Below are 69517 nucleotides of genomic sequence, written 5' to 3'. Positions count from 1 at the left end.
TGCTTATGTGTGGAACACTGCTTTTGAGAACTGTGATTATTATGTCATAAGAGTCAGAGGAGAGAGAGGATGTGTGCCTGTGCACGTGTGCATATGAGCAAGAGAGAGAGAGAAAAAAACTGCTGATTTGAACTGATATAACTTGCCCTGTTCATCCAGTGCGGAATCAGAGCATAGTTGAGGGATAACCAGAACGTAGGGAGCTTGAATCACAAGATGAAGTATCTGGTGCACAGTAAGCAATAAGAGCAAGGGAGATTCCAACAGTTTATAAAAGTTGCGCAATAATAACATCATTGGCCACTGAGCAAGTCGGTGGAAAGCCAAAGCAATGGGAAATAACCCACACATTATCGTCACAGCCTATGGAATGTCACATGTCAGCAGGTATGTTAACAATGGTAGAGTTCCAGGGCAGTGTGCAGCTCACAGAATTTCCCCTTTTCCCAGAGAAGAGTGACAAATATGAATCTAAGGCTTGCAGTTTCATTACACTTTATATCACGTTATATCAAGTAAGAACTCTGTCTGTTGGTGATTCATAATGAGTCATCCACCAAGGCTCTTGAGCCATACCTAGTTTGTGTCTATAAACACATTCCTAAAGTCTCAACCCAACAAAGGTGGGTACCACTCTGACTTCCTGGGACTGACCTTTTTAGGACTGGTCAGGTTGTGACAATCTTTTTTTAGTCAGGAAAACATAAAAAATAAACAGTGCAAGTTTCAGTTTCCTTTTCACTTGACAGACGCAAACCAGCGTAGGGCGAGGGAGCTGCAGTATTTGGAGAGCCTTGTGCTGGAAGGCAGCGGAGGTGCCCTGAGGCCCCAGGCTTTGCCAGGCTTTCCCAGAATTGACAGTTTATTGTGAGCTCCAGGAGCTTGAGCTCCACTGCAAACTTTCTCATCTCCATATCTGCTTCCCTTGCTTGCAGAAGTTCTGCATCAATCACAGTTCTGTTTCAAAATTCTCAAGCAGTGTTTTAATCAACAGTTCATTCTGTCGACAATAAATCCTTTTTAGGAGAGGTTTATACCTTTATATATATGCCCTCTCTCTCCCTCTCTCTCTCTCTCTCTCTCTCTCTCTCTCACACACACACACACACACACACACACTCTCTCTCTCTCTGTTGGGTTTACAAGGTTAGCCTTCCTAACATAGGGATTTGACTGTCACTACAAATACCAATAAAGGTACCAGCAATATACATCCTTTTCCCTTTAGAGCTTCCGCCAATTTTCCCATGACAGAAGAAGAAGGGAGAAACATTATCTACTGGTACAGACTTTGGCAAGGCAGGCCTAAATCCTCAATCTGTGCTAGGAGGATTACTTTTACCATTCTTCAGTCAGGTGTGTGTACACAAAATATTGATGCATTATTACCAAGGAGGCAAACAGCTGTCATTTTTACAGCAGAAACTGATTACCTTACATAGCTTTAGCACAATTTGTTTTGTCAACTTAAAACCAGACCTCCCACTCTGTACAGTTCCAGTATGTACAGTATATGTTTGAAATCTGCATGTGATCAGTTCTGACCTACTTTAAAAGCAGCCCTAATAGGACCTTTAAAGGTTAATATATATACAGCCTGGGTTGTGGAAAACATATATAGTTTTACAGCAAGCCTACTGCAGTGAGAGTGGGCAACAGGGCACTCATATTTTAACGGCTGCCCACTCATTCCCACAAGTAGAGCTCCATGCCTTCATGTCTGGCAATGAGGGAAATTTTACTGATGATCTGCCAAAATGAAATCTTCCCCCTGATGTTGAGAGTGGCTCAGTCCCAGACCGTCCCTGAAGGACTTGCTGTGGTTCTTGTTGCTCCCAACCTTTTGCAGCACTGGGCTGTACAGGCCTTTTTTAGTGGTGTTGTTTTGCTCTGTTTGGTCTGTTAATAGTTTGGGCTTGCTTTAAGAGTCAGTACAGAGAGTTAAAAGACACCCTTATTCTCTTATTTTAGCAGGGGTTTATTCTCAGAAACCAAAGTAGGTCCACATAACCTTTCACATGTGTTAGAGGCATATTTAGAAAAAAAAATCTCACAGAAGATTCGCTCATCTGGGATGAATTTCTTGAATATTTCTTGAATGAAATGGTATGGTTGATCCTAGTACACCATACTGGTATGAAAGCCGTAAAATTGAGCATTCCCATGCACTATTTTATCCCCTCTATCATTCCTTTTGCAGACTAAATTGGAAGAAAATGTTAAAACCATATTTCTGGCCAAAGCTCCCCTCCCTTTTTGAAGTTTAACAAGCTTCAAGTCTTCAGACAAGGCATTCACCAGAGTCTTTGTGTTTGTTAATAAATTGGTATTTTCTTCATAAGAGAGAACATGCAATATTAATTTTGTTAAGTCAGTTGTGAAGTCATTTCTGTTTGTTAAGTGATATTCTTTTGATACTGAGTTTTTCTTTGCCATAGCATAGCATAGGATTTTTTATATTCTAAATCAATAGAAATGGTCAGTCATGTGTCTCTTGTCCTTTTGTTTAATGTTGGCTTTTAGTTTTGTTCTCTTGTAGCTGTCTACCTGATAAATTAATGATAATGACACAAATAACATTTGTTTCAAGGTGCTGTGCACACAAATTGATAGCCTTGAATATTAAGAGTACTGTAGTGAAACAGCCATTTCATGAAACAACTGCTTGTGTAGTGCAGTACAGGTGAGGAATATGAGCAGTTATAGTCTCAACCACTTCAATGGAAAACACAAAGTCAACATCCTCAACAGTAGCTGTGGCGGTTAAACGTGATCACTGCCAAGGCACAGTGGCATCCAGAACATAATGTACAGAACACAGGCTTTGTTCATTGATATGTAAAGAAAGCCTAGCAGTGAACATCCACACCCAAACTTTGTATTCAGATACAATATAAATAGCAACACAGATGTGTGTGTAAAGAGACCCAGAAAGCAATCATATTATTCTGGAGGGGGGATGGGAGCATAATTAACAGCACTTCCATTTATTTCTTGTTTACATTTAATTTTATTTTACAATGACATCTGTTTAAAGTAGACAGCCAAACGCATGTCATTTAGGCTCAAAAGGGTCATCTTTCACAGCATGCATTTGGCTGGGGAGCAGCCCGGGGCCATCCAACAGTATACACATCCACTGCTTTGAACAAACTGGTGGACACAAACATTTGCAAAGAGACATGGTGGTGAAACAGATGTCGACCCACGGAGCCTCAGGAGCAACCACACCAGCCAGCCGAGCGAAGGGTCAACAGATGCAGCTCTGATTCACAGCACAGATGTGACACTCTCCACTGCAGACAGCTGCTACAGGCAGCTCTCAACCTTCACACACCACAGGAGTTTCATTAGACTACTCTAATAACAGCCTCTGACTGCAGGGTAAGGCCAAGTCAACGCTGCTGTGAAGAGAGGACCTGCCACTGTCCAGTCTACAAGACTGAAACACACATGCAGCTTGGTTCAGCTGGGCAGTAAACCAAGAGGAATACTCTTTAATTTTACATGCACCAATGAGTATTTAAATGTTTATAATGCCACTGACCAGATATGTCAGGCCACTTCTTGTTTGTAGTTTTCAGCAGAAAAATTGTGTTGTTTATGACAACTTTGCTTTGAAAAGCTACACTCTGTATCTCTGTCCAGCATGTGTAGAGAATGCATGAAAATATTCAGTACAAAAGGACAGCTTGTCTAGGCAGTGCTCTTTTCTTTGACAGTTAAAAATATCTGTCCCAGATATGACATGGCTAGTTGAGAAGATTCTTCTGTAGATGTTTTTGCATCAGTTTCCTGAGGGCCTGAGCATGATAACTTATCAGAGATTAGGGCAGTGTTTCTGAAGAACTGCTACTGTGTATGAGCTGAAAACCAATTCAGTGGCTTCAGGCATTTTAAGTGTAGACGTAACTCTTCAATAAAATAGCCCTTTATGCATTTCAGGACAATTCTCTACACTGCTCAGCTACCTATCCATTCAAGGTCACAGAGATGATCTGCTGGTGATCATTGAGGTTATATGCCTCAATGTACTTCAGAGTAGTGTGAAACATAATTAATAAACCAAAGAAGGTTTACTCAAAATAAACTTATGGTCACATAAAATTTTCAGTAACCAATTATCAGGTAGCTGCTATAGACATTTACATCATATGTAACTCTATACTCAGTCTCCAGTTTCAAGCATACTAACAGATAAGAATGTACAGCCCTCCACTACTCATATCGCTGTCTGTTTGCATGCAGTAACGCATTCCAGTGATTTGTTCTTACTTCATGTGTACGCCAACCGACTGAATATCACCATTGTTTTTTATCTCTGTATGTTTCCTGAGAACAGGTCCAAAAGGCTGGAACATAGCCCAGTTGGTGATAGCCAACAGGGGGAAAATAAGAACGTGTTTGTCAACATTTTCTAATATGTAGATCTGACAGGCAGATCTGCTGCCAGATCTCAAATGAACAGGGCTTTCCGTGCCCAGATTGCTGCTTGGTGTAGTCGTCTTTGCCCTGTGACAGCCCTGTCAGCTGATGACTGAAAGGTCAAATGGGAGTAAGGGAGAGTACCTGTGACCCAGATAGTTTCCAGCTTTCACAAAGGAGAGAGACACGGTGCCCAGGCTTTTACAACCTGCCATTTTGGGTAATTCCATTTCCTTCACTGGACTGGGACACATTGTCCCACACTCTTTCTTTTGTCTCAAAATTTTTTTGTTCTCCTTATTGCTCTGTATCACATGTTTTTGCAAGACTAATTCTCTTTTTTAACGTTGTAACCATGTGCAGAAAAGTAGCAATCCTACGGCACTGGTCTGCATAAGTTTTAATACAGAGGTCTGATCATACACACGCTGGCACAGAGGGAAATTTTGTTATGTCACTGTGAGGTAAGTGGGAGTGGTTTTGCTATGGCGTGACACAGTAAAGTTTTATACATTGCTGCCAGTGGTCATTGAACTGATAGCGTCCCTCTGTTCCTGTCTCCCTGTGGACGGACACACAGAGGATCTGTTATGACTGTGGTGGATGGAGTTGTCTCCCATGGTCAGGAGAACAAGAGGGCCTGTAAGACTCAAAATACAGTTACACTCTCTCTCTCTTTCTCCAGTCTCTGTCTCTTACCCAATTCTCTTTCATCACATACAAAGAGGTATTTTTCATCTCCATTTTTGTCTGTGCTACTAAATCTTATTGACATTGACGACATGCTTGTTTACAGCAGTCTTCTCCCTGTGCTTCACTCTGTTTACTTCTCTGTACTGAAAGACGTCAGAGACCAGGAGAGCTTTCTCCCATGGGATAACTGTAAAAAGAGGAAATCTCACAGCTGCAAAAAAAATCAACCCACAGAGGGCTGTTTTAAAGTCCTTTCTGTTCTGTTTCTCAGAAGTCCATCCTGGACCAATTATATAATCTACTGGCCACCTAAAAAAGAAATATCAACCAGTTCAAACTAGTGATAACGCTGTGTGGGACTCCCAGATCAACACTTTGATAATGTAATTCCAGTGTTGATTTGACTCACCAGAGCACAATAAATCTTCACTGAGAGGTTCAATCTAGTTTAGGCATGAGATGTTAGTTGTTTTTGGTCTTTTAAGAAAAGTTCCTAATTTGAGCCTGAGGCCTGTGGTTTAACTGAAGCAAGTCTGCACAAACTGGAACCATTCCAAACAGGAAACTTATAAGATCAGGCAAGAGAATCATTCTTATAGTGATAAACACAAAATTGAGAAGAATTGAGAAGTTGCCCTTCATTTAAGAACACATGGTTTTTCTGTAATGACTGATTGTACATTTTCATCAGAAAATATCGAAATGACATTTTCAAATTTATTTGTCAGTTAACCTTAAACACTGTGTAGAAAATAGATAATTGAATTTCAACTAACTAGAACGGATCTCCTATGGTATCTTCCAGATTGTCATCAAAATCACAACATTACCCATCAGAATCGCAAAATTACACAGATGTATTTATTAAGAACATTGCAAAATCTGGGTATCGGGTGCACTGACAGGTTGTTGAATAGATATGAGGTAGACTTCAGGCTACTTCAGTGCAGTCACCATTGGCACTATAAACTGTGCAGCTGCAGGGCCTGCTTTTACCAGGCTGCAGGATTCTGTCCTGTTGCTACCATAGAGTCAGACCAGCGCGTGCTAGTTCACAGGTCTCCGAGCCCTGCATGCCCCAGCTCATCTCACAGGTATATTCAGTGGGGCTTCACTCTGGTGGGTTGGACATCTATGGTATAACAGTCATACTCTCACCTCACAACAAAGCTGCTGTTACAGATGCCGCACAAGGACATACATTATCCTGCAGGAACCTTGTCACATCAAGATAAGCAGCAAAAAATGGCAGCAAAAAGAGGAGCCAGGAAAGTGTATGGCCATGCAGTCAGCTTTCTATGGACAACTACATACAGTATGTGGTCTATAGCAGGTACATTACATTGCTGGCATTTAGCAGACCCTCTTACCCAGAGCGACTTACATCAGTTACAGTGTTATCCATTTACACAGCTGGATATTTAGTGAGGCAATTGGGGTTAAGTACCTTGCCCAAGGGTACAACAGCAGTGCCCCACCAGGGAATCAAACCGGCAACCTTTCAGTCATGAGTCCTGCTCCTTAACCGCTACGCTACACTGCACAGGAAGACACTCGTGACTCAGTTGGGGACACACTTAGATCCTCCCATTGATTGTGGTCTGAAGTTGTTGATGCAGAACTGGCCTTTGTGACAGTTGCAAACAGTTGCAAAGATGGAGCAAAATGCTGAGAATTGTGGTTTCCCAGATCATGGTCTGCCAGTGGAGGATTTTTTTGGCTCAGGATGCACAACGTCAGCTGTGGAGACCCAAAACAGTGAGTGAGATCATGCTGACTTAGTCCACTCTTTAATGTACTAAGAGTATGAAGGTGTGTACTTGATAAATGAGCCATATTGGTTCTTTCTGTGTGTATGTGTGCATGTGTTTTTTTTTTTTCCTGATTTCCCCAGGCATGACATTTAGCAGATTACATCACGCCATCACCTAAACCCAATATCTCATTTTACCATTGATGTAGCACTTATGGAACAGCCAAAATCAATGGAGAGCATTTTGATAACATTTAATCAATACCCCAAATCCATACACTTACACAGAGTGCATAAAAAAATGTAATGCTCTGTATAGGGACGAAACAGTCCAAACATGTATACACATAAATACACGCACTTAATGCACACAGAGATGCATTGTACCAAAATAAAAATGTGACCCGGGCCTTCAGTGTTTTTCTGGGTTTCTGCTTCATAAAAACCGTAACTCTAGAGTTGTATGAACGCAAGACGACAGCAACACCGATGATGACAATGATAATAATACTAATAGAAAACTACTACTGCTACCATAGGTAATAATTAGAAGAGTTGTCAATAATAACGATGATGATGATCGTTATTACGTGCACGTACATCCAAGAGTCTCTTCAGTTAGGCAATTACATTCTCAGTCGCTGACAAAGGCCTTGAATATATAAGAGGTATATATAAGAGGTAGATCCACCCTAAAACACAATTTGAGCGTCAAAAAATGCATAGTCATATCCAAAATCAGTTGTCGCAGTAAAGGGCAAGTGCTAGGATAGGATGCAGTACGCCGAATCCCCGGGGAAACGCGCACCCTCCAACGGTAAGCCGTGGAATCGTTGGACCACAGGGATGAAAAATAAAGTTAAACCTTACTTTACCCTGCTCTGCACAGCTCCACCACGGGTTCAAGCGAGGTCGAATTACGTCCACCGTACGACTTGGTTAATACGGTCAAGTATGCGGTTCAGTACATTGACTTCTTTTTTTTTTTTTTAGCTCGTACAAGAAAGAAACGTGTATGGCATAAGATTTTATGAAAGCTTAAATTGTCAACTAAAGTCTGGATAAAGATGGATATTACTGGGAAATAACATTGTCTCTTCAAATTCTGTCTCTGTCTGAAAATTTTAATAGCATGTGGGTCATGATAATTTGATATATTACAAACGAGAGACTCAGCATGATTATCGTGAAAATGAAACGTAGCTCAGGATTATAAACATTGTTGTCTTATAAATATCCGTGAACGTGTTTACACTGGCTAAAGAACAAAAGAAACTGCCGCAAAAACAACTGTTTTCCATCCTTGCTTGTTATTGTTAAAACAGAGCATAATATTAGTTCTTGACAGTTATGTTTTGAATACTTGTGAGTGCTATGATTATGATGGAAACAAGCCGATCATGTACAATTAAAATAAAGTTCCAGTTCAGTAACATAAATATGCACAATATGACAATTCATTAAGAAAATTATCATTCCTCTTTTTGGTGGTGGTGGTAGTGTTGGTGGTGGGGGAGGGGGAATAATGTGTTTGTGTGAAAGCAGTCACACAACAGATGACAACAAATGACAAGAGTCTTCATAGAGATGTAATGTAATGCAGAACTTGGGGAGAATTCAGCCCATTGCTTAAAGGTTCCAGGGTACATCTTGTTTTTCAGCTGTGAACACATGGCTATTGTGCAATACTTTTAAGACATAACTGACATGTCTCATCAGCTTACCACTGTTCTTCTTTGCAATTTGCTGGGGAAAATACGTTCTTTTCTTTTTTTCCCTGTTCTTCTGAAGGAAATCCATTTCTTCCCTCCCCTTCATGCAGTTGTCATGCAACTTACGCATAACTTGGCACACAGCCAGTATGAGTCCAAATAAGACAGCCACGTGTAGATTTCAGAATTGAAAAGTTACTTATGAGTCTGACACATTTGACACAGCGTGAGTGCGCAGAGAGTTTGTGTGTTTGTGTAGGGAGACATATCATTGATGTCATATTGTGACATACTGTGTGAAAATTTGTACCAAGGGAATAGGACTAACAACGGAGGTGGTGGGGCAAATAGAAATGTGTCTTTCCAACACACAACAATTTAACATTCCTTGATTATGTTTGCTTCTGTGTACCATGATTTATGTGAATATTTCAGATCATAACCAGAACACTTTCAGAACCTTTCAACATTAGACAAATCAGCACCCAAAACATTTACATATACCACGATATTGCATGATATATACTTACATTAGTGTATTTCACGTCATAGCTGACTGTTCCTTTTGTTGTTTCCGGTTGCATCATAATTTGATTTGTCATGTTTTGTACAGCCAGCCCTTGGAGAAAACAAACAGCTTAATAGTTGTTGAGCTACAATGAGGTGTGACAATCAATAAGTGCAGGTCTTAATTTGCAAGGTGCAAGGAGTTTGCGGAAAACCCCTCCTATGAAAATAAGACAGATAATGACATCAGCTATTAATAGAAGCAGAGGGAAAAAAATGTTGTTTCTAAAAAAGCAACCCAGCTTGTTGTTTTCCTGGCCTAGGGAATATGGTTGTTTTCCTGGTGGAGAGAATATTTTTGGTACAGTTTTCCAGATGGCAAGGTGCAGCTCTGCAGGCTGGCTGCTGCTAAAAGAGGCTCCTCTTTCCGGCTGGCCTTTCTCTGAAGTCACTCTTATTTCCATGAAACTGTTCGGGAGCTTCGGACAGCTGATCCTCCACTGGGCAGAGTCAACAAGTATCTCCGAGACGCCCGTATGGATGTCAAGGCCTCCAGATGGAAACTCGAGTGGCAAGGAAGTGACAAACTGTGCAGGGAGCTGCTAAATAGAAGGGTAAGGGGTGAGGGGGTGGGCAGGGAAGGTACAGCATACTTTTAAACCAAATTTCTGCCCCTGTCCTTGCAAAATGTTAATGCTCCAGCTGTATTCTCTGTGAGCATCGCACTATGATAGTAATTTGTAAGCCTTGAAACAAGGAAGAATGTGAATATTATCAGCGGCCTTTTCACGCACGTGCTTTAGACCAGTGGAATCATCAAAGGCCCTTCGCAAATGTAGTTATTCCAGTCCTGATCACATTGCATCACTGGGTATGTTCTCTCTGCACTTGAATACTCCACTTTATTTCTCATAGGATCCAATTGCATTCAGGGAATTAAATAAAGCCATGTCACATTTTTCTGAAGAGAGAGAAAATGTCTTTTTCCTCAGCTAAAGTAATGATGTTAAATGTGATTGTCAGCCTCACCGGGTAGCTGCAATGGAGTCCTCAAACATCCAGCATCAACAGGTATAGAGATAAGAACTGCTTCAGCTGCTCTTGTTTCAGCTACAGTTACAGTTCAGTTTCAGTTCTTTATACTCTGGGTGTTACATATGGATTTGGAATGCTTGTTGCAAACAATGTTGTCCAGATGGCAGCAGATGCATCTCATGTCAGTCAAGCACTCTGACATGTGACATGGCTTTACATGTAATGTAAAGTAATACATGTGGTGAGTTTTTAATGTGCAACTGGGCTTACTGAGGTAGAAATTGACACTCCCACAGGGAAATGAATCCTCAAGATACCTCCAGGGTATACAGGTGCTTTTACATTTATATACCTGGGGACACAACAGTTAATTGCTTTCCAACGAGGAAGGAAAAGAAATTGTTTTCATTGAGAAAAGTTAATGTACTTGTTTTCATTTTTTTTGTTTGTTTTTGGAAACTGACATTAGAACTCCTGTCATAGTCATATTTTAATTAAAATGCACAACTAATCATCAACTGAGGGTTTGTGCTCTCCAAAAGAGCTGTGCTGGTTTGAGGTTTTAGCCTTTGATCAGATTAAAAAAATAATAATAAAGAAATGAAAGAATAAACAGTATGGCAACCTTGACTAGCTGTTCAGTGCCTCATGGCCTACATGGTGAACTGCAGGCTGTTATGCCATATCTCATGGTCTCTGTCTTGCTCTGAGGGGGTAAAGAGAGAAGGCACAAAACCATCAGCACTGAGATGAGCATCCTTGACAAGGTGATAACCCAGTTGCAGCAGAATACCAAGTACAAAAGTGAGGGACACAGCACAGTACATCTCCACCTTCTTCCTGCAGCCTTGCGTGTAGCAAAATATCAGGCTAACGTGTCACTAGCATTTGTGACAGTAGACTGCAAGTTCCTAGGCTCCACAGTACATGTTCATTGGGTGTTAGTGCGTTCACGTATGGTAAACAAAAACCTAAGAGAAATACCATGAGACACTGTACACCCAGCAAGTGGGGGAGAACTTGCCTGTGTTTAGCAGCTAGAACATCATGTACGCTTCCGGAATCACCTTAGGGGACTTGCATCACAGAGGAAGTTCTGGCAGGTTAACGGGTCCTTCTCACAGAACGGTCTCTCTCTCTCTCTTTCTCCCGCTCTCTTCCTTGACATGAACCTCATTAGCCTTTGCTTTTAGCATCTATATCTCACATGCTTAATGTTGTAAATCAAACCGGCACAGGATGGCTTCACATTTATGACTGTTCAGTGGTTTCCTAGATTTGGTAGCATATCACTGGACCCAACTAGGTCAGCCAAGCTTATGATATGTCACTTGATAAGCTTGATAGCTTGATAAGTCATGTTTGGCCCATTCTTGAAAGACAGAATTTTATAGTGATGTTTGTGGTGTTTGTTTTAAAGGTTGTACAGACACATGTTGAGTCTACTATATTCTGTTAACATATTGAAAATCAACATTTTTACTTTGCTTTGCATATAATCAGTTAAGGCAGCTATTTGAATGTACCCGGTCAATACTGAGAGTGAAGCAATCACCTAATACTCTACAATGCCAATAATGATGAAAATTTTTCACATAGCTCCATGAATGCATAAAAGCATTTATAACATTTATAATGTTATAAATGACTAGCACCTCAGTTAGATCTAGGTGCAGGCATTAAAATTGATTGTGATCATTTATTTTTAAGTCCTGACTTAATTCAAAAGTAACATGTTTCAGAACAGGTTTGAAATGGTTTAAATAATTAAGTAATTGATTAATTTAAATAACTATTTCTGAAAGTTTTTAAACTTGGCTACCATGTTGATGCAGTTCCCCTGTGACCAGCCTGTAGATCCAGAGTGACATAAAAACCTTGGTAAGTCCTTTGTTGTCATGTGCATGCATATTTTGAGGGGTTTGGTCAAGGCAGATTTAGATTTATTTAGAATTTGCCTCCAGTGAAAACATGACAGTAATGAATGATAATAAAGATAGCGCACAGGTGTGCCCGTGTACACACACACACACACACACAAACATACACACACACACACACAATCCACTCAAAGATCCTTTGGGATTTTACAGTACAAGACAGATAATCAAAAACATTACCACAAGTGTGGCAGTGAAACAAATAAATAATTGCAACACTCAGCCCCTCCCCTCACTGTTACTGTATTAAGCTCATTTCTGAGAAATGACAGCAGTACCTACCTCACTGTTTTCTTACATACTGAAGGCAGGTGTCATTGTGTAAGGATTAGCTGGGATGAAAACACAGAGGGCAAGCCGGTTTGCTGTGTTTTTGTTTTTCTTCTCTCTCTCTCCAGGCAGAAATTACTGTGAAGTGGAATTTGCCTAGCAGCATACATCATTCAGCTTGGAGAATCTCCGGCTAGAAACTCTGCAGTCGTAGATGCATAGAAGTGAAGTGCATACCAGCCTATATTGTTTCAGATACCATGCAATGACTAGCAAGGATCTGTCACACTAGGTTTTGTCTTACAGAAGGAGAGGGAAAATCTGAATCATGTGTGAGGAGAAATGAAGCACCTCTTGCATGAAGTTACCGAAGAGATTGTAAAATATAAGGTTATTACTTTTGTATGGCTGTAGACATTTGAAGATGTCCAAAAATGGCTGATAGAGGATAAAGGCACTGCTATGAATAAATTGTTCAACCAAGTGTTTTCTTGCACATTGCAGAGTGTTTCCATCTTAGAGACACAGAACAAGCATTCAGATTCAAACCAAGCAAAATATCATTTCAATTTATACCATGCACGTGTTTATCACACAAAGGCCTGTGCAATCAATACTAATTCACTCCATGGTTTTATCTTTAGATTTTATTTGTAAGAGTGCATATATGCTAAACCACACTATTGTTTTGCATAGATATTTTTTTCATCTATGGAACAAAAAAAATTATAATGGCCATAAGGTTTTTAAAAATGTCAAAAACTGTTCCAGGCCTGTTTAACAAAGCGAAACAAAGGGAAATCCCTGTGAAGGGGGTTGCTTTAATTCATGTAATATTGGCAATACTGGCCTTTCAATGAATGCACAATTGGTCATTCCAGACAGGGTTGCATAAAAGAGGGAAAGCATGAAAAAATAGAGGAACAACTTTGTCTATTGTTTTCAATTTTGATATGAATTTAATCTAGGTAACCTAGACAGAACCATTTACTTTATGTAGACACATAGACACAGAATCTTTGTGTCTAAACCTAATACGAAAATGGGAAAACAAAGCACAGTCATTAATAAATCAAGACTATGCAGCCATTGTGTCATGCAAATACATGATGGATCTTTACACTAAAAATTGGTTTTGTGCAGTTGACTGCTTCATCTCAATGGTTTCTATTGCAAGTTACAACCCATATTATAACAAAATTATTCCCAAATCCCAACAGCAGTGTTTCCATAGGATCTTTTAAAATGGCTGGAGCTCTCTGCGTTGGACTGAGATACGAATGCCTTGATCTAGTTTCCACAGACCAGAATAGGATTTTGGCCAGACATTTGCGAATGTTCTTGCAAATATTTATCCAAACATGAACATGTATTGGCAATATCTTGAGGACAAACTCCTATGGAAATTACAGCACTGCTGTGACTGACTACTCACTTGCAAGATATACAGGTCTCATCAGCACCATGCTTCGACCTGATACATGTAGTTTTCCTTGCAGGACGAGCTTTCCTGTTGCTTTTCTTACTCAAATCAAACCTGAAACGTAAATACCGTAGGGGCCAAACAGAATGTATCATTTATTTGAAAAAAAAAACTTTTTAGTTACTGTTGCTGTTCCTTCAGTAACTCACAATGCTTTCTTCTCTGCCAAAACTAATGTGCCTTACTGATAAAAGATGCATAACAAAGAACTGTATTTCATATTGTTTATTTAGAAAATTACAAAATTACAAATTTGGCAAGTTCAGTAATTCAACATTAACAAGTATACAAAATACATTCAGTTTAAAATGAATGCCATGCACATCACAACAGGTGAGTGTTGGTGAACAGAAGTCATTACTCTTTGGTAAAGAGGGAAAACCCCTCAGTTTTGGAATGTATTGCAGTAACAAACTTCAGAGTGGCATCACAAAGTTAAAGCTTCACGTACCATTGAGCAACTGTCCTGTAATAGTTTTACCATGACTACTATCAAGACAGGCATCTGGCTTTAATAAAATGCACCAATAACATGGCTCAGATTGTTCTTCTTTTGCTGCTTCAGAAGCTATGTTTCACACTGAATGCAGCATCATTTGCAGTTCTAATCCACGAACAACTGCTGAGAATAGTCTAAGGAGTGATTTATTTCGCTAGAATCTTTGGCATTTCCAAAGCACAGAGAGGATCATTAAATATGAACTCCCCCTACTTTCTGAGGAAAGATTATGCGTGTCAACATTTCTGCATACAGACATTGTTGTGTTATAGCTTTTACACAAGATTAACTTTTCCTACACAATCACATGCTCAATCCTCAAAACTCTCTTCATCACACGACAGTTTGCAAAAGGCATCTTAACACAATGCTTTTCCCTTGCCAGAGAGACAAGAATGCAGATGCTTCCCAAATATCCTCATGCAATGCTTTCAACTCGTTTTAGAAACACTAGAAGCTTTCACGATTTTCCCTTTCTCTCACTTTTTTTTTTTTACCCGTGTCGCCTACCGTTAACGTCAAAACCTGCTGTATGAACCTTCTGATCAGACTGCCTTTGACTCCTCTGCATCTAACCAAAATTGTGACTCTCATGTAATGTGCCCTGTTCTTCAATTTCTTCATTTGCTTGACCCGTTATAGAAATTGTCAAAGGGGCCACAAGCTGAGAGGCTACCTTCCAAATGCAGGTTTGGGCATTTTCAGGTTGTGGGATATGCTGGAGGGGATGTTACAGATCATCCATTTTCAAGGCCTTTGTCCAGCAGAACAAGCTGGCAATAGCCTATCTGCAGATATGAGGAACCTTCACCCCCCAAAGTGATCTTCCCCAACATTTCCCAGTCCCCCACACACAAACACAGCACTGCGTCTGTATACCACTAGTGGGAGGAAACAACAGCTCTGAGGACGTGGACTGGAGCATATCACTGAGGATGACAGGACAAGGGGAATGTTCTTTCCTTTTCTTTCTTCTTTTCCTAGTCCCTTTTTTCCTTTCAAAGAGTCTTCCCATATTCTGGTCCTGTCGACGCTTCACACTCCTTCTCTCCGCTTCGCACCAGTCCGACCAACAGCAAGAGCAGTTTCCCAGCGCTCGGCTCCAGGTCCGAAGAGCGGTCCGGGAGAAAACTAATCACTTAGTTTTAATCTTCTGCTTTATTTCTGTCAGAAATTTGCGTGCCGTTCAGGTGAGACGAACCGTTCAACACGTCATGCAGCGAGGTCTCATGTTGAGGGGCTGAGGGTTGGGGTCCACCTGCCAGCACGAACAGAAAGTTTCAGAAATGGTCCAAAATGCATTTCATCACAACTCTGCAACCCTCTATTAGCATTAAATTTCATTTTTACCCCTATATGCCCTTACTTTTAGCCATAATTCAAAGCTTTCAAGAGCAGTAACATAAACCCATTTATTCCCACAACAAATGTGACTAGATCCGATTATGAGGTGAACTCACCAGACTGTACACCGGTGGAGGCCTGAACCGGAACTCCTGGACGTAAGTGAAGAGGGGGCGCTCCAGCATCCCACTGAAGTCCTCCTCAGCCTGAGGGGGCGTCATGTTCTGCTCAGCCTCCTCCTCAGAGACAATGGTGTTGTAATCTGGGGGAGCTGTAAATGGCAGAGAGGACATGTATTTCAGACGTTCAGTCCCCTGTCTGCACCACTCATGCCTTTATATAAACAGGACACAATGACACAACCAGCACGAGGACACTTACGCTCAGGCTGCTCAGGAATGGCCATGCGCAGCCACTCCAGGTTCACGCTGTACTGGGAGCTGACACTGGAGGTGCGGCTGCCGAAAGGATGGAGTGGGATGGTGCCCATGACCAGAGGCAGCTCCAGGAACAGCTTGGATGTCCCAGGAACATCAACACACACCTGGCAGGAGAGCACAAACACAGCTTAGGACCAATGTGCAATTCTTACACAGAGCCGTGGCACTGTCTTTTTCAGTCCTGCTCTGTTGACGTTTTTAAGCATTCATTACACATTGAAGGCCAGGAATGGCCACTGACCTTCAGCATGTACTCCACTTTGATGATGCGGCAGTGTAGGATGGAGGGCCCAACGGGGGGGATCTTGATGGCGCGACCGTGCCAGGTCTCCCTGCGCCGGGCCCCCACTGCGTCCCCGCACAGTGTGGCCACCACAGAGCGCTTCTGCTTCATGGTGCCCCTGGCGATGAAGGTCTGCGTCTGTGTGATGTAGGCCTTGGGCACCACAGAGCGGGAGGTGGAGTTGTCAAACTCTGCAAAGACGGGGATCACCTCACCTGCAGAGGGACAAAAGTGGGTGGAACATTGTGAGATTAGGGGGCACACCAAAATGAGAAGACAGTTCACTACGGTTCACAATGGGGGGCAGGGATGGGGAGGGTTAAAGATATGCACATGAAGAGAAGGTTCCTTTTTACCTGGTGTGTATCCCTGGCGGTCAATCTTAGCAGTCACTGACACCTGCCCCAAATTGCGGTACCACATCCTTGCCATCTTGTCTTTTGTACCAGCCTGGGGAGCCTGAAGGGATGAAGAAAAGATGAACCGGATTGACTTTCATATAAATCAGGCAGTGCATAAACAAGATCGTGTAAGAAATAAAACATCTAAAAATCCCTGTTGCAAACTCTTACCAGTAGGGTGGGTGTGTTGATGTCAATGGGCTCAATAACTGTAAACTCCTTCTTGATCTTCTTCACTGTGGTCCAGGGTCGGTGCAGCTTCACTTTCACCCAGTAACGAATGCTGCCATGCTTGCCCTCAAAAGAGGTCACCAGGGTCCTGTCGGTGAACACAGACAGCAGTCAGAACTGAACTGCAAAAGACTGCCTTGGTGAAAATTCACTGTAACACATTATCATGCTATAAAGCCTTCTCAAACGGTTAAACTTCCTTCAGAGGAATAAAGAAATGCTTTATAATTATTTTGCAAAATGTTGTTAACACTGTCCAGTGTTCCTTTCCAAATTGATTAATGCAGGATAAAGTGTCAGGGTACACTTACTCTTCAGGCAGCTGGAAGCTGAAAGGGTATTCATGTCTGCCAGCTGGAAGAACAGTGAGGTCACCATTGTCTGCAGAAAAATTAGATAAATATCAACGTTTTGCAATTTCACGATATTCCACAAGATGTACCTCAATGCCACTCAACTAACAAAGATTGTGTATACACAATTCACTAGTCACAGTCTATGCCAATCCCCATTATATCCGTGCTACAGGTTACTAGCGTGGTTTCAGTTTGATCGCATGGCTGCTGTTGCGTATTTGCAATCAGACGCAGTTCCTTTAAACTGAACATTTTCTTTTTCAGATTCATGAGCTGATGCACTACAGTGTAACATAAACCTTCTTTGTAAAACCCCACATATTTCATGCAGTTCTGGAATATGCTTAACTGTTCAGTCACTATAAAAAGTTTAGCCTGAGGAAAGTAATTTATGTAGAACCTAGGTTTCCAAGACAAATACATTTTGCTATTGGCTATTAAATGCATGGAAACTTCACCATATTGCAACTTTCTGTGTTCTCGGCCAAGGAAAGTTTCAGGAACTGATTAAATAATATTTTCAATTTAAAATGAAAAGATTCGATGAGAAAGCGAGGCTGTGTTGTAAACAAGTCGGACCTAACAACTCTTCAAATGAAAATACTAACCTAAACAAAGGGACACATATTTCCAAATTATTGATTTGCAGGAACATGATGTCAACAGCTCACCAACCATAGTCAATGTTCTTCGTTTCTCAATCCATCTTTAACTCCTCATAGTTAAACCTATTTCAATCTGCAGCTGTCGACACATCCCTAACAAAAAAACTTCCCATTTCATAAGGCAAAATAAGTCTCCGCCTGACAATTAACAAGACCTCCATTGTTTTCAGTGAGACTTCAGCTGTCCGAGGAAATTCTCATTCTCGGAATCTGTCTCAGACACAAGACACACTGCACGCACCAGCTGCGGCTCTTCGCTGACTGAATGACTGACCTGCCTGCAGAAGCACCTCTCTCCGGTTGAGGTATTCCACTTCGTCGCTGTAGTTCTGGGTGTAGGCAGTGCTGGCCCCGGCACTCCGAGACTCAGTCCAATGCACTTTAGCAAAGCCTTCGGCGTGCAGCTTCAGAGACTCCACTTTGCTTTCCCCGGCAAGCTCCAGGACAACTTTGCCGGACACAACATCCCCGCTGCTAAACACAGGAGGGGAGTCGATTTCGGGGGAGTCGAAGACGATGTAGAACTTTTTCAATTTGTCGAAAATCATCTTCAAGTCCGGTATTTTCGCTGTGAGGATGCAGTAACTTCAGTACGATTTCCTGTTTGCGATTTAAATGTTCAGTCCCTTCTGGGTGTAGTAGTGGTAGCTTGCTCTCTTGTGCGCAATACTTGCAAAACAAAACTGCAAGAGCAAACTTCTCTTCAAGTACCTTAAACACGATGCTAAAGGGGCGGTCCTTCTAAGTTTATTATGTAAGGCCCCTGGCATAGATTGTCGCTTGGTTAATAAACATCTTCACTGGGTGTGGATAGCGAGTGCAGCTCGCGCTGCATGGTGGTGATTGATGGTTCCAGGTTCTCAGACGAAAACAAGCTGACTGAGCATGCCCCAAGACTTGAATGTTCCTCCCATTGGAAATTTAGCACAACAAATTGTTTCACACTGTACTCGAGAGCAACTGTGAAACCAAACTTTTGATCTGGAACAGTTTGTTTTCTTTCAAACTCCGATCTGTAACACATGCGGGCAAAGACTCGCATTTGGACGCAGGTCACAGAAGCTTTACATTTTACATTACAGTCATGTTTTTACACTACATTCATTTTTTATTTGAAAGGCAGAAACGTAGCAATTGTTTGAGTTGATTCGGTGCTTCAGAGAAAACGAAACAACAATGACACCACTTCACTCCCTTTAAGCAAAGAAAATGTGTCTGGAACAGTTGCGTCTGTAATTAGAAGTCATATCTTTGGGACAATATGTACCTTTCCTTTCGATTGTAAAGCTGAGAATAACCAGTAAGAGGGATGAAGAAAACTTGTTTGTTTCCTTTCTTGCTTGAAACTGTATAAAACTGGTATGTCGCCTCCCTGTGGAAAATATAGGACTTACAAGAAGCTGCCTTGATATAACTCCACTCTTCCAAGACGCCGTTTCTCATTGTTCACTAACCGGCCCTTCCTTTGTCTGATCTAGCCTGACACCCAGTGGCTGAAATGAGAGGTGCAGAGTGCGGGTTCCTGTCACTCCTGACCCTACGTTTTTTTAAATAGAGGATGATATTGTGTTTGTTGAATTAATATTGATTATTTTTTATCTCAGGATCTTAAAATGCTATACACTGAGGAATGACTCATCCATGTGTGGAACCGGTTGGGGTGAAGACACATCACATAGCCCTATAGACACCCTAAAAGTTTGTTTGCAGTTCAATGGTTTGCTATTCAGTGGCAGAACAATAATCATAACTTCAGCAGTGAATACTGTCACTGGCAGTCATTTTTCTCTATGAAAAGGGTGTAAAGTATAGGTTCCCAGAAGAAATGCTGTGCTAGCATTTGGGTGGGTATCTCTGCTGGGCTTATTATTTCAGTGGTCCTTCAAAAACTACTCCAAAAGTTTCATGATCCTTCCACATTGTGCAAGTAATACAATGTTGTAAATTTGTCTAAAGTGCATAACTGGGAAAAGGAGTTAGACGTCCACTCATGGCCGTCCCATCTGCATTTGATCTCTACTGTCCTCAAATTCATATTTTTCACAATAAGGAGCCAGAACAACCTCTGCATTGGTGGGAACTTTTAAGTGGACAGATCTTGCACAGAGCACATTTACACAACTGGTAGTGGCTGATAACACTTTAATACAGTAAAATATAAAGGGCACATGAGACAACATGGCTAGGGGGAGAGGCTTTAGCCCAAAAGAGTCTAGGGGCTGTGGTGAACTATTGAAGCTTCCAAGCAGCAGGTAGGTGGCCTGTCTTCTCTTTAAAAGGGCATGTGACTGACTTGTTGTCGAGGCACACGAGCTCGCGCAGTCCAGCACAGAGGCTTTGGTGGCCCATACACCTCTTTGTAGGCTGTTGTGAAATACACCTCATTGCTGGGAGGAGTAATGTGACAGCCTTTCATCTGTGGATCACAAGAGAATTTTATGAATTCAGGACAGAAGAGAAACAGAAAAATCCAAAGTCCTACATCAACTCAGTAGACAGCTGACCTAGACATAAATCATAGCCATGACATTCACAAAATTACTCAGTGCTTTTCTTCCAGCACTGGGTTAAGGGTAAGGGGTAGGGGGAAATGTATGGTGTGCTGTAATCTATAACAAACTCAAAAAACAACTCAAGTCTGGGGCTCATTACTTTCAATATTTGGTCCATTGATGGTGCCACATACAATGAGTCTCTTTCATGAATAAAATGACTGTAAATGAAATGCAGTCTGGATTTTGCAATGATTCATACCCGGTTGTATAAACTATATAATTACATTAATTCACACAAGAAAATTTTAAGAATTCCAGTGATGTAATGGTAAAAGAGGTGCAATGATGACTCTAAATGATATCTTCTGTCTGTTCAACATTGCAACAGATTGCACATCGCTATACAATGATACTGTAAAGTCATCTCAGTCATCAGCTCATACCAATGCAGGTACTCTGTGAATGAAAAAATGATGTTGAATGTGTCACATACATTTGAGCAAGCACTATTTTGTTTTCTGTACACAGGATTGAACAGAAGAACAACAGTATAACTAGGCCGTCTGTGAGTTCAGTACCTCTTCCAGCCGCTCAGGGCTAAGCATATGCCTCTTGCCATTGACTGGGCGGTACTCTATCTGCATGGTGGTCAGTTTTGGTCCATCCTCTGGGGAGCAATACACAACATCAATATGCAATATCGTTAGCCACACAAAGTCTCTCTCCTTACAGTTCTGCATATATACTTATCACCTCCTGTCTTTCAATGGATCCTGGAACATTACCTTTAAAACAGACTCATAACAGACAAAGAAAACACAAAAATGAGATGACATTCATGCTGAACCTTATATAATGTGTTATAAAGTCAAACGTACTCAGACAGTATCCCATTCAATGATGCTGTTTTTTTCCCACAGATATGTCCTCCTGAAGTGAACCCTATGATGGTACATATTTGTGTGTCCTAACATTTAAATTTACAGTTTCCTCATTTAGCAGATGTTCTTATCCACAGTGACTTACAATGCAATTCTAATGTTTACAGTATTTTGTGAATGCTTCTAATTGCATTAGTAATGTTCACACTTCCGATATGAATACTATGAAGATATGTGTTGTGTAAATCCCTATGGAAAAGGCTGCTGCTGCAGCAGTCTTCCTCTTTCTTGGTCTTACCTTGGCTGTTCAGGACATGGCCCGGGGGTTGGGTGACTGGCTGGACCCTGACTACAGTCCTTTTGGGATAGTCCAAACTCGCAGTCGTGGCATAGGGCAGATCCTCATTACTGAGTTGCCCCAGTACCACGTCACTCTTTGTTCTAGTGCTGGGTCCATCAATGCGTACCAGGGGCTGTTTGGGGTCTTTCTGAAAAGCCCACCCCTGCCTGGTTAGCACTGTGGTTTCCACCCAGAGAAGTACCCCCATCTCTGTTACTGAATTTTGCAGTCCTAAAATTTCATATGTTATCATCGCCAGTGTGAAAAATGCAACAAGGGAAGAATCAGTAACCTTTTGCTTTCACCTTAGAAAAGAAGAACTTGTATGAGGTGGTCGCCATCCTTTCTCGGTCTTGCTCAGGATCCAGTTCTCCTCTCAGAACACAGCTGAAGTTCCTGTCCTTCTTAACCCGAAGGACAGGTTCTGAAACAGGGCCAACAGAGGTATGCGTGAGAGTAAGAGAGCACTGCAATAGACTTTGGTGAGACTGTCACTCCATCATTAAATTTCAGGCACTTGTGCACCTGTGATGATATGATACAAAGTCCAAGATTACAAAAGCAGAAATGTTCACCTGTCTCAACTGCTGAGTGGAAATCAGAGGTTGTGGTTGTCCACTTCTTTGAATACTCCCCAAAAGTAATCATCTGATGTTCCTGATGTTGCTGAATTACTGGGCTGTCACACAGGAGGACAGTAACTGTTTTTTATATTGCCAACAATACACAGGAGAGATTCTTAGTCTGAAAAAATATAAATTATTTCCATTAGTAGAATAGAATTTCAGCACATTTTATGCCCTGGAACTGAAATACTTCTTGTTTCTGTCTTCCACATACCCACCCACCAAGCTGTTTTAGACAGTTTGACAGCTGAGGAATTTTCATAACTACAGGTAAGATACCGTATTGTCCCTTTATGGCAGAAATGAGCTTCATAGCTGGTTTCACGTTCATGGGTTCCCTCTGGGTCTCCAAGCATAACTGCAGGGGACTGCATCAGGGACAGTGCACAATATGTTTATCACAAGTGTTCAGACACAACAAATATCTCACCTAAAGGCAAGAAACAAACTGTATTGTAATAACACATTCTGGTTATATAGCCTACAGCATGTCTGATGTCTGGGTCTTGTCCATGTATAATTCAATTCATCAAAAATATTGCCTTCGCAATGTAACCCTTTTCAGTTAAGTCAATTTTGGAAAGAATGCAATGATATATGCAATCCCCTTAAGACACTTTGGCTCAGGATTTTTCACACATACCAATCTGTTACCCTAACTGTCTGCAGAACTAGTCTGTACTACCTGCTTGACAGGCTTTGGGGCAGCACACCATCGGAACCGATATGTCTCATTGTATGCAGAGCTAGGGGGAAGGCTGTCTCTTCTCTGTTGGTTCCTTGGAGCATCTAATTCAGGCAGATGTACACACATAAGAAACTTATCTAAATCGGTATCTAAATCAGATTCCACTTTTTATCTTGTGTACAGAGATCCACAGATCTCTCAGTAACACCACAAGAAATCTACTATGCCATGGTACTGGTAGCTGCAAGGGGCAGGTATCATTAGTTTGCAGGATTGAGAAATGGATTGGGGCAAACCTTGAGCAGGGTTGGGTGCAAGCATGTTGGGTAGTTGCTATGGGAAGGGGTACATAAAGGACCTAACCACAGGCATGAACTGAAAATAGGTCAATTTAATGTGGGAGTGAAGGAACATGCATGTCAAAACAAACCTTGCAGAATGTTCACAAAAAAGACACCTTATTGTATTTCACACTTTTAAAAACTCTGGTAATCCCTGGAAACAATTTATGTCATGGTTGCAAAATGAAGTTAAGAAAAAAATCAACAGTTTTACATTACATGTACAGCTTCAAGGCCTTCATGACAGTGGAGTCTCTCACCTTGAGGATTGTATCTGATGAGTGAGGATTTGGGTGTTGAATCAGAGAGTCTCTCTTCCTGCTGGTTTTTTCTGATAGCCATGACTTGGGAAGGTGGTCTTCGGTAGTGGTCTGCATATGTGGAGCAGTAGTTTACAATTCTTGGGTCTCCATGCAACTGAAAGTCGATGATTTGCATGGTCCAGTCTGGGACGGAGCAGGAAAGTACAACTGGGTAGCTGTGCGCTTTGAAGGGGGTGTCATGCTGGCCTCCAGGCCCATCAGACACGTCCCTATCCATGACGGAAGCGCGTGGAGACTTTGGAAGAGTCGTCAGAACGCTCTCACAACTCAGTCAGATCTGTGTTACTGCTTCACTGCTCCGTCATCTGTTAAACCAAAGACACAGAAGCATTGATCATGCTAATGAGAGTGATGCTATAGGAATTTACATAAAAGTAGAATGTCCAGTAATCACCTCATTTGATATAGCAAAGAACTTAAGACACTACCCCTGTTCTAAAACAATGACATAGAAAACAATGCAGAGACATATAAAATAATGTATTTAACCTATGATTGTGTGAATATAAATAAAAAGTCGGCTGTAATGCCAAAGCAACTGTATTCAAAAGACATTACATTTAAATTTTACATTACATTTTGTTACTTATCAGATGCTCTTATCTAGATCAACAAACAAGGTGAGTACATACTAGATTACATTTACATTGTTGACATGCGGTAGACGAACTTATCCACAGTAACTCCAGCGATAAAGCGCAAAAGACACCCAGCAAAACAACACAAAATGTTACACAAACAAGGGAACAACCATCCACACAGGAACAAGAGCCATTGTCAAACACACAAGGCAGACACCATAGATGTGCATCAGGCCCACCATTCAGAACAAATACACCCAACAGAAATGTAGGCCTATCATTCCAACAAAATTTCAACACACACAGTGCTCCCTGGGTTAATTTTAGCGAAATTGTACGTTAAAAATGTAAAGAATTCTTTGGAGAGAAGAGTCAAGTTAAAGTGCAGCCCGAGTAATTAGAGGCTAAAAATGTCTTCGTGCGGTACTTACACTTATCTTTAATGACTGCTGTTAGGAGAAAAAAGTATTCCTCTTCGGAGGAACCCTACTACTGCATAAACTAGTCACTCTTTATTTAAGATCACAGAGCGTCAGGGAACAATAGTGACAATTCTGGAATTCCTCACGTAACAAGGCTTGCAGTAATGTCATAGAACCACGTTAGACTAGGGCTGCCGATTAACCTCGCGCAAGTAAAACTACTGTTTTCTGTGTTTAATCAAATATCATGGAAATACCAAAGCGATTTTTGGGCAGCACTTGACTGATATTGGATCTTTTTCTGTTTCTTTTATGTGACAAGTATTATAAAGTGTTATCGTTACCATGTCTCCCTTGTTTAAAAAATAATAAAATAGGTGCCTCCCCTATAATACACGCGTGATCTGTGTTTATATGCCAAAACCACCTGATTGCAGCAACGCTCCGAAAAAAAAACTACGTTTGCGCTTAGGCCTCTTTATTCACCGTCCTGTTTTCCCCGGTCGTTGGGTATACTTGACAGATAATCACTGCGTAGCAATATAGTGAGGCCAAAATGACCGACTGCAGTAAGTAATGAAGATCATTAAGCAAGAAGAAAGCATAGTCCAGGCAGTAAGGGGCGCGCCAGGCAAATGGTGCCAAACCATTCCCTGTCATGGCCTAATTGACACATGACGTTCACACACGCATTTTCTCCGAACTATATGATTAAACTAGCGGAAGAAACGGACGTTCAGTGTGCAATTAAATCCTGATGGGGAAAAGGAACTATGTTTTCTGTTTATTTCATCATTTGGAAGTGCTATGACTTTTGGTGCCACGGTGACATCTATTGGTACACAGCGGTTATGGCACGCAAGCATGTGGTTATTATAATTATATATGTGGAGCTTATTCGCTTAACTAGAAATCAGTCTTTATTATTCTTGAAAGACGTTAATGGAATACACTAGCAAATTAAAGCATTGCCACATGCTGCTGTTCTGTCAATGACAGTATGCAACAACAGAGGACAATGGTCATGCGTAAAATACAACAATTCACAAAGGAATCTACAAGCAGACTGCTACTGCACACTATTAAACATAAAGCAGGTTTTGGATCACGTGGTTTGCGTAGGTCGCTATAACCTGCAGGTACTGGGATGCATTAAGTCTGTCAGAATTATGAAACCTGAAAATTGCATGAATCCAAAGAAACAGGAGAGGATTTCCTAGCTGGTTACAGAAACAGATTCATTTAGCTTTTGCTAGCTCACTGCCAAGCCTGTTTAAGCTGCCTAGCTGTAATATAGCTGAGTGAGCGTATTGTACACAATTTGCCAGAGCAAAAACATCACTGATGATCAAATATTAATAATCATAAAATACCGAAACTTGTTAACTTGTTTGTTTTGCTTTCTGGGTCGGAACTTGTGTTTCGGCTAAGAGACCCGCCAAATATCAGCGTGCAGAAACGGTGCACGGTGCGTGGGACAAAAACGCGTGCGTGAAGAGGACGTGATGCAAAATACTCTTCCGGGCTGCTCATTTTCATTTTGCTCCCATCTTTAGCAGCGGTGTGGCTGGGTATGCTATTATCAGAATGGCTGACATTAACTCGTTTAGTACAATATGTGGTACACTTTACGTAGTAATGCTAGTATGCCAATGCTTGTAATTGGCAGACACGTTTTTACGTTGCATTTATGTCTCTAAAACACTGGAGTTTGAATGAGTATGTAACCAGCTAGGGAGTGGGAATAATGTGAAAGAGGCCCACTGATGAAATGCTATGGTATAACGTTAACGTTAAATGGCTGTCCTAGGTTTGCTTATTCCTATGTGAGCAACTTTGTCCCGTAAGCACTCATGCTCTTGTAACGTTTAGGCTTGCAAAAAGGTTAGTAAATAGTTAGCTTGCTAGATGACAGGCTGTTTTAGTTTGCCAGCTATCGAGCTAACAGTTTATTTACTTTTGTCATTAAGAACTGTTTTGTCAATGAGCCAGCTGGTCAACAGCTCCAATCGAAACAGGCGTTTTGAAATGTCAGCTTGCTGAATTAGTTTATGTTAGTAGGCAGCCAGCTAGTAAAGCAGTGAATCGTGGTATCCAGCTACGTAGTTAACTTTATCTCATTTTTTCTACAGCCTGAAAAGATGCAGATCTTCGTGAAAACCTTGACCGGGAAAACCATTACGCTCGAGGTGGAACCAAGCGACACCATCGAGAATGTGAAGGCAAAGATCCAGGATAAGGAAGGTACCTGGCTGGATAGTTAGCTAGCAAGCTGCCTGACTAACTCAAGACTTTCTTAATTTGGTGCTGGACCTTTTCTGCAGGTTTTCATTCAGTATGAACACTTGGTTAACTAGCTTTGGAATAGCTATATGCATTGCTGATTTCTTTAAAGATTTCTGATATAAATCTCCAGCATACATGGTGTTTCCCTTGGACCAGGATTTAGGAACAGAATTGAATTGAACAGAATTGGCTAACGTTACAAAGTCTTACATAATGTTAGTCATTGTCCGCTATACACCTGTATAATGAAGTTGTCTGTTCTAGGCATCCCTCCTGACCAGCAGCGTCTTATCTTTGCCGGCAAACAGCTTGAAGATGGCCGCACACTATCTGACTACAATATTCAGAAAGGTAGGAACACATACATATGAGTGAACAAGTACTCCAGTTTTGTTAATTGTGTTAAAATCATGCAGCTTTAACACAGTCGCAAGTCTGCTTTGTCCTTAAAAGCTGCTTGGACTCAGTTTCTGACTTTGCCACAATGGTTTTGTCTGCTTTCAGAGTCCACTCTCCATTTGGTGCTGCGCTTGCGGGGTGGAATCATTGAGCCCTCTCTGAGACAGCTGGCACAGAAGTACAATTGCGACAAAATGATCTGCCGCAAGTAAGACCGCAGAGGAATTCATCAGATTTGTGCAATGCAGAACCGCACTGTAGGAATCGTCAAGAGAAAGTTAGTTAGTTACTTATTTGAAAGTGAAACCTGTGAGTCAAGGGTTACCATAGTGATAAGGAGCAGGGCATGTAACCAGAAGGTTGCCAGTTCAATTCCCTGCTGGGGCACTGCTGCTGTACCCTTGGGCAAGGTACTTAACCCACAATTGCCTCAGTAAATAGGCATATATAAATGTATAACAAGTAAAATTTGTCACAAATGTAAGTTAAATGACAATAATGTAAGAACTTTTCTCTGATCCTAAGTGTCAGTTCCGAGAGGATCCGCTGGACCCACTGTGCCATGTACAGTTATTATTAATTGTAGTTGTGTGGCTCTCCTCCCTTTGCCATTGCGTGTGTTAGCCAGCAAGGGGTCAGAGCCACAGCTGGCAGGGTCATTAACAAACCCCGCCCATGTGGGTCATGATAATGTCCGCTTGCTAGTATACAGCAAAATTACAGATAATTGGTCTCACGCTGATCATCTGTTGTGCTGTAGGTGTTACGCTCGCCTTCACCCCCGTGCTGTGAACTGCCGCAAGAAGAAGTGTGGGCACACCAACAACCTTCGCCCCAAGAAGAAGCTGAAGTAGTAGTGTGTTTGTCAGTCGGGTCTGAAATCATATAGAGATACACTTAATGTTAAAGCAAAGCTGGTACATTGATTGCTGTGTCCTGAATTCTAAGGTGGAGGTGACAGAAAGATTGGTTTAAGGAAGCTTTAAGAGGAATCTACTGAATTTATAAAATGTAGATTGGTGTTGGATTTTATTGTCACCAGAGGGTGACAAAACCTTAAAGTGGCTCTGTTTGCTTCCTTTGCTTACTACAGAACATAATACATTTTTGTGTGAATTGACTGAAGAAATGTCCCCTAAATGTGTGTAGAACTCAAATGTAAAAATGGTTGGATACAAGTGCAATGTAATTGTTTTTGGCACTATTTTCACTGGTCATTTGTATAAAGTTCTTATACATCTACATAAAGAGTTGAATTAACAGTTCTAAGTTGTCACATGATTTGAATGCAGCCTGACAATTACAAATACAATTAATCAGGGACATCATCTTTTGCACATTTATAGTCATAATCTTATGGCGCAGAGATGAGAAGAGGGGAAAAAATGGGAGCCAAGTCTCACAAAATACCCAAGTATGTGCTTTTATTTAAAATGAACAAATTATGCCATGTTCAGGCATTACAGACTTAACTGCTATTGAGTTAGCTACTGATTCCTGTTGTAAGAGGAAGCTTTATTTTTCAAGTGCTGTATTTTTTGACCTAGGGTTTTATACAGGTGAAACAGTTTCTGATTCTTCAGATTCTGCTGACAGATATATCATGTGGACAATTCTCTAGTGCAGGGTTTCCCAAACCTGTCCTGGAGGACCCCTTGTCCTGCATGTTTTAGATCTCTCCAACACAGCTGATTTAAATGATCAGTTTGTTATTAAGCAGCTTTAGGAGTTTGTAACGAGTTGATCATTTGAATCATCTGTGTTGGAGCAGGGAGAGATCTAAAAAACATGCAGGACAAGGGGTCCTCCAGGAGAGGTTTGGGAAACGCTGCTCTAGTGAAATGCCAGTAGCGGACCATTTTTTTTGTCTTCCTGTAATCTTTGCATGCAGGCGTCCTTGGTTTCGTAAACAAATCTAACAAGACTCACAGTAAAATCAAAAATGGCTTTTTCACATTCGTCAGGTAATCAAAATTACACAAGCTATCAAATTTTATAATTGCGAACATAGCTATTGACCTTAGGGCTGTTTCCATCGATTGTCATAACACGTGCATATGATCAAATTTGTGGTATATGTTTGTGTGTGTGTGTGTCTGTGTGTGATCCCAAAGTGTAAGAACATGCAAGAAAGGGAAGAAAAGGGCATAAAATGGGTAACTATTCTAGCCAATGTGATGCACTGCTATTTGAATAATATTCAGTTTTGATGTGACGTGTACACATCATCACTGTTTCAATGAGGGGATGCTTAAAAGGCTGATGGCCAATGATTGACAACTCCCATCTTTTGTGTCAAAAAGGACTGTGTGGGGTGGGGGTGGGGGTGTCTCTACTCCAGTGAAAGGGGATACACTGAATTTTCTGGACAAAAAAAAAAAACATTTTACTGAATGCATAAAAGTGCTAAAGATTTTAAGCAACTGCATGTTGGGGTTTGTATACCAAATAAAATGTCAGAACTTCCTGCATTTTTCACCATTTCAGAAGTCCCTACAAGAGGTGGGCAATCACTGGCCCCTAAAAAGCTTGGGCAAAATGTCTCATGAAAAATCAAAACTGCAGCGGGAAAATGCAGGTCATGGCGCTCAAGCAGAAGCAAACTGACTCTGTGACAAGTGCACAAAGAAGAATGTCTACAAGGCCTGCTGATGACAGCAAGTGACAGGCTTGGTACTCAAGTAGCTAACATTCCAGGTTCTACACAGGATCAAAAGGCTGTCTCCACTTAAAAGTGCTGCAGACAGAACATGTGTGTCTTTGTAGAGTGCACTGCAAATTGCTTTATGGCATGTGATTTCTGTGCACATGAAACAGAAATACATATATTTTCCACATATTAAACCTACCGCTGTTCTAGTCAAAAATACACTGTACTACTCATCTCTATAGATGAAAGATCAAAAGTTTGAAAGTGCTGAATGCTAAATGTACCATAACTTTCATAAACAACCATGCCATTCATACTTCACAGTCTTGATATTTAAAATGATAAAAAGGACAGAAAAGATTTATTTATTGTACTCCATGCATATAGATCCATTTCCAGATCCAAATGTGGCAAGAGACACAATGGCAGATCGGTGCAAAATGTCTCTGAGCTGATTATTCCATTCTGGGAATAATGCCACACTGCAAAACATATCTTAAAATAAAATGGACAAGATCAATATTCTTCTGTGTTTTTGCAGTGTGGGCCTGTGCTCCATTACTAACAAATCATGAGTGCATTACAGCTACTGTAACAATATCAGGTAAATTTTTTTACCATTTACATACCATATTACATACCATTTAGCTATTTACTCAAAGCCTCACAAACCTCATACACCTCAGGGATCTATGATAAAAGTGGTGTTTTATCGGAGTGTATGAATACCTTAACTGGTAACAATATTAATACGCTCTTAATGAAAACGTATATAAGCTAAATTGATTGCAAAAATGAGAACACTGAGCTCTATTGAACATTATCCATGGGAAAATGAATGATGTCAAGTCTAATTGAACTGAATCCCTGTAGAATGTTCAGTCTTTATTTGTCAGTGTGATTAGAATAGAAGATTCATCAGGGGAATACAAAAGCTCTAATCACATATGAAATACACTTTAATTCTTAAGAGGGAGACCATGAAAAACCCACACGCAATGGCACCATAGTGATCTGTACTCATGTTGTAAAGATATATTATGTAATTGTAGTTGAGTAGAGAGACATCTTACGATTCTTTTCTGATTTTAATCTATGAAAGAGCGTCATTTGTGTCCTTTTTCAGACAAATATTTTTAAAAATGTGTTGAATAGTGCTCTATTCACAACATACCATACAGTCCCTTCTTTCTGCTTTCGCATTACAGTATATAAAATCCTATCTGTAGTTTTACACAGTTGTCAGGGCAGAGAGCACAGCAAATGCAAGCAATTATATATCCATTACTGTCTAGCTAAAAGCTTCCTTTTTCACAGGATAAAGTTAAATCAGGTTGCCGATGTTAACTATACAGACAGCATTACCTACTCTAAAAAATCTTGACAAAACAGTTTGCAAGCTACAAGGAATTCTCTGTTTAACATGAACTACAAATCTAACCATATTTTTTGTCAGAGTTATAGTTAATGTGGGTTCCATTCATCTGATTAACTACTCTAAAAAATCTTGACAAAAAAGTTTGCAAACTACATCTTCTGCCTACCTTAAATTACATCTAACCATATTTTTTGTCAGAATCATAGTTAACGTGGGTGTCATTCCTCTGGTTAGCTATGATGTACTCTGTGAGATTAATTCCTACACTCCAGTTAGACATGATGAAATAAATGAGAGGTCCAGTTTTATAAGAGAAAAGTGGTATTTCCATGTGCGTCTTTGGTATATTCTAAACTCCTGTAATAACTCCCGCAATATACGTAATACCTCTCTCTCTCTCCTTGTGCTTCCTTTTACTCTTTGTACCTCAGTATTCAACACATTGTGTGTTAGTACTAACTTTTCATCTAAATGTCAGGACTGTCATACAGAATGTAGGCTATCACTGTAGTTAAACAAAGAACCTGTGCACACTATATTCTGAACTTGAAACTGAGTGCAAGTAGTAATATAAAGAAAGTGGCAGTTACTGGGTTTTAACATTCTCATTGCAGAAGAATATACTGCTGCTTTCTGTCTAAATGGAACCATGGAATAATATTAGAGGAGAGATTAGATGGTAAGTTTTGATCAATAAGATGGCTTTTTGTAACATTTAGATGCCCCCACCGAAAGTCACAAAGTTCAGACTTGATAGTTGATCCAGTATATCATCACATTATCAATGCTGTGCAAAACATTTTAACATATAGTGTTGTATTCCTTGTAAACAAGCTGTTGATCCTTCACCACACATTTAACTTGTATGTTCACATGAAGAAGGATGTGATACTAAACAAGAACCTTGAGTTACACACATTAAAATATTAGAGGGAATTAACATGACTAGTGTTGTAACATTTCAATGTAAAGAAAAAAACAAGTTTGAGTCATTTACAACAATCTCACTCTTTCACCACACATAGTACCATAATACCAAGCAAGAACCATTGTGACCACATTGAACTGCAATCCTGCCTTATTAGCAGTTTCTTTTGGTCTCGGAGCATAATAGTAGTTTGTGAACTCGGCACTTTCATTTTCACCTTACAGCTACCAATGTATCAAAAATACTGCATCCTTGATAACATACAGTACACAGATTTAATATGGTAAACTGATATTAGCTTCTATATGTACCTAAGTGCAAATAAAAATATTTTACATATTCGCACTGTAGGTTATTCTCATAACATGGCATGTTTTGTCCACTACACCATTTTTTTTATTTACATCATGACTGAAAGGTCTGTGGAATAGGTATCAGCCACCTTCCCAGCTTCCAGCACTGACCGCTTCCCACCCATTAGGGAACCAATGACATCAATCTCCCAGCAGTGCTAGACAGTGCTTCTGAGTCTCCAAAGTCTCCAAAAATCATGTTGATTAGGTAATGACAGCATTGACAATACTAATGACTGTAGTGAAAACAATGGCAGTTGTTGGCATGGTAATAATAAACCTAAGTGAACATTTGACCTTTTGCTCTGTTGATAATACTGGCAATTTTTCATATTTCAAAGGTGCCTTAGTAGACCACTTTGAATTTAATCAAGTAAAGCAACAATAAGACAATAAAAAAGTAATAATGAAAAACTCCCTCCATCACTGACGAAAAAATGACAGAAAACACACTGTTTGGGATTTACTGCACTGTAACGTCAACATGTTGAAAACATCTGATTTGCTTTTAATGACTGCTGCTGTAGACGAATCCAGACAGGCAGGAATTCCCTCTCTCTTTGACCCTCTGCAGAAATGTTGTGCTTATACTATAATAGATCTGGCCATGCTCTCTCTCTCTCCACCTCTCCCTCTCTCTGCGTCACTCTCTCTCTCCATTGTACCCAGGCTCAGTGTAGTGGTGGCTATTTGTCGATGAGCTTGGCCAGGCTCTGCCGCAGGTTGTTCAGGTCAAAGATCTTGACGTCCAGGACCTCAATGAGCCTCTGCACCTCGCCGTCGGTCTGGGCCCGCTCCTCCAGAGAGGAGGCCAGCGTCTGTTCCGCACTCTGCACCCGCTGCTCCAGCTCCGAGTTCCGTGCCTCTAGCTCCTGGTGACCGGGGGGAGAGGTGAGCACCCATTTTCAACGGCTCATCATTAAGTTAGTAATGGGATCCTATTTCAGTGTTCAGGATACCAGACAGGGCCAGGGTAACAATCAGAGGCATGCTGTTTGCCTACTCCCCTGGTGGGGAAAGGACTGAATTTCAAACAAAAACCAACTTTATCCCTGTTCCCAGGAGTCGGAGCAGTGTTTGTATTAGTCGTTACCTATTTAACTTGAGGTAGCTACAGGCTAGCCGTCATGTCTGTAAAGCCAACTAAGGGAGAAATGAATTCCATGAGTTGTGGCAAGCTATAGCTCACCAATAATGTTCTTGTAGCTGCATCTGATTTTAAGCTGAGATCACACAAAATGTCTTGCCTTTTTGCACTGACTGGTTCCCTGAAACAGTCTATAACATGCCTACTTCATCGGCTCTGAGCTCACCTGCAGTCTGCGGACAGCCTCCTCTCTCTCTTGCTCCAGCTCTCGCAAATCCGATTTTTTGCTCTGCAGAATGTGGATTTCCTGGAACGCAAGCACAATGAAGACTCAGCTCATATGCAAGTTGTGTGAGTTAATTTTTTCATGCTTTTCAAAACTCACAATTCCAGACCCTGCTCACCAGTGTAGCTTTGTTTTGACAATCTCCCCCATGTACCGGAAATATCTGATGACAGACTGGAGAAATGACCCCAGTAATCTCTGCACTTGTGTCATGGTGAGTCATACTCAGCCTAGCATTAGCTGTTAGTGATATTTAAGTCCCACACTCATTCTTGCTCTCAGCACAGCTGTTCAAGGAGGATCTAGAGCGCAAGATTACAACTCAAGGTTTTTATTCAATCCTTGCCAGGAAGAGCACATGACTAAACAGGATGCACTGTGGTGTATTATGAAAATCACAGCAGACAAGGTTTACAAAAGTTTTAAAAGCCATTAATAGTCTCACATAATGGATTCAACAAAAAATATAATTGACTGTTATTTAATTTGCCTGAAGCACTCACTAATGGCTCTGAGGTTGAGTTGCATATTAGCCTTAAATATGCATGGAACTCTTCCCCCTGCAATTTCACTACATTAAATCCAGCAGTGCATGAGTAGTGTATCACTGGTAAACATCTGATTAATAAGGACAGAGATGCTCACATGACAGCACCACTTCACCTCTGAATGACGAGAAAATTGGGCTTTCACAGTTCAGCCAACCTGATTGTCTAAAATCGAAATGACTAATGAACACTTACTGTAATAAAAATAGGAGCTTCCAATGATGCATAATTACCTTCTTGATTCAGGTTCAGTTACAACATAAAATAATGAGTTGAGCGCGAAGCATCTGAAACCCCTCAACTGAAGCACACTCTTCTAATTTCTATCTTTCTGTCTGTCATTAGGCCACAGGCAGATTTCCATATCTTACAAGAAGTTCAGCATCTATGCCAAGAAATGTCAGCAGTACAGTGACAAAAATCTGTTGGCTTGGTGAATACAATCCAGTATCAATCATGCTGAGAACAACAAACAGGTTCACATAGTGCAGTCTCTTTATTGCATTCTAAAAGTAATTTGATTTAAGGAATTTTAGCAGTACACTTTATATGTTTAGTGCTTGCTTCACCAAGTAAGACGTGTTGATAAATACTGAGCCCAGTTTATTTTAAAAACTGATCGACCCAGGGTTCACATGAAAGATACTGCGGTATCTTAAAAAAGTGACAATACTCAGTTGCATCACGTCACAGCCCTAAATGAAATGTGTGCAGAGTCACAAGGCTCCGCAGCCTAACCGCCACCTCTTGTGAAGTGTACACAACTTTCTGAAGTTCCAACAAACATAAAATATGTTTCTGTAAAACAAAGAACAGCACCAGTTTCCAGTGCCACCTAAAACCTTGAACTGGTGGACAGGAACTAGTAAGCGAACATGTGATTTCGTTTATGCAGCTGATTGCTGGCCAAACTTGTTCATGCTCCCCTCTGTGCTTTCACCTCATCTTTAGCCTTGAGCAGGGCCTCCAGGTCCTCCAAGGACTGAGTGAGCTCGTCCTTCACCATGTCACTCCCACCCTGCCGAGTTCCATGGGCCTCCAGCTCTGCCACCTGGAAGGGAACATGTCCAAAGCACAAGTCACGTGACAAAAACGTCAATCTGAGACTCAGGCTTGCCAAGTCTGTATGAGCTACATGGATAGCATACCTATGTGATAACTCACTATATTGTTATTACGTAGATATACTTAAATAAACTCAGTCATCTCCCTCAACTCAAGGGAGCCATCTCTCCCTTCAATAGAATATTCAGAACAATTGCCAGTGGAGCCAAGAGGAACTAGAGCATGCAAATCTACCATTTTTCAGAGAAGTTTTATGTGCCAAACTGTGTGAGCTTCCACGTGCAGTGGAACACGTGCCAGAATTAAAAGTGATACTGTGAGAGAAAAAATGACCCCTTGAAAAACAGAAATGACTGTGTCAATGACTGTCTCATCACAACGGTTTGTCTCTGTTCATTCCTTCATCGTCCTCTATTAACAATCCAACTAACACTCGTACAGCTCCTGATTTGTTTTCTAAATATTGGTCCTGTTCACGTCTTTTACAGAACAGAACATAGAAAAACTTGAATAGAAAGAAGCTTTCTGTCTCCTCTCTCTCTCTCTCTCTCTCTCATACACACACACACACACACACAAACACATACAGAAGGACTACAAAGAATAGCCTTAGGATTCCACTGCATCAGCCAATCAGAGTTGAAAGCTGAAACATTTCCACAGGACATAACCCCTCACCATCAAACCCACATGTGACAGCAGTCCCCCAGGAGTTCATTTCCTACATTAAGGGTCAACCACACCATAACTTTATAAACACGACAACAGGATGTAGCTCAAGGCTCAGCACTGAAAATACCCATAAACAGAACAGAAATGTATAGCCAACCTGAAAATGTGCAATTCTAAAACACAAATACACTCAGATTGGCCGGCAGTGCCAACTACAATCTATCTCACTAAATGACTCAACAATATGCAGTGAAGTGCAGAGGTTCACTCCTGCCACAATTCATGCTGCATAGTGTAAGGCCAAATGTGAACCATAATGATGAAAGAGGCTGGGAAGCAGCACTTTTTCTGCAATGTCAGAGAATACCCAAAATAAAATTAATAACAGCCTCTCAAAAAACTTTTTGGCCCTTCAAGAGCCTTGAGAAGAAGGGGATTATTTTTAACCATGTAGGGGTTATGTAAATGAATGGTTGCCAGATCCCTTTGGTGATTTTTCATTCCTCCTATCTAGGCCAGTAGAAGTAGGATATCGCTGTCCTAAATACCCCTCCCTCTTTCACCCCCTGGAGACATGAACTACTTCCAACCACCTGGTTGACTTTGTTGCAGAAGAGACAGCCTTCCACCAGCCACAAATGTCATGCCCTTTTGGGCCACTATGAAAAATGGTGAAATTAGAATCGGCACAAAAGGCAAGTAATTTACTCCGTGAAAAAAACTCAGGTTTGACAGAGGACGACTGAAAGTCATATTGATTGAAATTACTTCAGAGAATCAATTTAACAATTTCCCAAAATAGTCTTGAATTCAAACTTATTAAACTTTTATGACTGTACTAACGCTTAGGTCAATCGATACATGGATAGCTCATCTCTACTCATGAAATTGGTAGGCAGCGTGTGACATACTAAGAGGTTTGTTGCTGCTGTTTGTTTAACTTGATGCTAATGAGAAGCCTTCTAACACAAGGACAAAAGAGTTTTTGTTTTGAGTTAGGATCTGTATGAGCACCCCCCTTCAGTTAAACTAGATATGTCAACCTCTACAACTTGAGAGCGACCAAAGAGCAGAAGCAGATCTCTTGGCACAAACTGCTTTCCTCCCACTTTGTCAGTCTCCTCGTTTCCCTAAGTTTTGCGTGTCCCTGTTTTCCAAAAGATTCCCTGTCTCATGGCTAAATCATGCAGCACGATCAGCAGCTCTACTTAAGACTGTAAAACGTGATTAACATTCCACCTGAAAGAACCCCGCTGTGTAATCAGTGTCTCTTAGCGCCCTCTTCAGATTGTCAGAGATTCGCGGCTTCTCACCTGATCTCGTAGCCTCTCCGTTTCCTCCTGGTAGGCAGCCAGCTGCTTCTTCCACTGCTCCACGCTGGCGTTGGCCTCCTGGAGTGCGGTCACCAGCTTTGCGTTGCTGTCCTGCAGCGTGAAGAGCTCCGCCTCCAAGTTCATCTCGCATATCGACCTGGAAACGGCCAAAGCCGGAGGGACAGCCATTCTGTCAGAGGACGGCCCCTGTTCGTCTTTCAGGCACCGGAGGCAACATCCACCACAAGCAAACTCCTGTTTCCTCAGCGAGTCCGTTGGTGATCTTGGAAAGTTGGTGATCTTGGAGCGACAGTTGCCTACCAACTCACACTGTTATCCAGCTTCATTCAAAAAATGCAATGAATGCAAATATTGTAAAATGATATTTGTAACAACACTGTAATGTAAAAATTGAGAACAGATGAAGTTCCCATTCACAACCAGGGATTGTTCTGTTTGTCACATAGTTTGTCGCATAGATACTGCAGCGGTTATCCAAGAGCCACTTCCAGAGCAGACACAGTGCTGCCGCTGAAGGGCCTGCCACACACAAAGCAGCCTCTTACCTGCCCCCAAAGCCACAGCCAATGACCTCCATATCACACCACCTACCCACAGTCCACAGTATGCAGAAAGACCTACACTTTCAGGTGATGATTTTATGAAAAACCCTGTTTCTTCCACCATGATCTATTTTCTCCTGCTCTGGTAATTATACATAAATGCGTGATTCTGCTAGGTTGAAGTACGAGAGGAGAGAAAGCAGGGTTTTGGGGGGCGGGGATGAGGGGGTTGGAGGTACACAACCATTTAGCTACCGACTCACCATGGCAACCTGGTTACAAAAGCTGTCATTATGTATAATACAGGATAGCCTGTGTGGACAAGAAAGAGTTGGATGTAAAACTCTTTGCAGGGGTTAATGGTAAGGAAAGTTTGTGTGTGTATGTATGTGTTTTGCGTGTGTATATGTGCCAACGCGAGTGAGTGTGAGGAAGACATGGGGCAGTATGGCAGGACAGTGAATGTGTGTGACAGCCTAAACGATTTGCGTGATTAATTTAAATGTGATTCAGCATATTAAAGAGAGATAATTTCTCCTCCTTCAGCTTGAGTTCAACATCCCACTCATGCACCTTGATCCCACAGTAGGAGGAATAATGCAGCCAGATAAAACAGCAAAGGTAAGTAAAGTTGGGAGTGTTTGATTGGGGGAGGGGAAATTAAAGATGACTAATGAAGTAAACAGTGAAAGTAGTGGGTGTAAAAATATCAGTGCATTAATAATCAGTGTAAATATGAGCAGCAATTTTTATACTCCGTGTGACAGGTAGAACTCATTTATTCTGAGCTACTAACAGGTGAGATAATGAAGAATATTTTTTACTTTTTTTGCAATCTTTGAACAAGTGCTCGTCTGCATTTGTAGAATTCCAAAGGTAGCCACGCACAAACTAAGTTATAGCTGTGATAGCTCTTTAAATGATTTCCGTTAAACACTTATCTGTTTCTTCTTCCCTGCTCCTCCTGCCTTTCCGCAGAAGTGAATTAAACTGTACATAAAGCAATTACATCCATATCACATCCAGTAATGCCAGGCTGTGACGGTCAAATGAGGACTGCATACTTGTGATATTAGATTACATGTTATTGGATGCTATATAAAGTAGTGCCGCTGCCACAGTAATCTAATTCAGGATGTTACTTACAAGCCTGTGAATCGATTTGCTATTTGGCTCATTAGTGTCATCATTACCCCAGAAAACAAATGAGAAAGCATAACTTGTCAGACAATACAATGTGACTGCTCCATAAAAAAGTGTGCAGTTGCACACCAACAGGATTACAATACAAATCCCAAATCCCCATCTCCAAACTTCAACACTAATATATAGAAGTGAATTAGAGATGCCAGAGATATCTGCTCTGACATACTATGAAAAAACAATCACAAAAAACACAAAGTACATAAATAAAAAGGTGGATTACCCTTCAGATAGCATCTTTTTAATGCGCTCCTTTTCAGAGGACAGCTCGATGTCAGCACTTTGGCTACGGAACAGCTTGTCCTCCCCAGGGCCATTGACACACAGCAATGGGGGTGACTGCCGGTCTTCAGACAGGTCCTGTGGGACAACAGGAGCACAAAACACTTATGAAGATGACCAGGATTGATGCAGACATGTGCCCTTAACCCACTTCTCTGAGCAACTTCATATTCTGAGCGAACCGAAAAGCAACACACCTCTCACAAATAATGACATTCTCTCACAAATAATAACATCTCTTCTTCTCCCTTCCTCTCTCAGCCTGTCTTTCTAAATAATCTCCACCACTTCGTCAATCTTTGGTGATGCATCTTAGCAGATGTATGATGCAATGACATCAACATAAGAAAGGTGGATCTCCTCCCTTAGTCACAGACTGCATAGCATCATGTTGAAACAGCTTTTACCCAGTGGCCCACCAGTCGTCTGACAATCAGAATGCAGTCAATACATCTAAGCAGTATTATCTTGATTATTAAGACTGTACATTGTCCTGATCCCATGTGTGCCACAGCTCTCTACAATGAACACTTCTCCAGTCATGCGTGTTGCCTATTTGCTTATGTGTCAGCAGAAGTATTCTAGCCCTAACAGCGCAATGTATAAATGGAAAAACAAGCTTCTGCCAGCAAAGTGGATAAAAAGCCACAGCGTTGGTGATAGGAGCCAATACTGTTGAACAGTCTCCCTGTCATTACATTCAAGCCCCAGCGCAAGAGTGCCAGATACCCCGATGGTACCAACCACATGTGACACAGAAACACATAACACATCACAGACAATGATTTGTAGAGCACAAACAACATTATCACCACATATTACAGCTCAGTGAGTACACTTAATGAAATGAGCTCTGACATCCAGCATCATATGAACAAATTTTTTATTTCACAAAAATTTTACCACAGAAAAGATGGTCAAACCCCTCTGCGGGTTTGCAAACCCCAGGGCATCACATGGTCTGAATGTGGAAGTTAACAGGTGCCCTTGAACCAGATGTTGCCCTAAAAACACATACCTGACCTTACCCACCCCCACCCCAACCCCTGGCCCTTCTCTGCCTCCGTCTTCCCTCCAGGGTCTCTCAATTGTTCAATGTGGCACATGCTACACTCTGTTGAGTACAGAGCAGCATCTGGCTCTTTCATTATAACAGAGCCTAAATTCAGTGGTGTCTTGCTATTTTTAGGACTTTATGTAAATCATATCACATGTACAGAGAAAGTTGCAATTATATCGCCATACAACTGTGCATGTAACAGTAAACCAAACAAACAACAGACAGAAAGGGGAGTGTTTCCAGCTATATCAGCTAAATCAGCTATAGGGCATCTGCAACACTACACCAACATTAACATGGTATAAATATTTACATATAACTGTTTGCTAGGAGGGAGTAATAGGCAAGCAACTGTAACTATTTCAAAGCAAGACAATTTAAGCAATATGGGTAATGCATTACATAACATATTTTCTACCATTTTAAAGCGTTATTCTTTGTATAATCTTGTCCTTAGCATTGTGTTACAAGTGCACCCCGTGTCTGATTTTTCCTGTCTCATTCTTCATGTCAAAAGATGAACAGAGATATAATTCAAGAAAGGCCTGATAAAGGATCTGTTTGCTGACTAATGCATCCCACTATATCCTCCCTCCTGAACCAAGCAGAGGAATTAGGTTTCACACGTATCCCTTTTCCTGCGGTGAAACGCAGAAAGCTAAACTTCAGCTCTACATGCATAAAGTGCATTTTTAACACACTGTACACTTGCACTCAGAAACGCCTGTATTATTTATCTATCTAGAGCTCGGCTTGTGTGTATTCCCTCCAGCATTTCTATTTCAGAGCCTGATGCACAGCCTGGTGCCTCTTTTGCCTTCTTAACAGTGTGAGAGGAAAAATCCCAAGAGTAGCCCGGAATGTATATCTATACATATACTTAAAAGAAGAAGGCTTACTTCAAAATAAAAGGCAGGGCAGAAAAATCAGAGTTGGGCAGGCATCTCCACACCAAACTCAATGGCTAGGGAGCAGAAAACACTAAATTATACATGTAAACGATCATGTATAAATAATAATGGATTACATCTTTCCTGTATTTTTTTTCTCTCACCATCTCCTGCTGCTTATCAAAGTGGGAAAGTGATATAGGCTTTTAAAATGACAATATAGACAAAAAGGGAAGCCAGCCTGGGGCACCATAGAAACAATTCCATAGTGTGCAGTTTTTAATAATAATTCTGATTACTGTAATAATCACACAATAATCCTGACTATTGTAATAATAAAAAATCTATATCTGTTCACCATGTTGCCATGAGGGTATTAAGTCAGCCTGGTTCAGTGAGGTAAATACATGTCACACTTATCTCAAACTAAGAATTCATCAGAAACCCAGGAATTACAGTGCATCAAGGCGTCCATGGGCTAAAGACAAACAACATTCCCCAACAGGGTGGAGAAGTGTATACAATAATACAAGGGAAAATCTGAAATGTCTGCAAGCACTTGGACTAATGGAATAAGGGATCCATTGGAGGACAGAGTGAACAGAGATGTCAGGGACACTCACCTGGGACAGCTGTGAGAGGAGAAATCCCATGCAATGGCAGCATGGCAGAACATTCCAGTAAGTGGGGGAAAGAAATACATGTAAGTGAAAACCCACCAGCCACCCTCGTGTGAAGTCAGCTTTGAACCCAATGACTGAAAGCAAGATTCCTCTGTTCTGATCCCAGTGTGAACCTGAACTGTCCAAATGAGTGGTGTAAGCCATGTGAGCCGTGTAAAAATGTCAGTATCAGACGCTGCTTGATTATGGCGGGGATTAAAGGAAAGGTACTACGTCCTAATATACAAATCTTATACATCAGTTCAAATTGATACTAAATATTAATGCCCTCACTTGAAAGCATTCTATATTCAAGTAGAACAACACTGCAGGCCCAGAACATGCAAGCTATTTACTTATTTATATGGAACTTTGTAGGTCCTATTTTCTGTGTTTTCTGCTTTCCTGTTCATGCAGAGATAGTTTCTTTACAACCCACAATCAACTTTATTTATAGATGAGTCAACGGAATATTTACGCTTCTTTTTTTTTTTGCTCCAGATTGGCCGCTGTTTTCAGTTCCTCATGCCCCAGTCAGATTAAATATAAATTACTGTTGTACATGACCAGGCACATATGCCCCTTCCATATGGGACCCAAGCTGCACCCTAGATCACAGAGGCACCTCATATCTCCAGCCCCAATGTAAAAGTATTAAATCATTTCATGTAACAGGGAAGAGGGGGTACTGAAGGAGAAAAGCAAAGGGGTGCAGTCCTGCTGGAGGATATAATGATGACTGATGGTAGTATGAGAAGAAAACTAGATAACGGTGACACTCAAACCTGGCACCCTGCCAGAAATGTGATGAGTGTGTTTGTTCTCACTTTAGAAGTACCAGTTCTGTCTATCACTTTGTCCTCTCGCACAGATCCACCCCCCACTCCGTTTTGTCTGACCTTCCCAGACTGTGTGAGAGGTACCAGAGAGACCGCTGTTCAGGGAATAGGTTGGCCCCAGGGAATGAATCCTGTCCTCCACTCAGCGTCCTTAGAGACACATTATATTTACCTGGTACCACCGCAACACTGAACATGTCTGCATGAACTGTTTACACATCTGGGCATGCAGTATGATTCATGTAGTCTGCTATTACAATAACTGAAAAACAGATCTCAATCTAGAATGTTTCAACCAGACACATCGCTGTCTTAATGAAAGCAAATGATTACTGAAATGTGGAAATTACAAACCCAAAAAAGTAACAGATTTTCGGGGTATTATTTCAGAAAACCCCTTTAATAGCTGAGTAAAAACACAAGCAGAGGAAAGGTGAAAAACCTGATAGCAAAGAAGGGGACATCCATAGGGAAAGGAGAAGTGTGAGAAACACCGGATAACAAACAAGTTTCAAATATGTACCAAAGACCGAACGACTGTCTCACACACTCTTTCAGTTTTAAAGCTAGCAATGCCAGCAGAGGTGCTGTCAAGGTGCTCTCAGTGCTGTATAATGGTAACTGATACCTTTCAAACTTAACACATTATATTCCAAATCAGATGGGGCTAAGACAATAACTGCTGCCATCTTTTTTCCATCTAAACCTTTTGAAAAACATCAGAGCAGGCAGCCTTTATGTCAAAAGCCTTCCTGTTGACCTACTTTCCGGTGTTGGTTTAGGCCATTATTGTCATATGGAAGAAATACAGTTCAGAATGGTCGCACTGGATGCTCAACAGCATGTTTGTGTACACTAACAAAGCGTCTCACATTAGGCTGTACTGTACCTTCCCCATGGTTCATGACAGTTTACCAGCCCCTTGTCATTGTTACTGGCTGCACACAACTGCATTCTGCCTCATTCAACAATGAAACAATGGATAAGCATTCAACACAAAAATAGGTTTCCAATAATGTTGCTGAAATAACCACCACAACTGAATTGAAGGAGAGACCTTCTGTCTGCTCCTAAATATCATTTTATAACAGTTCAATCCAATGTTTGATTTCATAAAAACAGACTTTGAAAAGTAACACATTTTCATTTAAACATTCTCCTGCATTATTTAAAAATTAGTATTTTTGGCACTTTAGCTCACCAGGACTTTCCAGCTGTCTTTCCCCCTGCAAGCTCACGCCAGTTACAGAATCACACAGTGTCACAAATTCTGGGGAATTTCACAAGAGCTCTCTGGGAAGCAGAAAAAGGGACGTTTTCAACCAAACATGCTTAAATCATGAAAATACCCTCACTGGGAAAGCTGCACAGAATTCAATGCTCTAAAAGCCCGGTCAGCTGCTTATACATCAGAGTCCCCATAAAGCATTTAACGTGCCAAACCAAGGTACTGCACCTGTACCCCAGGGGCTATTTGACATCTCTCCAGGGGATACCTGGTGTAAATTGTGTACTTTTATTCCATAGCCCCAACTATTTTTAAATTGTATGTATATGTACATTGCTCTTCATATAAATAGTTTTGCTGCTCAGCACCTGAGACCTCCCATGAGAACATTATGAAATCCACCACTAAGAGCACGTGTGCAGCGTGCGTCATAATTCAAACCCCTGCATGCAATCTGCTACCCCTGAGCGAGCTGAAGAGCACCTCCCTCACGGGGCTTTCCTGTGCAAATAACTGTACAATCCGAAGCAATGCTGCGTGCCTTCAGTAGAGACACAGGGAACTCTCTGACATGCAATTTCCCTGTATCAGTCAACACCTGACAAATCACAATTCCCATCTCGAAATCCCCCCATGCTGACAGAGAGGACAGAGTCCTCAGTGTGTGATCATTCCAGCAGTACCCTAGATTTTTTTTCAACCCTTGTCAGAGATTAATGACACACCTCTTCCCTCTTACTTTTTCACATTCACATTCCCCAGTGTCCTTCCTCCAGGCTGCTCCAGGCATTAAGGTTACTCTGGCTACCTCAAAACAAGCTTTTATATGTCCAACTTCAGACTCAATCAAGATTCCCCACAATGAAGCCTCTGACAGGGACACAGGATCAGTAATGTATAACTAATAGGCTGATAAAACTAAATGCGTCAACAAAACAGAAATTCCCAGAGTAAATGTCCCCTGTGTGTCAACAGGTATGCGTGCGTGTACTAAACACTCAGAGGAAAAACTTGAAATGATGAATCAAAACCCTGTAAAGGCATGTGGTCCCCTACAACACTTGACTATGTTTGCAGCCAGACATCTTGAGTGGCAAAATGTTACCTGTGGGGCAGCAATGTTCAGGGCAGGGTTGGTCAGCTCAAACTTCTCCTGGGATTTTTCCCGAGCCAGACGTGCAGCTTCCCTCACCTCTTTGAAGCGTTCTGAAAACTGCAGTGACAGAGATGTAAACCCATTAAATTACATGTATGTCAAATTGTATATCAAACTTTACTATATTCTGAGGTCCAATAACTGAAATTACAAATCCAGATTCAGAGAGAGAATTGTTAGCCAATCCAATCCAATACAATTAATGAACCCATCGAATCCTCGAGTATAAAAAATCCATTCACCACTTCCGTTTTGTGTCAGCTGTTCACAGTACCCCTCTTCCACTCCATCTCCTATTTTTTATTTTCTATTCCTGTGTATGATGTCCAATGGGGGGGATCAACAACCTCGTCCCATAGCAAGATTCCCCTACCTCGGACTCCAAGCCAAAGAACTGTACCCCTTTATCCTCATTGACTGTAATGCCTCTAATTGTATTAAAATCCATACCTAGTGAATGAGCATTTGAACATGTTTACCTGCTGCAGCTGTTGCTCTGTGGCGAAGCCCAGCCCATACACCGTGTTGGCTCGACTGTCCGCCCACTGCCCAAACTTCTGAGAGGTCTTAGTAAAGGTCATGTTGGGCGTGATGGTACTGTTGATAATGGCCTGCAGAGTTGGGGGAGCACATAAGAAGGTTTGTAACAAAAAAAAGCCTACACAATGAAGTCCCTTTCAATGATCAAAATGTTTTGTTTTGCTGCTTGAAAAAAAAATGTTTTACATGGAAATCCATTATGCCATCACATTTTGAAAATATCTCTAAAAGGCTTTATGGATAATATCTCGGAAGGACACAAAAGACCACAAAGGAGGAATGTATTTACTCAATTTCCAGCTCACATTTGAAAAATACCCTTTTAGCGGACTCATATGCAAGCCTTGATCTTCACCCAAGCCCATGTATATTACAACTGATAAAGAAAGAGACAATGGGAGGTCATTTTCTTACAGATGGGCTTGAGTAATCCACTAACCAGCTACCTGAACAAGTATCTTTTGCTTGAAAACTGACAATGCTACTCAAATATGGAATATTGCCATACCAATTAGGTCACACAGGTGTTGGGCTCATTTCACAGATCCATGGTTACAGACACAGCCATTTTACTTTCTCTTAAACAGAATACTGTTTCATCCATGACACAGTTTAAGCCGCTTCATCTGCCTGTTGCTGGATTGAATTTGCAGGACCCAGTAACTTTCTGTCCTCAATAATAATTTTTTAGATCAGCTTGCACGGCCCCAGTCATAAAACCATTTTAAGTAAAATTTAGATTTTGACCCTGGACTAGTTGCTAAGCGGAGAAAGTATCTACAAATTGCAGCTCCAATAACAATTGTTGGCTGATATAGAAAGTGGTTGTTGCCATGAAGTGGATGCATCACCATTGACGAAACCTTTTTATGCCTAATGTTGGATTGGTAGGATGACTATTAGGACAGCCAGCTAGAAAGCTAATTTTTTAGCTAAATATCTCCAGTAATTAATTAATTTCAGTTGATTTGAGGTTGCCAGCCAGGAATTCCATGTGAAACTCCTGGTAAACAATTGTTGTCATAGTTATGTCATTGTTTCAAACTCTTTAAACAAAGGTTATCTAACTGCCTGGCCTCAATAGTACTGAATGAATTACACAGGCTAGCCAATCAGCTACCCAGCATATGAAATGTCACCAAAACAACAGAGACAAATGCCACTACATCCCTAGGGTTTGCATACCTTACATGAATTTAACTTCCATTACATATAACAGATTTAAGAAAATTTATTTGTCCCACAGCACATGCATATGTAACATCTAAGACAAAGTTGTGAGAAAAAATAAATGTTTGCTACATCTTTAGCATTAAAATCAGACTTAAGTATCAAAATGGGTTTTTTTAAATATATTTTTGCAAATACTAAATTATTCATTTTCACGCCCTTTAGAGTATTTGAATACTAAAACTACTCGAAATGCCCATACCAACACTGATTATACACCATAGCCTGTATGAAATTAAATTTGCCACATGATTTGGTATAAAAATTGTGTCATTCTGGACCAAATGTTGGGACTACTGGCATGTGGAGGGAAAGGCCATCTTAAGAACACATTGTGGGTTCAACCAGCAGTGTGCGCTTCCCTACCAGCTTCCCAAAAGTCACTTACAGCCTCTGATGTGGACTGCCATGCGTACTTTGAAAAGGATTAATCTCTTTAAAGATGAAACTAACTGTAATCCGAACAGTATACTGAGTCTGAAAATATATATTACAATACGCACTCTAAACTGGGCCACACATCAATCTGTGCAAACAAAAAGAGAATTAAAATGCCTGCACTGAATGTCCTGCCACACAGCACTCGTTTTAAACATTTATAAAATCCATGACACTTCAAGACAGAGAACACAACCATGGCTATTAATCTGACCAAACTGCCAAATCTAGTCTTGTGAACTCCACGCTTATCAAACAGGTCTGAATGGAGACATGAATAGACGAAATCAGAAGCACAGCTTCAACAGCATAATATTCTCATTAAGTGACCAGACACGTTTTTGCAGGTACCATCCAGTCAATGAAATATGGCCATCATTTGTTCTATGGCAAGGACATAGAGATGCCAGTGGCAAAAATAACACAAAGGCAGTCATAGCAGTCTCACTCACCTTGGTGCCCCCGACACTGATGATGCGGTAGACACTTCTGTTAGCGTCATAGAAGAAGGAGACAGTAACAGCATGCTTGCTGGCAGGGATCCAGTTCCTCTTGGTTGCTGGGTCAATCTGGAAGACATGCGCCCTGGCACTAAAGAGGGGTTGCTCCCTAGGGGGGAAATGCAGAGAAGCAGATATACATGTATAAGCATATGTAACAATACCATATGTATATAAATCTATGCATGTACTGTTATTACAGTACCTAAAAAGATGTGAGGCATTTTATTCTGCTTTAGTCTAACCTTTACAAGCAATAAATACTCCTTCTCACTCCTCAGAAGTAAATAACTGCGCGTTATCGATCTGTATTGTTCAGTTCACATCGTAATTCAATGATTTTATAAACAAGACAGTAATGCAACTTAATGGATGAGAATACCCGCATACACTTTCATTCCACTATAAAAGAACATGAGTGGCCATCCATCTGCAAGATAAACCAAAGCCTTCCTTTTTAAAATAATCTTATGTTTTTTTCTTTTTTTGAGGCCCATATTCTCCATGTGCAGCTGACAAAAGATTTCTTGTTCTGAGATTTCAAAAATGGTCACAACAGCATGAACCACCAGCTCAAATAAATGGAGGGCAATAAGTCATAGATTAGTACAGAAACAATTTGACTCAAATCACATCTCTCTCATCTTGCTGTTCCTCTTCTGCAGTCTGCTACTTGGCTGAACTGAATGAATAAATATTTTATTAATCTTTCATAACCTTCGTCTATGTGATTATAGGCTCTAGCTGGCTCACTCGGAGTTCAGTTGAACAAGCAGACACACGCTGACCTCAGATTTCAAGATCTCTTACCATAATTAATCTTTTAATGCATGGATTTAATGGGCCACAATGAAAAACAAGGCTACTAATGTCAATGAAATTGCTTCCTGAAAGTCTGTGAATCATGTCTGAACATCCCTGAGGAGTCTCCAGTCACATCAGCCTGCACACTCTGATCACAACAGGAATTCATGGCACTGAAATAACCAGTCCAAGGGACTTCAATTTTCCTGTGCACATGGGGTTGAGGTCAAGACATGCCAGTTGACAACACACAAAGATTAACATGGATTAAAGCTTGCTGGCAGTAGGGAGAGTGGGGGCTGCTTCATTCAATTAGCCCATCCCCTCCCCGACTCCCTAATGCTCCCAGTCTGCTCAGTTCAGAATGGCTGAAAAGAAAGCAAACCCAGCTCCACTCAAGAGCTACAAGATCTGGACAACTTTAAATGACCCCCAAATATGCTGGCCATTTTGTATTGTCTGTAGCCTGATGTTGAGTTTATGCAAACGTGTTCATCAGAAAACTGCAGTAAAGTAAAAAAGGGAACATTTACAATTTTTACAAAACAGGTCTGGATTCCTTAGTATATGATTAAACTAACTGCTCACAACATGCATTTGCATTCCATAAATAAATATAATAAAGAAACTACTGACAGATCTCGCACCATACTGTGGGTGCCGGATAAATGGCGTTCTGCCTTAAGCCCATACAGAAGCACAGAATCCCCTGCCTATAAGGAGGCCACGTCAAGCGCTCTGATGCAAGAGAGAGGTCTCCCGCCCCGCCCCTCCTGGTGAGAGAGCAAGGGCCTTGCGCTCCGTCTGTTAGAGAGGCAGGCAGCCCAAGGGGAGGCCCCAGCGGGAGAGGGGGGGTGACACACATTGTGGGAGAGGGGGCTCGACCGGCCAACTGGCACATTCCATGCCGCGCTGTGGTGTCAGAGACCCTCAGGGAGAGCGGAATGTCAGGCGGAATGAGAGCTGAGCCCAATCGCAGCCCATCAGCCTCCCCTGCGCCTCCGTAAATCCTCCGCTTTCTCCCATTCCCATACAGCGGGCGGGTATCCGAGAGATTAGGTAAATATTTTTTATGACATTTTAAAAGCAAAAACATCACCACTGTTCATGCAGTTTTTACCCAGAGCTGTCTGGAAAAATTAGTACCACCCCAAGCCCGTGATATGTTTAACCAGAGCTTAGGCTGGACAGAGAGAAGCTTTTAGGTGCCGATGAAATGGCAGGCTGCTGAAGAGGGCATCCAGAATAAAGTACGGTCAACATCAGGGTTTTCAAAAGCAAATAAAATAAACACCTGCATAGATGCTCCCTGGGAACTATTCATTGAAGGACTGACAATAAGAACTCATCTGCAGCATGGAGGCGTACAAAATCATCACATGAGTACTAATGAATACAACAACAGGCAAAGGAATATCAGGAGGGACATGGCTTCAGCATTAGGCACCTGGATTAGTCTGTGAGAAAGGCCAACCCAGCTGCACTCCCAGACTGACATCCTCACTTATCTATTTTTCATCACTCTTCCTTTTCTGTATGCAAGCTGATACCCTACAAATTCATATAAATATTGCACAATGATGAATTAATAATGGTTTCTTTCATGGTCACCTCTTCTGGTATCTGGATAAATCACATGCCTGTGAATCCTGTGCATGTCAGGGACCGAGCATGCATTTGTGGATAAGGCGAGCCAACACCATTATTATTTTGGCTTTGACAGAATCCGAAGCATTGTCCCTCTGACATCCTCATTACCTCATCATTCTTTCAGGAGCAGGTAAGCTGGTAGTATAATTACACTGCTAGCTTCCAAAATCCCAGCCCATCACAATAAAACAAAAGCACACATGCATTGCATCTTGCCATTGTGAAGAAAGAGAGAGTAATGGCAACATACAATATAAATGATAGTGCCAGACATTCAGTGCTCAGTTATGATTATCTCTCTGCCCTCTCTCTGCTGACAGGAAGTGTTAATGTTGTGAGCGCATATCTGTCAGCAGAAACACATTGGTAGAAGTCAGTCTTCTGAGATCAACCTACAAAAACAGGTATGAGCCTCGTCTCTAGCACTAGCGCACATAAACAAGAGTCATATTTGTGTAAACTGAATTTGACACATTTCACGGTTCTTAGATAATATGGGTAGTGGCAATGCATTCAACATAGGGTTGTACCAGTGTTAGACCTCACTTATACACATAAATGAACAGTACAAATCAACATCAGAGGTAGGCTATTTATATTAATGACCCACTGTTACCCACTAATGCATCTTTATCTAGGGTGCTATATTTGTAACAAGGTATTTAACAAAAATATACACTTCTCTGTAATTCATGCTCCCACATCATCAGATAAACTCTTTCTCTTTCCTCTTTTAAGATTAAATGTCCACACAAGCCTTCAGTAAGCTGCCAGTTGCACTAGATCACTGTAAGACACTGTAGGTCACTGCCCTCTAATCCCTCTCACTCGTCTCTTCATCTCCTGTTTAACCCAGTCCTGTAATTCATCTCCCAGGCGGGCCAATCCAGAGCGCTGTAGAAGATTGCATGGGCCTCCTCAGAGGTCACTCTCCAGGTCTACAGCACAGAGACATCCCAGCAACTGAGGCAGCATCACCTTATACTGGAGCTACAGAACATTTTCACTTTCAGGGCACCAGGGATGCGCTCTGTTACGAAGCAGACTTAAAGTGAAGTGCTGGTGAAGTTCCGAGTTTGACAATCAGTAGGACATCCAGACAGGGTTGTACTTTGCAGCGCTGTGTGTCTGTTGAGCACTGACACCCTTGCTTCCAGTGTTCAACCTGCTATATTTTCTCAAAATTTTTCTGTACACACAGAATGAAAAAACACTGCATGAAATACATCAATATGATCAAATGTATAACATACATTTCACATTCACTATTCCACAATTACACTAATCTGAAGTTAAGAATTAAAGAATCCAACAGTGAACACTTTTTGTCTGACACAGCACCAGGTACTGCTCGGGGTCGTCTTGCCTAAGCACTGAAAAAAGTCACTGCTTCTTACTGTGAGTAAAGCCAACTGGGTTAAGGACCCAACTCCTCTGACACACCTGTCCGCATTTCTGAACTATCCCTTGTACCACAACAGTGCACAAAAATACACATCCATTTCATTCCCAGCTAATCCTCATTTGCCAGTTTTCCTTGTACTCCCTACACCTTCAGCTCCTTTCCTCATTTCATGATTTCTGCTGCAAGGCTAAATAAACAAAACTGGTAAATACCAGTACGAGCTCAAACAGTCTTTTGGGAACATTCTACAGTGTTCAGACTTCTGGGATTTGTTAAATCCAAATTTGCTGCAAATAAACAGCAGAGACACTGATTATACAGCTTCAGTATGCTGAAAATACAATAGCAACTGAAAATCTGTATGATTAAACAAACCACAAAAACAATATCATGCTTGGTGTTTAAACTCTCTGCTTTACATTTCAGAAATAGTCCAAGCATTTCAATCTTTTTATTCATTTCCACAAAAGCATGCCAGTATGTTATCTTATTTTATGATAAACATGTTTAATATGGTTGTCTGGACAACATCATTCAAGCCTCACCACAAGTTAACCTGTGTTAATCTGAAACTGGACAGTCTAGAAAACTATGGGAAATCGTTAAGTACGTACACTACCATACACGTCAATGGCACTAAATCACAATATCCATAACACATAGCGATACTACGAGAAAAAAAGCAGCAAGAAATACTAGCACATGCAGCAGGTGCTAGGGGGTGGGGAATGAAGGGGAACCAAGAGGCAGCCTGAAGAGGTGGGTCATCAGTGATCAGTGCTGGAAGGCAGCCAGTGACTCTGCTGTCTTGACCCCAACAGGAAGTTCATTCCACCACTGGGGGACTGGTAAAGACAGCCATCATGACTGGGAGGAGCAACCCCAACAGGAGGGGATAGTCCATATATAAGTCACATTAAATACTTGCTGTGCCCTACATCTCCATTTGTTAGATGAACATGGAAATACATGGCTCGCACTCTACAATAACCATCTACTTGAGCAAGCCAGTTAAAAAGTGTCTTGACAGTCAATTTAATGACAATGGAGCAAAGTCATTACTAAGCAGTAACAGACTCAGAGCAGAGAATAACATCCATTTTATGGGGGCAGGGACAGGGCTACTTGAATGGAGAACATGAAACTTCACAAATGGGAGGAAACCAAGGTTAAGTTTGGACAAAAAAGATCTTTGAGCCAACAGCTCCATGTTTTATTACTTTCGCTGTTAATCATCCTCTGAGATTGATCAACAGTGAACACTGACTGTCAAGAATATGAAATAAAAACATTTTGAACCAACAAACAAATTTTCTTATTTCTACTCATCCTTCCTAGTAAGCCCATAAAGCCATTACAACATCACAAGTTGTGCTGAACAGGTAGCTAGCGATACCTTAACAACGTCCTCTTTTCAGTGTATCATGGTCATAACCATGTAGAGAGTAGGAAGGTTTCTTAGAATTCTAGGCACTGGCTGTTTCCCCACAGACTGAATCACCACGGAAGGTATGCTATGTACTCTTGGATCCACAAGGCTGGTCATAGTTTTTACCATCCATGTACATAATAATTCTAATTTATGCGAGCATAAGAAAAACATTTGAAAGTCACCACTTTCTGATTGCTGAATGTCAGAAATGTGGGTCTTTAGATTAGCACGCTATGACATTCATTTGTTAGTCACCCGAAGAGAAATACGCAGGAAAAGGCAGGAAGCTTTAATGTGATGTAATGTGTTCATAGAGGCAGAAACTTTAATGGAAGAAAAAATGTCACCAAATGAGGATCTATTGGCTAGCAATTAAAAGACCAAAAGAAATGCTACTATGGATATACAAACAACTGAAATGTGTATTATGAAGCATAAACATATAAAGCTCCAGTGTCAGCTCCTGCATTCTGTGAGGATCATGCATGAAACATGTTTTTGTTTGTCAAAGCTTAGCTATTTATGCCAAATCATAACGTTCAATCATAACTCTGACACTTATAGGGGAAGTATTTGAAATTAACATCTTGTGAGCAGAGACAAACATATTAAACAGGATAGTACCTTTCTCTGTGTTGTGGATACATGATTACTGGACAAGCGAGGCTCCTTTTCTGTGGTAGAAAAAGATAAAGAGAAATGTTATTGTAGCAAAAAATACTAGCCAGACTTGGGGCTATTAGTGCATGATTCAACTGACATCCATCGAAGAAACTCTTTTGTTAACCAATCACTTTAAATGTGAGATTACCTCATATTAGGCTGTGATGGGGTCCAATGAGTCTCAAAAATATCACTTACATTCAGTAACTATAAACAAAAAGTTTTAGTTTTGGATACTAAAATATGGTATTAGAATGTCCAGAACCAAATCAGCAGACCACACAATCTTTTCAGTCTTTTAATTGACTGCCTCCACTGGTGCCCAAATGGATGAAGTGAACTGTGTATCTTTCCACACAAATGTGCATATTTCTTCATCACCTTTACAATTCTACTGTAACGGGCTCTAGTACCATTAGTTTAATGAATCAGAAGCTATAATCTAATAGACAATCAACTTCCAAACACCTTGATGTTTGAATTATGTTTTCACCCACCACTAAACTGTTAAAACGAAGTAAAATATACGCATGAATACTTTCAGGTCGGAATGGGGTTATGTTTCATTGTTATTACGAAGCTAATAAACGTAATAAACGCAAAACAAACACAAACGGGTAATTTTGCAAGATGCATGTATGGCATTAAACCATATAAAAGCATCAGATTTACTGAAAAGTTGTAATTAAATTCAGACGAGATGTATCTGGAAAAGAGGGAACTCTGGAGCACTATTTCACACACGTGGGAAATATCGGACTTCTTTGTAGTATTAAAAAACATTGTTATTGAAAAGAAAGATTACCAGGACTTTGGAGAAAGTCATTTAAATGTATTCATATTAGCTCCAACATCGACCATCGTTACACTATCTGTTATTTCGAACAGACATTATTAACAGCTGTATTTATATTTTTCATATATCTCAACGTACACGTAAGGTAGAGACACAATACACGCTAATGTGATATCCACTTAAAATGTTGACGTTCGTTAAAAAAGTGCAATCTCGATCCCTCGCCTAATCAGGGGTAAAACACACACTTCAATACGCAACAGTAATGACACCGAAGGACAAAGGAGAAACAATATTGTATTTGACCTCATGCAGCGAAGAATAATCTACTACACAAAATCATTTGTTGTCCATATCAGTTATCCAACTCATAACGGAAAACTGTCTAGCTAAACAACATTCGAAAGATGTAAAATAATTAAAGTTAACAGTACATTAATGTCAAGATCCCGATAACAATGCATCAGCTCCAAGGGCTATGCTTTATTTTGATGTGCAATATTTCACTTCATTTTACAGAAATGGCAAATGGTGGAAAAAGTGCCCACTGCGTTTCACAAGGCTGCCATTGCATATTTCAACATGCACTGCGATTTGGACCGTATCTGCTGAATGACCTATAGCCTAGATTCATACAGTAAATGGCACATTTTGAGCTAGTTGGGCACTTAGGAAAGTCAGCTACAGCTACACCTAAAATGAGACTTGTCTCAAACTTTACTTTTTGTCAAATGTTGGGAGATGTTTTAGAAAGGACATAAAGTGACAATGCAACTGATGGGAACTTATAACAGACGAGAAAAAGAAACTCACCCCATTTCGTTGTAAAGGTTTTAAGTTTTCGTATGGATTTTATTCCAGTTCCGACACAATTCTAAGCAGTGCAAATATGTGCGTTATATTCCTTTTTCCTTTCTTTCGTCTCCGGATCCGGATGCTTCACAAATTTCCACCGGAATTCCACTGTGGGGAAAAATATGTAGCCTACTTCGAGGCGATGATATTACGTGGAAAATGGATCCTCGTTATAAAAGAACAGTTAGATTCGGGGTTTTGTCTCTTTAAATCCAGTTTGTGCAGCTCATAAGATATTTTCCAAGTTCGTGCAGTGTCCTTCTTTCAACGCGAAATTGTACCTACTTTGTTTGTATCCCCGTCTTCGTTTTTTCTTTCTTTCTTGGGTTGTACTATACTCACCTGACTTGTAGCCCACGTGCCTTAACCTGTATTCGCTACTGTAGGCAATTAGTCGTACGGACCAAAACATCAATATATTCTGGTTTTAATACGCATTTATTAATGTCTCCATTTGTTTGCTGTAGATGCTCCAACCCTAAGGCAATCGGCACTTTTGCTCGGTCGCGTTTTCCAGCCCTAACACCACGGGACTGTACTGCTCTGGATAGCACTTCTTGGCTCCATTTAGGTTTAAATCCCTCTCCTACACCATCTGCTGGTTACAATGTTGAGTATCAAATTACTCACGGCGACGGAACCTATTTTTATGACCAGTCATATCGAGTATTCCAATAATCACTGATCCAAGTAATGCCCACTGTGGCTGGCTTTGTATGCTATTCACTTTATACTGAAAGAGGATCATATCAAATCCATTTAGGGATACAACAGAACATGTGACGCTTGACTGGAAGAGAAGCATCCGAATGGCACATACGTGCAAAACAGTCAGGCATGAAAGATGTGCTCTGTTTTGCCTCCTGTTATTTACAGCAATGGCATATTTATGACGTCCGCACTATGCATTATTACAAGCATTGCGCAAGCGACTCCGGCGTATCACATTCTTACAGTCTATATTGAGCTGATACTTCTATAACGGCTGTGGTACCAGATTCCCACCAGACCTACTTTCTTTCTGTTAACTTTCTGTTCTTTATTTATGTCTGTACACGCGTTTCTCATTGGACTGTGCTGTGAATAAGTTCAGTCTGTACCTTTTTATTGAAAATGTATGCTCTTTTCTTACACACTCGGTTATTTTTAAAGGGTGTGTATTACAGGAGGCCATAATGAGTGCCTTCAAATTCAAGGTGTCAGTGTTTCTAAAGGGGACATAGGAATATGTTGGCAGGGGGGACAGTGGATGGAATGCTTACCAGCAAGAACACCATGGTATTTCATAAGGATATGTCTGTGTAATCAAACATGAATCTGGTGATTATCTTGTAAATAAGAGTACCAGCTAATTGTTTTTTTTTATTGTCACCACAAACCGTCTTTCTTTCTTGAGAACATTTGCCTCTGTCAGTGAATGCCCAGAAATGCCAAAAGAAAGGTAATGCATGTAATCAGGAACAACAAAACTACTATTTAAACCGTAATTCAGCCCTGAAGACATCCTGTGGTTTGCATGCTGCAGTAGGCCTCCACATCAGTTAAACACATACCACAGGTTAATTAAGGGGGAACGATGACAGCTATGCTCCAGAGACATGCATCTCTAAAACTCCATGACTAAATGCTCACTTGATTCACTTTCATTGAAATTAGGTCAGTATAATTTCATATCACTGAAAAATGCAATTAGTATGGTGAGAACTAGCTGTCAAAGAAAGCCTATGTCAAAGTATAACTCAAACACATACGATATCTCTGGTTTTGTGTGCTGCTACATTTTTTCATTATAGTCATTCTGTTCATTTTCAAGTTTATTGCATTTTTGAGAGGACTATTCACTTTAAAAATGTATACCCTTTTAGGTTTTGTCTGCATTGCATAAAGTTAGACTTACCAAAGGCAGTTTCTAGTGGAGATTTCATGAGACAGGCCATTGGAAAAATAACTCAGAAAGAAGACAGTCAAACTCATTCAAAATCAGGGCTAAGCATTTCAACCTTGGAGTCATTACATGGTGCACTGACTTGGTACTGACCTGGTCATATTTGAACAAACTGACTATTATAAACAACCTCATAAAATAAAACCTGAATTAGTTGTTAATATAATGTAAATTAACATAGCTATAATTCTGTTACAACCTATTTCTCGTGAGTAATGTTCTCTTCTAATAAGCTCATGCCCATATCTTTTAAGTATCTAAGTAGCTATGGGACAAACATGGATACACATCTGAAATGACACTGCTAGGGCGAAGAGGTACAAAGAGACATGAACTGCTTGTTCCCTCTGCATATCTGTCCCTGGCAAGCCTTAATGACCTGACCTCAATGGAGAGTACAAAGTCATACGCTGAAGCATTGAAACTGACAGGCAAATTACCACATCATGCCCTTAAAGGAAAACTGCAAGGGTGTCCTTCTCACTACAAATATTGACTGTGCTATATCATAACCGCTAATAATGTTAAAGTAAAAAATATAGGTGAACTAATGCTTACAGAGTATCTCAGATAAGGTTAATTGGTGCCATAATTAACAGTGATCTAGTTAAAACACAAAAATCAAGTTCTGTATGGTATCCTAACAACACCCACAGTGGAACACTGTTAGTAAAACTGTTAGTGAGATATAACTGAACTGTAAAACTTGCCAGAAAGATTACATTAATCCATCATAAAGACATTATTAATCTCAAAGTTGATTTAAACAATAACCAGGTCAATGTACTTAGTATAAAAAGAAACATATCAGTCCATGAGGGCTACGTATTATTCTGTGTGCAAGGTTTAACAAATATTTGCAAAATTTTAACAGCCATTCAATGTTATTTGTTATTTTAATGTTATCAGTTTAATGAATTGATCACTCATAACTGACCTCGATATGTTGGCATGACTGTAACTGTTGCATAAGGACCACATCACCTCATTAATCAGAGGGTGATTAGGCACTGGTAATGAGGTTATAAAATCTGTTAAATGTCAGGCATGATAAAATTAAGCAAAACACAGAAAGGAGCTGTATCAGGAGCACAGTGTCTCTGTTCATAGCCAGTAATTTCTCATCTGGGAAGACAAGCACAGGCAATGATAGGTCATGATGTTGGCGACCAGGAGTCACAACACCTCGCTAAGATGAAGACATCATTGTGCTGCAGCTTTATGATCATTTTCACTCAGGAATTTCTGCTGCTTATGAACCAACATGCTATGATGTCTAACATTTTGATTTCAATCGAAAAAAGAATAACTCAGTGTGATAATACACCATAAACAGGTTTCGACTAACTACTGGGACACAAATACATTTGATTGCTGATGTGATTTGATGGAAATATGCAATGTATGTATAGTAGCAGTTTGTTCTAGGGGTACTTGGAATGTATCCAGGGGGTACTTGGAATAGATTGCAATTGGCACTTCTATTGAAATACTACCATGTGAAAATAATGTCTCTCTCCTAGGGAAGCCATCTAATTGGAGATTTGTCAGGTACGTGTACTTGGAAGGAAGAACTCTGAGTTCACTTCCCAGGTTTGTGAAGTGGAGAGTTGTGAAGAGTTATAGCTCTTCGCTTCTTCAGAACCCCCTGTTCATAATAACAACCTGCACTTGTAGGGAATGATGAATGTGTCTCGTGCCTTCAAGAGCACAAACACACACTGATATGTCCATTTAATTAGCTACCTTAATAGATGCAGTATGCACACTGGGGTCCAAAATTATTGGGACACTCACTTTTTTTCTGAAAACCCATAATATTTTTTGCTGCATATTCCATCAGACATTGGGAAAGTCATATTTATGTCAATGTCAATTTCAGCTTCATCTTCTGTGACCATGTTCCAACCTTATATAGGTTTATATAGGCTTCAGTATGAGTGTTCAATTAGGGGGCAGGGCAACGTTCAATCAGGCCTAATTGAAGTGATGGTTATTTTTGTTCACTTGTCTGCACTCAATAAGTATGTAGGTACCTTTTAAAATTAAGTTAATGTCATGGAATTGTCAGTTTGTTTGGCAGAATTAATGTCATACATATTATTAAAATGTTGGAAATAAGGGTAGTCATCAGGCAATCGTGTGCCAACCACATAAAGAGATGTTTTGAAAATGCTAATAGTTGCCAAAACATGTAACTGTTTTCGCCACACCATAAATTAGGTTTCTAGTGATAAAACTAATAGCTACATGGACACATCCACACTTAACCATAAAATGCCCAGGTGTCCCAATAATTTTGGACCCTAGTGTATATAGTGCCTTGGTCATGATTAGAGTTAGGCTTGAACCATTTGGGTGCATTGCACAGAATGAACCTTCTCTTATACAGTTAGTACTATGTGGCTGTGAAATTGAGCACATCTATGTGAGCTAAAATTCTATCTACCAAAAATTACCCAAGGTTCTGATGACAATTGGGCTAATCCTATGGTAAAACATACAATGTGAAGTAATCAACGGATGCTTATACAAAGTGGAAAGTACTTGGTTTGCTGTTAGCTGGCTAGCAACAGCTTAATGTGAGCTATAATATGACGAGAAGGGCTAGACCAATATAACTACAGCATTTAACTGCACCATGTGTCTCCAAAGCAGTTCACCTAGCAACAGCACACCTGTGAACCTACATCTCCACAATATCCAGACAATGAAGAATTATTTAACATTATAGGCTGGCTTGGAAAGTTGTATTTATTACAATACAACACATTATAATTATAACATTTTGAAATATGGCTTGCAGTGTTGTCAAAAAGCCAAATAAGTATGCTTGCTACATTTGGAGGACATGTTTGATCAAAATAATCTTGATTCATGAGTATACATACTGCATAAAAATCACACATCAGGGGTACTTCTGTTTGGTCCACTAGATATCAAAACATGAGCTGGAACAGACCAGCATCAGCAAGGTGCTGAGGTGTACCTGAGTGCTGCTGTATCAGAATTTGGGCTGGTGTAAACAATACCTGCTATGACTAGATAAGTTATACTTACATTTGTTATTATAGCAAGTATAGGCTATTTTTATAACCGTAAGACTAACAATGGTGTTAACCCATCTTGTATAATAAATGCAGATTCCAGTGTAAAAGCAGATCCATCTACCGTAGTACGCTTTATGTGTTTCAGCCAGCTTGCCAAGGCTATTCAAGATTCATGAATAGCATCAGGCACACATTATTTCTTACCACAAAGCTTTTTCAGCTACGTTACTATTATTGGATATTCAATTCGTATTAAATTCATTTGATGTGCTTCTCAGAGTAAGCAACAGACACAATAATTTACTTTCTTCAGCTGTGTATGTGGTAATTCAATAGTAAAACGTATTAAATGTAATTAAATTGCAACGTGTGAAACCGAAATCTTCGACGTAAAAAATTGTGATTAAAATCGCTTGATACCAAAAATATTTCTTGATCATAAAAAACTGATGTATCTTACAAACCTGAATAATAAGAAGTAAGGACGGAACTGCAACTTGCTATAACTATAATACTGATATCAAAATCAATCTGTGAAAACTGAATTCGTGATACAAATCGCAATTTCTGTGAGAATGTACGTTAACTGAACAATTAACGTGAAAATGAAACTCGGTCTACCACTGATCACTTTAAAAACGCTGCCCGAAAAGGAGGCAATACTGATTAATTCATAAAAACCTTACTGAATTAAAAACAGATGCACAACAATACGTTTCAAATGGCTTGCAATACGCCACGGTCTCAGCACTGTACAGCATTTACATCCTGCAGTCGCAGAGTGAAGTGACGTCAATCGTTACGTATAATTAATGCGTCCCCAGCATTACAGCACGAGTTCCCTTCAGAGTAGTTGATCACTGTTGTGGACATTCTCAACACTTTAACTCCGACTGGAAATAAAAAAATATATAGGATAACACACAGGAGGGTTCTTTCTCAAAGAGGAAAATGTCGGATTTCTCAGCTCTCGGGCTGTCTGATTGGCTAATTCAACAATGTAAACAAATGGGAATTAATAAACCCACACCAGTCCAGGAAAACTGTATGCCAGCTATTCTAGAAGGTAAGAACACGTTATGTCACAGGTGAGCGTTAGCTACCATCTAGCAAACCAGCTATCTTATAGTTATTCAGTTGTCAATGAACAGGATGGTTAAAACAGGATACAATTGTATGAAAAACGTTCATGTGATATTGGTACCTAGTTAACTAGATAGGTGTGAAGTCGGTGAGCTAGCCAGTCTACTGCCACATTCGCAGTTTACAATTTGGACGTTGTTCAATATATCACATATACCTCACTAACTGTTTCCCGATTTCATCTCATTTAGGTCGCGACTGCATGGGCTGCGCTAAGACAGGGAGCGGGAAGACTGCTGCTTTCGTCCTGCCAGTGTTGCAGAAATTGTCCGAGGATCCTTATGGCATCTTCTGTTTGGTGCTTACACCCACCAGGTCGGTGAATACCGGTTCTGAAGTCCGTGCTACTTCGAAAAAAAATCTCAGACGCTTGTATGGTGATATTGATTTGGAGGATAAAGTTCTGGAGTCTTTGTTTTGTTGGTATCACTTGCAGGGAGCTGGCGTATCAGATCGCAGAGCAGTTCAGGGTCTTGGGGAAACCTCTGGGCTTGCGGGATTGTATAATCGTCGGAGGAATGGGTAATATTTGCTTATAAAGAACTTGTGTATTTTACTTTTAAGGTTACTTTTAAGGTTGCAAAATTTTAAACAAGTACAACCGAGTAAATTATGAATTAAAGAAGATGAACATACTGGTGTGTTGCTGTGCATCCTCTACAGATATGGTAACTCAGGCCCTGGAACTGTCTAAGAAACCCCACATTGTCGTGGCAACCCCAGGGAGACTGGCAGATCACATTCGCAGTTCAAACACCTTCAGCATGCAAAAAATAAAATTTTTGGTGAGTTCCCAAGAGAGGAATAAAATTTGCACATTTGCATGTGTTTACTACTATTGCCTATTTTAACGTGTATTAAATCACAAAATGTTTCATTAGGGATATCTAGTTTGCAATGATTAGCTGTGTTCTCATTAGTAGTGATTGAGTGACCATAATTTGTGCACAATTCATGAAGTTTTGAGCTTGTCCCAGATTCCCTTCCTCATTGTCACTTCTGGCCTTCAGATTTTGGATGAGGCTGACCGCCTGCTTGAACAGGGATGCACAGACTTCACAAAAGACTTGGAGGTCATCCTCAGCATAGTGCCTGCCAGTAGGCAGACTCTGCTGTTCAGTGCCACACTGACTGATACACTGCAGGAGCTGAAGAGCATCGCCATGAACAAGCCTTTCTTCTGGGAGAGCAAGTCAGAGTAAGAGCCACTGCTACGGTGTATTGTCACCTTTTGATGCCTTCTGTAAGGCTTGTTAGGAAGGTTGTTACTCAGCAGACCTGCCCACTCAAATGGGAACAATATAATCGAATCAAATCTTTATTTCCATTCATTCTTGAATATGGAGAACAAAGTAGGAGGATGAATTTTCATATGTTGGTTTGATGTTTTGATTTTCTGTACCAGGGTACGCACTGTGGACGAGTTGGACCAAAGATACATCCTGACCCCTGAAAAAGTGAAGGATGCTTACCTGGTGCATCTGATCCAGAAGTTCCAGGATGAGCACGAAGACTGGTCCATCATGATCTTCACAAACACCTGCAAGTATGGCCCACAGTGTCAAAACCACCAAGTGCACGGAAAGACATCTCCAGGAGAATCTTCTTATTATCCTGGAATTTCCAGTTTATTTGAGAAAATTTGCCACTTGATTTAATGTGTTTTCTTATGGTAGGAACTGCCAAATCCTCACAATGATGCTGCGCGAGTTCAACTTCCCTGCCATCTCCCTTCATTCCATGATGAAACAGGTAACTCAACCTGTTACAGACCAGATGGTTTTTGTTCACACTCGTGGATTGATATTGGTGCCTCCATTTCTCACAACTGCAGGATAAGTCCATCGTACATGCAGCAGTAGATATACATTTGGAATGTAGACGTGTGGTGAAAAGCAGTGGTTAGTAACAGCATACCCTACAGTTGAAAAGTAAAGAGCATCCAGATTCGTCAAACATTTAACTTTTGTATTTTCAGAAACAACGTTTTGCCAACCTTGCCAAGTTCAAGTCCAGTGTCTTCAAGATTCTTATTGCAACAGATGTAGCTGCCAGGTATGATAATAATAGTAATAAAAATATGTTGTATGACAGCTTTTTCCTTGAATATGCAAACTGAACATATTTTAAACACTGAAAATCTTTGGGCTGTTTCCAGGGGTCTGGACATTCCAACAGTCCAAGTTGTCATCAATCACAACACACCTGGCTTGCCCAAGATTTACATTCACAGAGTTGGCCGAACTGCCAGAGCAGGTAATGTCATTTGTCAAATTCATGTTTTTACGTTTATTAATTGAAGAAATTTTACACACAATATTCGTCTCTGATAACCACCTGTGACGTTCTTTCTTTCTGTTAGGACGGCATGGTGTTTCTATTACCCTGGTGACGCAGTATGACATCCATTTAGTCCATTCCATCGAGGAGCAGATCCGTAAGTACTTCATGCAGATACTCCAGAGCTGCACCAATCTTTACAGCTGACAGTGCTTACCTGTGTCATGGCAAATATGGCTATAGGGACATTAAGCTCCTCTAAGCTCTCTTGGTGCTGCTCCATGCTGCAGTTTCACAAATCACTTATGAGTAGCTCATCAACCTTGATTCTGCCTGTTGCATTATTTGCAATGATATGCTAATGAGCAAGCAGCTGCCCCAATTCACCTTGTAAACTGCAACATGTAACCAGCAGGGAGGTTGCCAGATTTGACTTGTTAAAAGTAAATTGGCAGTTACATGTGCATGATTGTTTCTTCATTTATAAGAACTTAATGCCTAGACTGGGACCACGATCTAGTCTTTCAGTACAGCTATGTATACACTGTGTGAGATGCCTGCACACTGCCTTAGATTTTCAGTTTTCAGGAGAAACCCCAAAGAACTGCTCAGAGAAGTAAACTGACAAGCCCAGTCCTGCAGTCAGCAGTGTCCCAGGGTTTAAATGCTTTTTCCAATGCTCATTAATGTTTGGAAGGAGAAGTGGAAATTATGGGTTATCATGGGTTCCAGGAGAAGCATCCATTCAAAGATGAATAAATGCTGCAAAGGATAAGGATGGCTCAGAACTGATGTTGTGGCAGCTACATGAAAATGCATTAAAATATTCAGCTGCTATGAATTATGACATGGGGTGAAATAGAGTTATCTAGCAAGCTAATAGAGGTTTATTTTTCCTGTTTGATTAGAAGCTAAACTGAAGGAGTATCCAGTGGAGGAGAGTGAAGTACTGAAGATCCTCACCCAAGTCAATGTGACCAGGCGAGAGTGTGAAATTGTAAGATACAAATCATGTTTGTGTGATGAGACAGTTCTGCCTCTGGGCATGTGGTGCACATCACATAATGTCTGGCTCTGATCTTGTTCTTTCACATGGTTACTTTAAATGTAAATGTCATTGCATTTAACCCTGACTGAAAAACATTTTTTCTCAGTACATTTCTTTGTATTTTAAAGAAACTGGAGTCCACAGATTTTGATGAGAAGAAAGAAATTAACAAAAGAAAACAGATGATTTTGGAAGGAAAAGTAAGTATGAACTGGACCATGGCTGCTCTTTGCTTGGTGGTGCACTGAACTGTAAATACAGTGAAGTATTTCTTTGTTTTTTTAACTACAAAGGTGGTTAAAAGGTCACAACGGCCACATGATTTTGAAGCTCATTGTTACTGTCATTGTTGTCACTTTGGGTGTAACCCCTGTACACAGAATACATGCTTCAGCGATGAAGTAGCTATGTATTTTCAGCATTACATTTCAGGCAGAGTTTATGGTTACAAACAATCCTTTAAGCTCATTGAAAGGGCTGCCAAAGGGTCCCCCAGCACATTTAAAGCACACTATCCCTGGGGTTTTGAATGATTCTTTTTCCAACATCAAAATTAGTGCATTTTTCCCCCCAGTCCTGGCAGTCTAATACTTCCTTCAGTCATGACAGCAGATCTACACACCCTTTCAGAATTTCTTGTCTTTAAGCCTTGAGGCCTGAAATGAAAACCCATTAAATCAGATCTTTTTCCACTTTTATTTAGACATGGTAACCCACATCAAAGCAAAAAGAAAAGGCAATACATTTCTGAATATTAATTTAACATGTAAAAACTAAAACACCTTGGTTGTGTAAATTCATACCCCTTGTAATATGAATTGTACTCAGGTGTAACCATTCACCAAGTCATGCCCAGAGCTAACTCACTTCACCTGTGACTAACGGAAGTGATTCTGATTAGTTCAGGATGTAATCAACTGTTCCTGTAGGTTTTTTCAGCCAATTTCCTTGTTTCTTAGTGCATGCCAATGTAATGGAACAACTTTGGGCAGCACGTAGCTACAAAAGTATTTCTGGGATTGAATTGTTGAAAGGTACAGATCAGGAGAAGGTTTAAAAAAAGATATCAAAGGACTCAAATATATCATAAAACAGTAAAAACAATAGTCAGGAAACTGACTTAATATGGCACTACCAGGACCTTGCCTAAATCAGGCCGTCCCTCCAAGACTGATGACCGTGCAAGGAGGAAACTCTTCAGGGCTCTTCAGGCCACTAAGAGGCCAACAGCAACATTAAAAGAACTGCAGAACTTCATGGCCTTCATCATGAAGCTCATGGACTGGCCACCATATGCACGTAGCAATTTCATGTGTTCTCCACAATTCTGTGCTGTGGGGTAAGGTGGCAAGATGAAAGCCACTTTTCACAGAGAAGAACATCCAGTCTTGTCTGACACTCTGGATCAAAAGACACTCTGGATCTCCTGTTGCCATGTGGAAAAAGGTCTTGGTGAGACTAAGGTAGAACTTTTTGGCCTTAATTCCAAACAGTATGTTTGGTGCAAAGCTAACACAGTCCAGCCAAACAACAGTCAAGCAAAAAAAGGTGTGACTTGTCTTGATTTCAGCCTTTCAGACATCAAAAACAAATCTTGAAAGGGTGTGCAGACATTGTTGATCCAGTATATATCCCAAAATTAATTGATTTGCCCAATCGTGTGACTTGTAGGCACATCTGCTTTGTCCATTGCCCTCTTTAAACCTGTCAAATTTTGTGTGTTTGTAAGCTGTCAGGTTTATAGCCATTTTTAAAGCGGTGGTGAAGGATCTCAATAAATGTGCTTTGCACCTGTGGTGTTTGTCCTCTAAATGTATGATTTTAATCTGATCTACACTTTGATGGAGATATTGGATTAGAAGTTAATTTTCCTTCTTGTATTAGTTTGATGATTTTTACTTGACTGATCACAACTCAGTTCTATGCAATGAAATATACAGAAATGTTAGAAAATACTTAAACTTATCTGTAGCATTTTACCTTCCCACCACAGGACCCCGACATGGAGCAGAAGAGGAAGGCTGAGCTGGAGCGGATCAGGAGCGAGAAGAGGAAGTTCAAGGAGAGGATTCAGGAGACCATACAGAAGAAGCAGAATGCAAAGCTGAGAAAGAAACTGCAGAGGAAGAAGAAATCCAGTCAAAAGAAAAAGACACAGACAACCTAATACTACTCTAGGAACTTGATATCCTAATTGCTGGCTTAGAGATCTAGATGGAGTTAAATTTCAAGGAATGTCGACACAAGGCCTATCATGTGAACCCCAAAAGGCCTTGTCTGACTCGCATCAGATCAATGGAAGTCAGACCAAGCTGCTCAATGCATTGTACAGGACTTTACAAAAGCTTAACGCAGTTATCACATGCTTTTTTGCAAATAAATTATAAAGACTACATTTTCAAAACAAATGTCAACTTTTAATATCAGAACAACAAGCTTTGAATAGACAAAGAGAAGCAACCTTTATTTTGAGAAGTTCAGTTATTTTACAGGAATGAGATTGGTGTTACAAGGTGTATTTCTTGATCATCAAAAAAGTTTCCACAGAAAAAAAATAAGATGAACACTCCACATTTGTGATGTATTCTTTTCATAACTCTCAAAACAGGAAATGTACAAAATGACTTTATAAAGATCATTTAGGTTGAGCTGGAAGGGGGGAAAAAGATCCGAGTTACACTTCTTCTTAGCGAGGTTGCTTTTCTCGTCCCAATCAGTTCAGATAGCGGAGCTAGCACCCTACATGTATGGAGCAAGTTAAGCAACTGCTCTCTCTTTACTCTGGCAGGTCTGCAGCCGGGTAGTCTTTACTACCTACAGGTCTACTGTTACACAGCAGTGTTTACTTTGCTCCTTTCACTCTAGAGATTTGAGGGCTAAAGTGCTGCTTAAGTGTCACACTGTAACCCCCAGTGAAACTCTTGCCGTCTCGGTAAAAAGAAACTTAAGGTGCAAAATGAAAGGTAATGAAGTACTGCCAATTGCCAACAAGACATCCATTAATGAATGTTCACTTGGCTTGAGTTTAAGATTGGAGGCAGTCAGTTCAGTAAGCACTAGCAGCGAGGTATTAATTTCATTGAGAACATTTTCTCTCTGATGGGAGGGTACCATTTATTGACAAGTTGTTACATTAGAGGGAAAACAAAGTCTCGTTATAGTCTGACAATAGAAATGTCACTGGGCATCAGTCAATTTAATAAGCATGCTCTGCCTCTCCAAAACATTCATAGTAATGAAGTAAGACAGAAACACTTCTGTCTTATAAGCAAAATGAATGGGCAATGAAATTTAGTGATAGCTTGTAAAATCCAGTTTTATGGATATACAAAAACACAAACAGCTGGTGGAATGGCTACATTCTCATAGTGCTCTAATAAATCATTTCGAAATAGAACAACTGAACAGGTAGGCTACTGTAAAACAAAAACAGGGATAACGGATAGTCAAGAACAAGTATTCCATACTGTAAAACTACTTTGAATAGTTTATTAAGGACAGCTTTAAAACTTGGACAAAAAATCCAATTATTTGCCCCATTATAACCAAATGCCAAGAAACGATTTTGATGGAGTAGCAAATTGTAAGTTGCTTGCTGTTGATAAAGAAAATGGCACAAACAAAAAGCAATCATTTCAATCTGTGAAAAGGGAGAATGGGATGTTATAACACAACTCACAAATGGGACGGTTGGGTTGGGGAGCCACATATATCAAGAGACATCTAAAATAAGTAAACCTTAGCCTTCAAACTACAGAAAAACATAAAACAATCACAAAATCAAAGTTACAAAAGAAAAAACCCTTCGGCCAATCATTTTACGTGGCAACTCCTGATAGAAGGAAGGTGGCCTACATCTCTCTGTCTTAAGAAATCTACCAAGAAAAACTGAATTTTGAGGGTTCCAGTATTATTAAAAGTAAAAAAAAAAAAAAAAGGCTGCTATTAAAGTTGAGTACTGCAGTGGGTTTCAGCTGGTACGGTCAGTTATACCTACATTCAGAAGAAGGTTTGTGGTGCTTTCTACTTCATACCTGCAAATCATATTTTTAGGAAGTCTTTACTGTTATAGGCACTAATAGATTTGTCATTATGTTCTCCTTCCATGAAATAGCTTAGGGTATTCTAAAACTGACTTGGGTAAAGAAAATACCAA

General features: G+C 40.5%; 4 protein-coding genes across 6 annotated transcripts; 2 read left to right on the top strand and 2 right to left on the bottom strand.

Annotated features, from left to right (window-relative positions):
• Positions 1 to 14047: 14047 nt before the first annotated feature.
• Positions 14048 to 18784, bottom strand: arrdc2 (arrestin domain containing 2). The gene is made up of 8 exons (XM_036522305.1): positions 18312 to 18784; positions 17328 to 17397; positions 16957 to 17104; positions 16741 to 16843; positions 16343 to 16599; positions 16043 to 16205; positions 15778 to 15932; positions 14048 to 15575 (listed from the first exon to the last, which is right to left on the bottom strand). Exons 1-8 carry the CDS (start codon positions 18583 to 18585, stop codon positions 15522 to 15524), a joined length of 1224 nt encoding a protein of 407 aa, XP_036378198.1. The 5' UTR covers positions 18586 to 18784; the 3' UTR covers positions 14048 to 15521.
• A 7477-nt stretch (positions 18785 to 26261) lies between these two features.
• Positions 26262 to 28660, top strand: LOC118772430 (ubiquitin-60S ribosomal protein L40). Of its 3 annotated transcripts, none has more exons than XM_036520747.1 (5): positions 26262 to 26305; positions 26867 to 26978; positions 27285 to 27371; positions 27525 to 27627; positions 28180 to 28659. In XM_036520747.1, the coding sequence occupies exons 2-5, from the start codon at positions 26876 to 26878 to the stop codon at positions 28271 to 28273; spliced, it is 387 nt and encodes a 128-aa protein (XP_036376640.1). In that variant the 5' UTR covers positions 26262 to 26305; positions 26867 to 26875; the 3' UTR covers positions 28274 to 28659. The 3 variants fall into 3 exon arrangements, with proteins under 3 accessions (XP_036376640.1, XP_036376639.1, XP_036376641.1); XM_036520746.1 differs by lacking the exon at positions 26262 to 26305 and adding an exon at positions 26321 to 26513 and having other exon boundaries at positions 28180 to 28660; XM_036520748.1 differs by lacking the exon at positions 26262 to 26305 and adding an exon at positions 26515 to 26577 and having other exon boundaries at positions 28180 to 28660.
• Positions 28661 to 30939: 2279 nt separating this feature from the next.
• On the bottom strand, positions 30940 to 56461 carry homer3b (homer scaffold protein 3b). Its single transcript, XM_036520745.1, has 10 exons — positions 55854 to 56461; positions 54206 to 54255; positions 48243 to 48399; positions 46062 to 46193; positions 45532 to 45639; positions 39689 to 39825; positions 37700 to 37856; positions 35590 to 35700; positions 34042 to 34122; positions 30940 to 33600 (listed from the first exon to the last, which is right to left on the bottom strand). Exons 2-10 carry the CDS (start codon positions 54226 to 54228, stop codon positions 33415 to 33417), a joined length of 1092 nt encoding a protein of 363 aa, XP_036376638.1. The 5' UTR covers positions 54229 to 54255; positions 55854 to 56461; the 3' UTR covers positions 30940 to 33414.
• Positions 56462 to 61717: 5256 nt separating this feature from the next.
• On the top strand, positions 61718 to 67765 carry ddx49 (DEAD (Asp-Glu-Ala-Asp) box polypeptide 49). Its single transcript, XM_036522251.1, has 13 exons — positions 61718 to 61956; positions 62225 to 62348; positions 62470 to 62555; positions 62697 to 62818; positions 63044 to 63231; positions 63439 to 63579; positions 63710 to 63785; positions 64012 to 64088; positions 64192 to 64289; positions 64396 to 64470; positions 65222 to 65310; positions 65490 to 65561; positions 67355 to 67765. The coding sequence occupies exons 1-13, from the start codon at positions 61842 to 61844 to the stop codon at positions 67526 to 67528; spliced, it is 1437 nt and encodes a 478-aa protein (XP_036378144.1). The 5' UTR covers positions 61718 to 61841; the 3' UTR covers positions 67529 to 67765.
• Positions 67766 to 69517: the final 1752 nt, after the last annotated feature.

This window comes from Megalops cyprinoides, chromosome 2 (genome assembly GCF_013368585.1).
Source record: "Megalops cyprinoides isolate fMegCyp1 chromosome 2, fMegCyp1.pri, whole genome shotgun sequence".
Taxonomy (NCBI): domain Eukaryota; kingdom Metazoa; phylum Chordata; class Actinopteri; order Elopiformes; family Megalopidae; genus Megalops; species Megalops cyprinoides.
This window is presented reverse-complemented; position numbering and strand designations above follow the sequence as displayed.

What these genes read in the sequence shown, in the direction of transcription:
- arrdc2 (XM_036522305.1), bottom strand. Translation starts at nt 18,585, where the DNA reads ATGATTTTCGACAAATTGAAAAAGTTCTACATCGTCTTCGACTCCCCC. An exon ending in CCGCCAGGGATACACACCAG is followed by an intron (nt 16,600 to 16,740) that starts GTAAAAAGGAAC and finishes GTCCCTCTGCAG; the next exon opens with GTGAGGTGATCCCCGTCTTT. An exon ending in CATTCCTGAGCAGCCTGAGC is followed by an intron (nt 15,933 to 16,042) that starts GTAAGTGTCCTC and finishes TGCCATTTACAG; the next exon opens with CTCCCCCAGATTACAACACC.
- LOC118772430 (XM_036520746.1), top strand. An exon ending in AAAGATCCAGGATAAGGAAG is followed by an intron (nt 26,979 to 27,284) that starts GTACCTGGCTGG and finishes TGTCTGTTCTAG; the next exon opens with GCATCCCTCCTGACCAGCAG. An exon ending in TGACTACAATATTCAGAAAG is followed by an intron (nt 27,372 to 27,524) that starts GTAGGAACACAT and finishes GTCTGCTTTCAG; the next exon opens with AGTCCACTCTCCATTTGGTG.
- homer3b (XM_036520745.1), bottom strand. Translation starts at nt 54,228, where the DNA reads ATGTATCCACAACACAGAGAAAG. An exon ending in AAAAAGATGCTATCTGAAGG is followed by an intron (nt 37,857 to 39,688) that starts GTAATCCACCTT and finishes GGCCGTTTCCAG; the next exon opens with GTCGATATGCGAGATGAACT. An exon ending in AGGCTGTCCGCAGACTGCAG is followed by an intron (nt 33,601 to 34,041) that starts GTGAGCTCAGAG and finishes CCCGGTCACCAG; the next exon opens with GAGCTAGAGGCACGGAACTC.
- ddx49 (XM_036522251.1), top strand. Translation starts at nt 61,842, where the DNA reads ATGTCGGATTTCTCAGCTCTCGGGCTGTCTGATTGGCTAATTCAACAA. An exon ending in TGCAAAAAATAAAATTTTTG is followed by an intron (nt 62,819 to 63,043) that starts GTGAGTTCCCAA and finishes TCTGGCCTTCAG; the next exon opens with ATTTTGGATGAGGCTGACCG. An exon ending in TGGCCGAACTGCCAGAGCAG is followed by an intron (nt 64,290 to 64,395) that starts GTAATGTCATTT and finishes TCTTTCTGTTAG; the next exon opens with GACGGCATGGTGTTTCTATT.